Source organism: Electrona antarctica (assembly GCF_951216825.1).
Source record: "Electrona antarctica genome assembly, chromosome: 19".
NCBI lineage: Eukaryota > Metazoa > Chordata > Actinopteri > Myctophiformes > Myctophidae > Electrona > Electrona antarctica.
The window spans coordinates 9,025,144-9,097,232 of record NC_136800.1 but is presented as its reverse complement, the minus strand read 5'-3'; the positions used below and the strand labels follow the sequence as shown (position 1 = coordinate 9,097,232).

The 72,089-nt window shown below is 43.0% G+C and overlaps 3 protein-coding genes, 1 long non-coding RNA gene and 1 pseudogene across 5 annotated transcripts in view; 4 read left to right on the top strand and 1 right to left on the bottom strand.

Annotated features, from left to right (window-relative positions):
- The window catches only part of LOC306943832 (neurocan core protein-like), a 61,216-nt pseudogene extending 46,912 nt beyond the window's left edge, over positions 1-14,304 (top strand). The window contains exons 13-18 of the transcript XR_013792581.1: positions 3,246-3,297; positions 4,223-4,329; positions 4,515-4,597; positions 8,567-8,711; positions 12,607-12,789; positions 14,189-14,304. The product of XR_013792581.1 is annotated as a neurocan core protein-like (transcript). The remainder of the gene's footprint in view (positions 1-3,245; positions 3,298-4,222; positions 4,330-4,514; positions 4,598-8,566; positions 8,712-12,606; positions 12,790-14,188) is intronic.
- A 5,912-nt stretch (positions 14,305-20,216) lies between these two features.
- LOC306942976 (transmembrane 6 superfamily member 2-like) lies at positions 20,217-27,816 on the bottom strand (the record flags this gene model as incomplete). Its single annotated transcript, XM_079529179.1, has 10 exons — positions 20,217-21,354; positions 21,509-21,628; positions 21,790-21,882; positions 22,790-22,891; positions 23,654-23,778; positions 23,973-24,055; positions 25,132-25,235; positions 26,850-26,947; positions 27,060-27,163; positions 27,725-27,816. 10 exons carry the CDS (start codon positions 27,814-27,816, stop codon positions 21,145-21,147), a joined length of 1,131 nt encoding a protein of 376 aa, XP_079385305.1. The 3' UTR covers positions 20,217-21,144.
- On the top strand, positions 24,344-38,775 carry LOC306942978. The gene is made up of 3 exons (XR_013792363.1): positions 24,344-24,483; positions 37,034-37,130; positions 38,710-38,775. It is a non-coding gene; the product is annotated as an uncharacterized lncRNA (long non-coding RNA).
- Positions 38,776-40,332: 1,557 nt separating this feature from the next.
- On the top strand, positions 40,333-42,153 carry LOC306942977 (uncharacterized protein). Its single transcript, XM_079529180.1, has 2 exons — positions 40,333-40,644; positions 41,615-42,153. The coding sequence occupies exons 1-2, from the start codon at positions 40,368-40,370 to the stop codon at positions 41,914-41,916; spliced, it is 579 nt and encodes a 192-aa protein (XP_079385306.1). The 5' UTR covers positions 40,333-40,367; the 3' UTR covers positions 41,917-42,153.
- A 2,792-nt stretch (positions 42,154-44,945) lies between these two features.
- On the top strand, positions 44,946-51,178 carry LOC306942975 (uncharacterized protein). Its single transcript, XM_079529178.1, has 3 exons — positions 44,946-45,208; positions 46,101-46,376; positions 49,153-51,178. The coding sequence occupies exons 2-3, from the start codon at positions 46,127-46,129 to the stop codon at positions 49,392-49,394; spliced, it is 492 nt and encodes a 163-aa protein (XP_079385304.1). The 5' UTR covers positions 44,946-45,208; positions 46,101-46,126; the 3' UTR covers positions 49,395-51,178.
- The last annotated feature ends 20,911 nt before the right edge of the window (positions 51,179-72,089 follow it).

The following is a 72,089-nucleotide window of genomic DNA, read 5'->3' as shown; positions in this document are numbered from 1 at the left end:
GTGAGAACTTGAAAAATCAATTGAGAAACTAAATGGAAGTCAATGCAACGAGGCTGAGGAAATGGGCCAGTGATCGCACTAATTAAGCAGCACTTAGAGAGCACTCGCTGCTGCTTTGTGCACCGGCTGGCATTGTGGCTTTTTGTTTGTTGTTTCTACCACAATCTGAGAACACATCGTCAAAAAGTAAAGGAAAAACAGCGCCCTCTGTTGATGTTAGTCAACAGTCTGTCTCGAGAGACTGGGAGTTAACCCATACTGGGCGGAAGCCGGGAACCCCTTTTGGTGTTTTAAACATTATGTTATAATTTAGCTATTGGAAAATAGCAGACCTACAAGCTCGTAGCGCGCCACCGAGTGGCGCGCTACGAGCTTGTAGGTCTGCTATTTTTGAAAAATCGTGAAAATATTTATTTCAGAAAACTGAAGATTTTTTTTAAATTTCGAGGTCAGGCCTAAATGGGTTAAGGAGTCATCTGAACGTTGAGGAGACAAAAGCATGAATGACCTTTTCTAGGTCACTAAAACCTGGAATTAACGAAGGCCACTACATTCTGGAAATAACAAAACAATGGAGCTTCCGCACTAAAACTAATTTCACAGACTTTGTTACCACTGTGACCCTGTGATTTGACAATGAAGGTGTTTGCACACTGGTGCCTTTTTTCGCTGCATTTTGCCAATCAGAAAGTAGGTGGATATCATTAGCCTGTCACCAACACCCCACTAGAAACACGGTTCGAAAAAACAGACGAAATATTCGCAAATGTGATTGACATAAAGTTACGTTCCCCGAAATTCGCTCCGATATTCTTCCGGAAAAAAAAACGCACCAGTGTGCAAAAACCTTAAATCTGATTCTGATTCTGTAAAGTAAAAGATACCGTAGGAGCAATTTTTCTACATTTCTGAGTTGGATAAATGGGGAGGGTGGAGGTGGACCGTTCTTTAACAGGGCCATTAGTACTCAAATAAGAGGAAACCATGTGAGCAGCTTTATTATGCATTATTGTTATTCATTCATTTATGTCTGTGGTTATTTTTCATTTCCCATTTCTTGTTTCAGTTTCAGTTTCATTTATTTACTGGATAAACGTATTACTCTGTGTTTGTGACAAACGTATCAAATGACAATCCTGACAAGCGCATTGTAATATCCATTGTAATAAGCAGGCACACACCCACCAAAATGAAACAAAAGAACACTCTTAGCAAGTGGTTGCACCAGGACATCTTTAAATGAATCAACAGAAAGGGAAAGGGATATATTTACTGGTCCTCAAGGGACAGGACATTTCCGACCGTATCCACCCAGCCGATGGATGCTCAGATGAGCGCATCAGATTTGTTAAGTGTCAAGTGTCTTGCTCTGGTACACATCGAAGCATAGACCGGGCGAGCTGGAGGTCAAACCAGCGACCTTGCAAGTCCCTGACGGCCATTGTACTTACTCAGCTACGGCCCGAACAGTGAGCTTGTAAATCAGCTATTTTCGGCGAGTGACACTGGCGTACAACAGACTATAAATGGAGCATGACTCATGCTTGCAGCGTCTGCATTGACCTTGCTGATGTGCTGCGTAATCTGATGCTCGCTCGCTGCGGTCATACGCATGACCCCGTCGTTGTGTAGTATCTGTTACAGCTGAGTCTGTCACAACATCCAACTTCACAAGGATGTTGACTGTCGGGCTGTGTGTCTGTATCTGTCACCGAGCCGTCAGGGTTACAGATGGAGACTGAGAACATTCATGTCAACAACAGCAGATGCACACATATGTAAATGGAGACACAAATTCACATTCCTACACATATAGACAAACAAACGCATGCATTCTTGCACACACACATCTTATCTTGTCATGCTGCAGTGCTCAGACTGTACATGCAGAGACACACGTGTGCAAGCCAAGGTTATCATTAATGAAAAGTAATGGGAAAAAGCTAACTGAAATAAAAAATATAAAACTAGGCATTACAAAAGATGAGTGAAACTGTATTGTGTTTAGACAAATAGTAACTAAAGTTAACAAATTGAAATCATAAAGTGTCCTTAGTCCCTTGTCAATTCATTTTGTGCATATGTCTAGTATCTTGGGTGGTAAATGTTTTTGTTTATTTTTTTGCTACAAACTGTACAACCAAAGAGTCTCTAGCTTTTTCCACAAAAAAACATATTTACAACACACAGACACGCAACACACAGACACGCACACAGACACACAGACACACAGACACACAGACACGCACACAGACACACACGCACGCACGCACGCACGCACGCACGCACGCACGCACGCACGCACGCACGCACGCACGCACGCACGCACGCACGCACACACACACACACACACACACACACGCACGCAGATACGCACGCAGATACGCACATAGATTTCTCAGCTCACTGAGCTCCAGGCACCTGGAGGTTCACATCTGTCCTCCCCTGTGTATGCCGCTGAACAAATAGTAATGAGGATTAATGAATATCTAACCTTTGGAATTATAAATGAATCTGCAGCCCTCTTACAGTTATAAATGAATACTAATGGTGCAGAGAAAGGCAGGTTCATGTGTGCATGCATTGAAAGGGAGCCTGCCGACTAATTGCACTTATAGTGCCTTTGAGAGAGACACAGAATGCTCTAGAACTGATGCTGTTATAGGGGCCGAAGTCCTGACGTCACCCCTTCATCCCCCTGGGTTGCAGAAGGTAAATAAACAAACTGTCTCTGCGGTATTGTCGGGGAGCTGACTCTGTATCGTTATAACGATAGTCAGTCACTCATATTTTTGATACAGTCTGTTTCTGGCGAAAATGTAACTAATTCGGCAGCAATAACATTAGCGTCAGTTGATTCTTCATATCCATATGAGTCAAACGGCCTGGATCATTTGTTATGATGCGATATTAAAAGAAAAGTCTATGGGGATTCAGAATGGGGATGTGTAAATGACGTCAGACTTCGGCCCTCTATACCTATACACGAGCGATTCCCAACCTGTGGGTCGGGGCCCACTGGTGGGCCATGAGGGTATTGCAAGTGGTCAGGTGAGTGGGCCGCTTCGCTTTTCATGTGGGCCATGACCATGATCCAGAAAGGGTTGGGGACCACTGACCAACACTATACAGTAGCTTATATTATGTTCCTGCGTACTCAATACAATAATGTATTCATCCATGTTGTACTTGTCCTGCCACTCCCCCCCCCCCCACCCTCTCTCTCTGACGGTCCATGTCTATAGACATCGAAGGATGTGAGCACGGCTGGAAGAAGTTCCATGGTCACTGCTACAGGTCTGTCTGTCTGTCTGTCTGTCTGTCTGTCTGTCTGTCTGTCTGTCTGTCTGTCTGTCTGTCTGTCTGTCTGTCTGTCTGTCTGTCTGTCTGTCTGTCTGTCTGTCTGTCTGTCTGTCTGTCTGTCTGTCTGTCTGTCTGTCTGTCTGTCTGTACATGCGTACAAATCACATCACACACATATACACTCATACACAATCGAGGCAATTTCAGATAAAAACAATGAGCCGGCACCTTTCGTGACATGAAATGCAGCTCAAAGTGCTTTACAGAGCAATAAAGAAAAGCATAAAACAACATTAGAATAATAGCAAAATAAGGCAGTGAATAAGTCGATTGGGCGAAACAGTGAGGCCATGAATAACAACACAGAGAATTACAAATCAACTAAAAGCAAGAGTGAAGATCTTGAGTTGTGCTTTAAAGCTATCTACACCTGTCTTGGGTGTAATGGTAGTTTATTCCAAGCCGTCGGGCCGTAGAAGCAGAATGCTGCTTCACCGTGTTTTATATGTCGTTGTAGGCACCTGAGGCGGCCGGTGGTTTGGGACATATCTAGGCAGGCAGTCATATCGGTAGGAAGGAGCCAGACCATTGAGAGCTTTATAAACAAGTAGAATATTAAATCAATCCTAAGAGCAACCGAGAGCCTGAAACTGGAGTTATATGTTTTCTCAGTTTTAGTTAAAACTCTGGTTGTTTTCTTTGGCAGGCCAGAAAAATGTGCCTTGCAGTAATCAAGCCGAGGGGAAACATTTGTTCATTTGTTCGTTCGTTAGATCATTCGTTCGTTAGTTCATCCATCCATCCATCCATCCATCCATCCATCCATCCATCCATCCATCCATCCATCCATTCATCCATCCATTCATTCATTCATTCATTCATTCATTCATTCATTCATTCATGTATGTTCTTCTTCCAGGTACTTCACCCACAGACACACCTGGGAAGATGCGGAGAAAGACTGCAGAGAGCACAGCGCCCACCTCAGCAGCGTCACCTCTGCCACCGAGCAGGAGTTCATCAACGGTGTGTGTTGTGTGTGTGTGTGTGTGTGTGTGTGTGTGTGTGTGTGTGTGTGTGTGTGTGTGTGTGTGTTATTCATCCGACTGCCCTCGATGTCATTCATGTGCAAATGTGTGCATTGGTGTGCATGTGTAAATGCATGTAGACAGTGCTGGTAATGACGTAATGAGGTCCTGTGTTCCTGGCAGGCCTGGGTCACGACAACGCCTGGATCGGCCTGAACGACCGCACCGTGGAGGACGACTTCCAGTGGACAGACAGCAACGACCTGGTTAGAAATGTTTTAGTTTTAGTATAGTTTTTAGTCGACTAAATATACAGTTGATTTTGTCGACAAAAAAATATTTTGGCGGGCCTTGACGGTGTTGTATTGGTCTGATTTTACACTCGGCTGCATGCTAAAAATAGCAGATCTACAAGCTCGTAGCTTGTAGATCTGGTATTTTCAGAGAGAAACACACAACCAAACTTAAAATGACTAACATTTTAGTCTAGCTTTAATTTGTTGACAAAATAGTTTTTGTCATCATAGCTTAGTTTTTATTTAGTTTTCGTCAGTGACATATTATGTGCACACAAGGGGGCCTAAGTAAATATAGTGATTCTCTGGCAAATACATTGTATTTGAACACATATGGACAAACCCACACCTTGACATGAACACAGAGAATACACACATTTAGTCCACATGTAGCTATATGGAATGTAAAAGTAAAATTGTTTATTTGACATTGCAAAACAATTCGATACCGATTGTTTTGATTGCAAAACAATATGATACGATACAAAGTCAAACGATTTGTTGCTGTTTACATATTGATATAATTTTTTTTAATTAAAATCGATATATATGTCGATGCAGTTACAATTTGTTACATCCCTACTAAATGATATCTGCAGTGGATCTACAATGGAACACAGGATCATTTGGTCCATTTCATGAGAAGTAAACTGTCTTGGACATATAAGGTTAACACCCGAGAGCGACAATAATGAATCACCTCCTAGACCGCTGTGCCACTGTGTGACAGAACCCCTGGTGATCTCACTGGGATATGAGGGATTCACAGATGGAAGCCCTACATTCAAATGACACCCTTTTGCGTGAGCATAAATTCTACGAGCCCACAAAGACTGTCAGTCGGTCATTAATTCAATGTCAATGGAATTAGTGACTGAATGTCAGTGTCACAGTGAATGAATCTGAGTGTCACCTGATGAGGACATAAATCGAAGTCCTGTTGCTCTGATTTACAGATTAGAGAAACGGCCTTCCGTGTTTAATTGAAGGTATCAATTTAACTGTCCAAGATTGTTACAATAGCACAATATGGACATTCTGTTTATAGGATGTGGGCTACCTCTGCCAGCGGACAGCCGTGCCCGAGGCACTTTGTTTCAAGGTTGTCCGTTCGTTCGCCTGCTCGTCCGTCCGTCCGTCCACTCCAACCTTGTGAACGCGGTATATGCCAGGAGCACCTTGAATTTGAATTTGGTAAATGGTGCATTTATATTGCGCCTTCATCCAAGGCGCATTACATATAGGTTGTGCATTACGATCACCCATTCACACACACATTCATACACCGATGGCAGAGGAAACCATGCAAGGCACCAACCAGCACATCAGGAGCAATTAGGGGTTCAGTGCCTTGCTCAAGGACATAGCCCAGTGGCAGCGGCCTCTCTACCCTGAGCCTCTGCCACGTCCACTTGGACTCAAGGATGAACTGGGGTGAAATCAGAAGTAGGGGTTCAAAGGTCAATGTCACTGAGACTCAGTGGCGTAACTACCGTGACGCAGACAACGCGACTGCGTGGGGGCCCAGAGGCAAGGGGGGCACACGGCCGCCCACCCGTGCCGTCTGTAAAATGAAATTATAATACAGAGATGCAATGAAACAGTTGAGTTGAACAAAGTTTGGCGGAGCCTGGTGGTGGCTGCTGCTATAGCACACACAGCCACACACCATATGCCGCCTCCCTCCCAACAGCTCTCCTCTAGAGTGTAGCCTGTCAGTAGTGTCTGTGGCGCGCCGCGACTGTGCATGCAGTGGGCTTGTTTCTACAGGCTGCTGCTGCTGCTCTGTTCACAATTGGGGGGGGGGGGGGGGGGGGGCGCTGTCGGGGGCACTCGCTGATCAGCCTGCGTCAGGGCCCGGTGACGTCTAGTTACGCCCCTGCAGGTTAATTAAAACCCGTTGACGGCTTCACATTAATATATCCAATATACCGAGGCTGCCAGGATTGTTTAAATACCTTTGGAGCATACGTTGAAGTATTTGCGGCTTTGATCCATGAAAGTCAGCTCGAAAACACTTCCTTGATCCGGGTCTTACTCAAAGAGCAAAGCGAGCTAAGATTGTCCCTACACCCTCGTTCACGTTGCATTGGACTCGGTTTCCCAGAAGCCCTTGCAAGCCGGCGGTTCGTTGATTTCCGCTTATGTCATCATAACGCCTCCGCCTCGTCACCAGGTCCGCGACAAATCCGCTATTTCTTTTAAATGATTACAAAACGGCGAAATTAAACACATAAAACAAATAGCGGGTTTAGCATATTAAGCAGCAGCAAAACATGGATTAAATAGAGTGGAAAACGAGTTATGCAGCTAAACTAGTTAAATTCATTCAAAGTCTTCATTCACTACATATGCTATACTGTATATGAGTCTGGACAGACACGGTTGTCAGAACCATCCAACCGCTATGCAGTAGGTCTAGTTCTTTTCTCCTTTAATTGAACTTCAAGTTTTCATATTTCTTTAAAGGTATATTTTTTCTTATTTTTTGGATAATCCTCCCTACTATAAAGTGTGCTGGCCATATAAGGAGTTCCTCCCTGTCCCCAGTGAGCCCCTGGGGTAAAAAAACCCTAGTTTCGGTTTGGGCTTTGGGTGGCAAAGCCTTCATCCAATCAGGATGAGAGGGGCCTTCCTCCAATCATGATCGAGTGGGGCGGGCATTGGTGCACGTGCTGTTGGTCTGTTGTACTTCCCCCACTGTAGAGCGCGTGCATGTGCACAACTTGTTACCGGGTGGACCGTTTTTTTTCTCCAAATCACCCAAATCACTGAATGCTCCTTTAAGTGCAGAGGAACCGCTATGACCCCAATGGCATTTTGAAACCTACTCAAAAGCCACTGTACAAATGCATATGAAAATCCATCTGATAAACAATGTTGTTGTGCTCATCTCCTCCAAAACCACTTTATGTGAACTCGAGAGAACTCAAGAGTCTATTTTACACAGAGGCAGCGATATGAACCCCATGGCCTTTTGAAACCCACTCACAAGTCATTGTTTTATTTAAAGTCATGGAAATCCATCTTGTGCATCTTCTGCCAAACCACTTTACTGGATGGAGGCGGTTTCTCGTCTGATGCTAGAGATAAATACGTCCAGAATTTAACATTTTTATATAATATATTGGTTATGATGTTATAATGCGTTGGAATAATATGACTATTTGAAGCTAATGTCTGCCTGTGCTCCAATGTTGTGTACAGCGCAAAATCTTGACTATACAATTAAGAAATAATGGCGCCACAGCTAAAGTACCTTTTCCACCAGTCAAGGAATTTGAATCCACCACGGTGCATCCGTCATGGCCAAGTAATGGGCAATATGTGTGCCCTTGCCCATGTTATGGGGAAGGGAAGCCAACAAGGACGGCGATCTTTGTCACCACGCAATGGACTGGGGTGGTCAGCAGGGGTTGTTGAACGGGAGGATTAGGTCGGAGGCACTACGATGTCCTCCCGGTGGGGGCTCCTCATAGACAGGTGGACCTATACAACAGCAGTGGCAACACGGAAATGTGTGGGCAGGAATGTATTGGCATAAAGACAAAATTGTGGAAAAAAAGAGGTGAAAATGATCGTCTAAAGCAGGGGTTCTCAACGTTTTTGGCTGAGGACCCCCGGAAATGCTTTGGCCATGTCTTGCGACCCCCGCCATGATACAATAACCTTAATAATAGATAATACGTCATAAATAAATACTGAAACCAGATATAATCATGAAGGAAAGTTTATGCATGTGTTCTATGTAAACTCTTAATTTCCATTTTCCAGCCATTCAGTTTTTTTTTATAATCTGGGGACCTCCTCAAAATAATTTGGCAACCCCCCGAGGGGCCGCGACCCCCAGGTCTACAGAGGCACTGTATTATGTATGTATTATTTACATTACGTTCATGGTCATGTGGAATTGAACTGTGAATTGTGGTGGTTGTGCAGGTGTATGAGAACTGGAGGGAGAGCCAGCCAGACAACTTCTTCGCAGGCGGGGAGGACTGTGTCCTGACCATCGCCCATGAGGACGGCAAGTGGAACGATGTACCCTGCAACTACAACCTGCCCTACATATGCAAGAAGGGCACAGGTATGTAGAAGGCCTACTGGAATATGCCCCACTGTGGGTTATTGTGCCCCAAATCACATGCCTAATTAGTACATCTGACTCCAGACTTTAAAGATCATGGAGTGCCGGGATTCTTTCGGCCCTAAAACATGTTCATCGGGTACTATAATACTACATTTTTTTCAAAAAAGTGTACAGAAAGTGTTAAAATTATGTTTTTATGTGGCCACACCCACCAGCACCACCCACCTGAACTTAAGCCTCGACTACAGATGTTGTTGTATAAATGGTGCATTTGTATAGCGCCTTTATCCAAGGCGCTTTACATAGATTGTGCATTACATTCACCCATTCACACACACATTCATACACCGATGGCAGCGGAGGAAACCATGCAAGGCACCAACCAGCACATCAGAAGCAATTAGGGGTTCAGTGTCTTGCTCAAGGACACTTCGACACTAACTCTGGGGGAGCCGCACCACCTGATAATGAGGGCTACGGGGAGTGGACGATTTCATGATGTCACTAAAGTGGTGTATTTCGATTGGTCCTTTTGACTCAAAGGCTTGATCAGCTTTCAGGAAGAAACCAAAAATACACAGTGAAGATTTGAATATTATAACAAGACCACACCCGGTCTATTAGAATAATGTCAACTCCATAGACACAGCAGAAACAGTACAAAATCACGGCACTCCATCTTTAAGCTTGTTAATGGAAAGGTATGATCAGTTGAAAATATGTCAGTTGGGTGCTCAGGTGAAGCAGGGATAAAAAAGTACCTGTCAACAGTGTGATGGTGGTGCATCGGACTTGGACGAGTGTTGCACGATTGGCCGTGTTCAGGGAAAGGTAGCCAGGAAGGCAGGGAGGGTGACTCCTATATGGGAGGGTGAAGGAATGGAGGCGCCACATCCTTACGGTGAGGGCTCCTAACTGTCAGGTGATCCAGTAGACTAGCAGTGGTAAAACACAGAACACAGCTAGTCTATTGAGTATACCCAGTTGTTTGTTTAAAAATGCATTAGTTATTTAGTTAAAATGAGAATTGTTCCATTGAAGGTCATTTTAATTTGTGGAGTGGAAACTAAAAGTATTTAGTCCACAAGTGGCTATATCGTTTTGTCACAGTGAGTGAGGATGAGGACCAACTGCACACTTGACTCGGGACTTGACACGTTCAGCAGTGGAGCTAAAGTACTGTATTAATAGAGTAGTGTTCTAATTCAAGTAGAGATATTGCTTTTTGCCAACATACAGTAGGCAATTGTCTTGATTGAACCGGAGTTATTGACCATGTGACCACCCAGCCGCATCATTCCCTCTGTCTGCCTCTCGCCCTTTTCTTCTCTTTTATTGAGAAGAACGTTCTCTGTCCAACCCACTAACATCGCCCATGGAGTCAGTCAATAGACAGCCGGTTAGACTTTGATAGCTGTGTGGCAATCTCTCCTCCATAAAATGGCATTACGCCAGATGGTCCTGAAGATTGATGAACAGACGAACTGAATGAAGTATGGCTTCTTTGTCAAACTTTTATTGGCTCTGAAACCAACATCAGTCTCCTTCTAGTGTCTACCGGTGTTGTATCTTCCACTCGAGGGCTTACACAAACTAAACCAGAGCAGCGATAGTGGTGTTGTTAGATTTATAGTCAGCCCGTGCCTTGCTCACTGGCGGGATGTGACATTCCCACTTGAAGCATTATAGCAGGTGTTTGTGTTGAGTATAATTGCCTTCCTTGCGTGAGCCCCACCCAGTCTGTCTGTATGTGAGCTTGACTATAGGATTCCCTCGGAGCAACCCCAGATGTTTGAATGCATAGAATCATTGTCTCAGAGACCATACATCTCTGTTTCAGTGCTATGGGCAAGAGAGGATCAAAATATTATCTGAAAGGAACAGACTGGAGTCTAAATAAAGATAGCAGTTTAACAATGATGCTGCCCAGGCGGTGGCGTAACCGTCTGGGCACCCGACTGGTAATCCAGTCGCAGTGTGCCGGGGGTTCGACTCCCGAGCCCGACACGGCCTTTACTGCATGTCTTCCCCCATCTCTCTCCCGTTTCCTGTCAGCCTACTGTCTGTCCCTTCAAAAACCAATAAAAGGCGGAAGCCGCAAAAAAATATCTTTAAAAAAAACAAAAAAACAATGATGCTTAATGTGTGCTCCGTCGTCATACGACTACTTCACTCGGCGAAAATAGAGGCGGCGGCGAGCGCCACCGCGGAGCCTCAAAGTATAAATCGGGCTTGAAAGAGAGAGGCAGCGAGAGAGGGTATTGTGGAATAGGGCTCGGGAAAAGAAGGGATTCAGCACTCTGGATCATTCTGTCTGGCTGCGCGGTCTCATGGCTGCGTGGCTTGGCTGCGGGCCCGGCCCTCCGCAGAGCCCCATTAGCTCCCTCTGGCTATGCTACAGTACCAGCCCCGACTCACTGGAGATTCAGCAGCAAACGCTGTCATCTCTAAGGACGCAATAAAGAGCTGCCACATTGAGCTGTAATATCGCTGTCCTCTGGTGTTTTGTCCCTCGTCAGCCTTTCCGGAAATGTCAGCCAGACGAGGGCACTCAATCGTGTTACGGCACCGCTGTCTCCTTTCCCCGAGTACTCATCTAATCTGCTCTTTGGAAATTACTTTCTGTTAATAGCGGGTGAAAGTATAGTCTTGTTGTAAGTGTAGTCACATGTGTCGGGCTATTTATTGCTATGTTTAGCCCTGGTAGAACATTATCACTCACTTTAGAGGAGAAAAAAAATATATTGATGTATGTGGATGTATTATCAGAAAATCCTTTAGGCAGTGAACTACTTCAACCTTGCAAATGCTTAACTATCTCTTCTCTTATTGTGTCATAATATCATGCATCTGATGTGACAGAGAGGTTTGAACTAATCTAAATGTATTTGTAATTTCTTTACGTAACAATAAACCACCAGCTGTTGTAACTATCACCACAGCAAGCTAAATGATGTGGTTTACCAGTTCGGAATAATGAACAGTGAGGGGGGGGTCATTATTGAGAAATCAACCCTGCCAGGGTGATGCATGCAGGACCCTGACGCTAAGCAGAGGGGGCTTGAATCACCCTGAAGGGCTTTATTTACCAATAATGACCTCCTCGCTGTTCTTTATCCTGTGGCTACTCTATACAGAAATCAATCATTTGGCACAAAGTATAACAACAAAAAAATGATTTTATTGATTTAAAAAATAATTCCATTCCTTTCCTTGAAGGAAATGGTCCATTAGATTCTATAGTTGCATGCGTTGTGAATGAGCTGAATACGAATGCACTAGGGCATTAAGCAACTAGTCGACTATTCAACTAGTCGACTAGTAAATCCACTAGTCGACCTTGCTGGTAATAGTTGACTAGTACTAGTTGATAAGAAAAAATAAAATAAAAATTCACGATTTTGTAGGCCTCAAGATCAGGTAGATTATAGTTATAGTCACCAATGTACAGTTTTTAAATGTATTTATTTTAAAAAAAAAAGGTTTTCTTTTTCTATCACATAATAGGTAGTTAAACAACTAGTTAGTAAACTAGGCAACTAGGCAACTAGTAAAACTGACTAGAAGTGAATGCCCTAGAATGCACAGTGGTCTGCTATAAAAATACAAATAAAATCACACGTGTGTGAAGTGAGGGGCAGTGGGGCACCCTTACTTCTTACTAAACAAACAAATTAAAAGTCCATAGACCTGGCTGCCATATGTCGTCATTTCCAAAATCCAGACGTTGAGGGGGGCTAGCGCCCCCTCAAAAAACAAAAGGCTGTGGTGCAGAATACCATGATTGACCAATCAGAATCGAGCATTCGACCAAGCAATGTGATAATTGATGTTAATGTGTGTCCTCAACTAGGGGGTCCAATAGTGCTTTGATCCAATGGTATTTTGACAGTGTTGTGTGGAACCCCGCCTGCGGTGGAGAACGCCCATCTGATTGGCCGGCGCAGGTCTCACTATGACATCCACGCGGTGGTGCGCTACCAGTGCGCCGACGGCTTCTACCAGCGGCACATCCCCACCGCGCGCTGCCGCACCGACGGCAGCTGGGAGCATCCCAAGATCATCTGTACTAAGTGTGAGTGGCCCGCCCCTCGCAATATTCTGCTTTGACCCATTTTGACCTGAGATCAGATTCTAAAAATGTCTTCTACATCCTGACAGTTTTCTGAAAAAGCTATGTCAGTCGTTCTTCGATTTTTCAAAAATAGCAGACCTACAAGCTCGTAGCTTGTAGATCTGCTATTTTTCAATAGCTAAAGCATAGCATAATGCTAACACCAAAATGGGTTCCCGCCAAAAATGGGTTAAAGGTGCACTAGACTAGACCGGGGGGGGGGGATTACTGCATCAAAAGTGCTAATTTGGTCAAACATTGGCCAAATTAGCCCTTCGCTAAGTCCCTCCACAGCCCGTTCTTGTCCAATAGGCACGTTATCACTGAGGAGACATGGTAAGCTGTCCTCCCCCATTCAGCTGCATGTTAAATGACGGGGATATCTCCATATAAATCATCGGTCATTTCAGTAGAAAGAGCTTCAAAATGTATTCTAAATCTAGTCAACCAGGCTTGCAGTAGGCTTTGCACTGGATAAATGTATAAATACGAGGAAATGACAGAGGGAGAAACAGTGTCCAACAATCAACTTTAACGGCCGTCTGACAGTTTTTTCAGTCAGACTACAGTGATTAGTATTATTGCCATCACCTGGTGGCTCAGTCGTGTAACTTTCCAGACGTTAAGCTGTGTATGGGTTCAACAACACAGCCATGCAAATTAACACTGACAACTATGAGGTGACAAAGATTTGCCCAGCATATCAATGGCAAGCTTTTTGGGGTGGAGTTTAGCAAACGGCTAATTGTCAGAAATATAGGCAAACGTTTAGAAAATAGCTGATCTACAAGCTTACAACGCCTCGCAACATGAGGCGTCGTAGACAACCGGCCACTAGATGTCACACTCTCAATACCTCTGTTCCATAATTATGTTTCCTTATTTCCCTGCCTCACATCTGTAAGGCAGCAAAGGCAGCAAATATGCAGTTTGCAACCATGCAAATTGGTGGCTGCCTCTAAGCTTTGCTTTAAAGGGTTTGTTCACCTCAACAACAAAAAAATCATGGATATATGTTTTAGTTTTTGTCGCTTTACTAAGCCAGTAATTTGATGGAGACACAAAGAGCCTCCTTTGTTCCCTATTGGAGACACAAATAGTCTCCTCAAATTATTGTCTTAGGAATGCGACAAAAACAAAGACAATATCCATGAATTCAAGTCTCCATGGGGTGAGTAATCGATATTCACATTTTGGGGGTGAACTATCCCTTTAAAGGAAAAACAATGGTTTCCCAACAAAATTGGAAGCATACGAATAATACAGTGCAGAACAGCCGTCAGCTTACAGGTAGAATATGGAGGTTTCTGCCCGGCGACAGCAACGATATCATATCAACCCAGGCGTTTCCTCTCCTTAGCCCGGCGGTCCCACCGATACCGGCGCCACCACCACCAGCGCAGGGAACGCCGGAACCACAGGAGACACGGCGGGGAAGGACACCGGGGCGCGGACGACGCACACAGCCACTACTGAACCAAATGATAATACAAGACCCACAATGCCTGGCGCCAACCCAGGACCCATAATAAAGACAATAGTTCAACAGACCAGATCCATTCCGATGATGTTCCTGTCGACTTCTTACCTTTGTCTCTGTTTAGCTCGCTACGGTTGGATACTGCATTCTTTAAGGTATTTTTACACATATCACCACCATAACCCCTTTTATTGGTCTTTAGTGTGTTGGGGGTCTCGTATGTGGTTGGCCGGTTTAGCCCAGGTCCATGTGAACACTAACCGTGTTTGTCCGACTAACAAGGTCTGTAATATCTCAGTAGATCGACAACCTATTCATAAATAACCCTGCGTGTGTGTGTGTGTGTGTGTGTGTGTGTGTGTGTGTGTGTGTGTGTGTGTGCGTGTGTGCGCGTGTGCGCATGTGTGCGTGTTCGTTCGTGAGGGGATGTGTAAGAGGGAAAATGTGAGGTGCAGTTTTATTTAGTCTTCGCCCTACTACGTGGAAAACGGTATTCCTTCTAGTATTCTGTTTACAAAGCACAGATGTAATTGATGCAAGATAGCATTCAGTCTCAAATTAATAACCCCTGAGCTTTTTGTATGATTCGTACTCCGTCGTGTGACTATGTCCCGTACCGGAAGCGGCTGTCCTACAAGCTCGCGTCACACCCATTGTGAGCTTGTACATCGGCAGTGTTTTTTGGCATGGTGCGACGAACTATAAATCAGGTTTTAATTGTTCCTTTCCCCATAGAACGCCTGACTAGCGGGTCTGTTTTTTGCTCTATATATTGTACATGCTGTTTTCTAATATTTGCTATGTTTTTTGTGTAATGTTACTATTTATTATCAACCCATTTGCTAGTGAATATGCTTGGTTTCTTTTTTACTTACTGTTTTAGACAGCCGGCGTAAATGTCTTCTTTTATATGCCGGTGCCCCATTCGTACAGTCAATGGGTAACAGAATTAATCCTTTTGATTGTCTCTAATCTCTGTAACGTTACTGTAAATATTGTGGTGTTTGTTTGTTATTGGCTGATTCTTCATTAATAGCTGGACCTTCTCCAATCAGATAGAACCCCCCCCCCCCCCCCCCCCTCCCATCACTGTAAGCAGCGCTCTCAGCTAATGAATGAGTCCCATTGATTTTAGACTGGTGGTGATGGATTCTGTTCAATACTGTCCCGAGATAACTGCTTGATTGTATCTGAATCGCTAACTACTCTCAGTCTTTGCACGGCTATATTAACAGACGGGTGAGACGCAACTGTTGTCTTAGGCCCTCTTTGATATATATTTTTTGTTTTTGTTTTCTGAAGACTAATGTCATACTCCGTCACACGACAGTGTCCCTTGACAACAACTGATTGTCAAGCCTTATGGTGTGATGAATAAATGATACAAATACTGCTGGCAAGTAATAGTCGATATGTCTCAGTCATACGGGTTGATGCCTTTTATTCGTGATGAATGATCAACCTCATTCCAAATAACAATAGTTTCACTTTGTTCCGTGTATAGCATTTAAATTCTGTGCGGATGTACTCAAACAGCGGTTCAAAAATATTTGTTCTTGCCTTGGGCGAATGAATTACATGGAATGTGTTTAAGGACCTTATAAGCTTTGAAAATCGGTTATTTTTTCAAAGCGTCACGGTCGTACGACAGAGTATAAATGAATCTTTAGTTTATGACTTCCTGTCCTGCTGTTGTGTTACGTTCTTAATAAAGTGGTGGAATAAAATGCACATGTGCGTATATTCATTCATTTCTCTTCTCTATTTAGTTTGGCGATTGGTTTCAATTTCCCTTTAGATCATTTTATGAGGTTAGTAGTTTTAGTAGTTTTAGGAATTTACTAGTTTTAAGATTACTTTATTCAGTCTTAGTTTTTTTTAACTTACTTAATTAGTTTAATTCTGGCCCCAAAACTGTGGAATGCACTTCCCGTTGCAATCAGAACTGCAGCATCACTCCCGATCTTCCGCCGTAGTCTGAAAACCCACCTTTTCAGACTCCATCATGGCCCATAGCACTTACCCTACCCCCCTTAGACAGCACTTCTTAGACTTATATAGCATTTGAAACAGACTTATAGCATGTCATGTAGACAGCACAATAAGTGCATTGTATGTAGTCATAGCACTTCATAGTATATATGTACAGCATAGTATAGCATATATGTGTAGTTTATATGTATAGTGTCATTATATAGATATGTTCTAGTTATAGTTTATATGTATAGTGTCATTATATAGATATGTTCTAGTCACGTTCTTAGCTTACGCATGTTTCGCGATAAATGCATTTTTACATATGTGATGTATTCCCATGCTTTTTGTTCTTGCTTATTGTAAGTCGCTCTGGATTAAGAGCGTCTGCTAAATGCCTAAATTGTAAATTGTAAATTGTTTAAGTATTGGGACGAAAGCCTTATTTATAGATGCTTTTATAAAAGGTAGGATGAAAGACATGACATCCTGATGGTGGAAAATCTAAAACAAATTTTACAATTCTATTTAATTTTAGTTACTTTGGATTTGAGTTAGTTTTACATTGTTAGTTTTTCAGTCTTTACTTTGGTGTCAGTTAACAACATATTATTTATTTTGCTGCATGTATCACAGATTCACAGTATATTACTGCTTGTGGACACAACCTCACGCTTGCCTGTAATCCTTCTCTCTTTTGGCAGAGAAGTAGTAGATGACGTGCAGACGCACACAGTCATTTGTATCGTCTCTATCTGAGGCACTCCAGCACAAGAAACCCAATCAGAAGCTATAGTCTTTATCTGATCGCCCTTTATTCAGCCAGCTTTCTGTTCTGTGCCTTTCACTTCATTGTGCTCCGTGTGATCAGTGAACAATGACTTTATCCTGTCTGGTACAAGGAGCAATTTCCTCATGTGACTGCCTGGTGCAAGCCCTGTTTTACTGCGTGGCGAGAATAGCCGATCTACAAGCTCACTCACGGCGCCTTGCATTGCGATACGTTGTGACCTTGTATATCTGCCATTTCTTTTGCTATTTTTGATGCCAAAGTGTGCCCCCAGCAGGTGAATGTGAACATAACAAAATGTGGTTACTGTCAACTATTTCCAATGTCCCCAGCCAGAGTACTCATGACACCATGTATCTGTCAGCCAAGGAAAAATAATGACAATTTTGGAATGTTGACCTAGCTGTAAAAACCTTACAACTGTGAGGCATGTGGGTTTGTTTTCTGTAGCAGTAATTATCAACCTTTTTCATTTTAATTTCAAGAACTCTATATCTATAAATATCTATAAATGCACCATGTCTCTTGTGACCCACGGTTGTCCAGAACCGCCCCAAAAAGGCCTCTGCCCGGGCTCTGGACGGGGCCCCTGCCCGGGCTCTGGACGGGGCCCCTGCCCATGCTCCATATATGGAGCTGGCCTGTTCTAACATCACAATACTCCATATTTGGGCATGCCTGACACAGAACTCCACATATAGGATTAAAGGGACACAGAGACACAGATACAGAAATCTCCATATATGGGCATAAAAGGGACACAGACAGATGGGTGGAACAGGTACTACATATATGGAGCTGGCCTCTTCTGACAGCATTCTGACATCTGCATAAACGCCATATTTGGGCATGCCTAAAGGACTCCATATATGGGCATAAAAGGGGCACAGACATAATATCTGGGTGGGGCATTCATTTCCAACTTGCATCGTTCTAAGTAGGCCAGTGCCCAACGGGCACCAATCTAGTTTTTATAATGGGACCCTAACACAGATGATACAGTGCAAATTGGGGTCCCAGAGATCAAAATAGTAGGTCCATTTATTTATTTATTTATTTATTTGACAGGGACAAAGCTCATTAATCAACATGTCAGTTTTCACCTCAATGTAAATGGACCAGAGTTAGCCAAAGCTAATTGTCTCCACCAGGCCGAAGGCATTTGTCTCCACCAGGCCGAAGGCATGGGGAGAGAGTATGTTTTGCACTCCGTCCGTCCGTCCGTGTGTCCGTGTGTCCGTGTGTCCGTCCGTCCGTCCGTCTGTGAACAGCTAATCTCTGGCACCGTTGGCTTGATCGCAGCCATACTCTGCACACACACTCCCTGAATGCCAGAGCTGAACCTCTGCCCCAAAGTTTTCACATTGGCCTGTTATAGCGCCACCAGGAGGCCGCTTTGTGCAAAACAAATGTTTTGACAGTACACCTACAGATTTTGTCCAAACATTACGCAAATTGGTACACAGTCTCTCTAGAGCCATTCAACGAAACGGGTCTTTCAGATTTTTCAGACTCCATCCTGATTGGCTAAGATTGGCTTCCAAAGTTCAAAGGAGTGCTCCGTTTCAAACAAAATGCTGCAAATCATGAACACATGGTGTGATTTCCGTGAAATTTTGCACGCACATTCCCACTAGGTCGAGGAAGAAATGCCACTTGAATATTTTCAACTCAGCCTCATGGTGGCGCTATAACTGGCCGATTTGTGTTTTTACCTATAACTGCACCGATCTGTGTAAAACCATGTATGCACACTCCCTAGAGGCCAAGTAAAAACCTTTGCCTGGAATTTTTCACATCTGCTCTTTATAGCGCCACCAGGAGGCCGACATATGTAAAACACATTTTCTAATATTACTCCTTCAGATTTTATCCAAATTTCACGCAAATCGGTACACATGCTCTCCATAGTCATGTGATCATGTGATTTGTTTGATTTCGCATAATTATCCATCCTGATTGGCTACGATTGGCTTCTAAAGTTTTCAGGAGTAGCCCGTTTTGTACAAATCGCCACAACTCCGCAACGCAGTGTCCAATTGCGGTGAAACTGTGCATGCCTATTCCCACTACTAGGCTGAGGAAGAAATGCCACTTGACAGTTTTCAAATCAGCCTCATGGTGGCGCTACAACAGGCCAAGTCGCGTCACACACACACACACACACACACACACACACACACACACACACACACACACACACACACACACACGTTTATATTACTCCTAAACATTTTGCCAAACATCACACACAATCCTATCCTCCTGGTGGAGACCTGTGCCCAGAAGGGCACTCTTTCTAGTTTCCATCTGTAGTCCCTGGGCAGGCTCTTAAAAAATGAATGATAAAAGAAAGACAGTGTGTAGTGTGCCAGCACACAACACCATGCGTTGATGCCATGTGTGCAATGTGCTAGCACCCAACACTGTCCGTACAAAAACACAATACAATACAGCTAAAAGAAAGACAGAGTGTAGTGTGCCAGCACACAACACCATGCTTTGATGCCATGTGTGCATATGTCCATAGCCCTAATGCATATCAAACTGGGGGTCCCATGAATGAAAATGTTTGAGAATCACTGCTATAGCCGTTAAAAGAAAAACAGCGTTCTCTTATTTGGGGTCCCTGGCATACCTTTTCATGTCTATGTCTGACAGGCTGCCACTATCCAGGGTTCAACTCTTATCAGCGTGACACCCACAGGCAGGAAGAGCAGAGTTTACTGGGCCACAGGGGTCATGGTGACATCACCGGTGTCAACGAATCAGGTCCTATTGCCTAATAATGTTTACTCCGTCACACAAAATGCACTATCACTGACACTGGCCGACAGAGTGGTGGACAAAGTACTCAACTGCGCACCATACTCGAGTCAAAGTTTAGTGTGTAGATACTCCTTGCGAAATGTTGCTCAACTACAAGTCAAACAATTATCCAACGGATTTAAATCAGATGATTGAACATTAAATTGTCTGGAAAATGAAACCAGCTGTGTTTCACAATCAGATCAATAATGTCTGTTAAGGTCTAAAGGTAAGAACATGGTACAGTATATGACACAAGAGTTAATTTGAGGGGAGGGGAGCGACATGACCTGAATACAGCAACCCAAAAGCAAGGGTTCATTAAGGGGCATAGGATTTATTTTCTCACATGTCAAACAAAAACAAAACCCATGAGTTTCCCAGCAAACTCATATAATGCATCCCATATACAGTATACATAGAAACTACACAAAACAAAAGATGAAAACACAGACTAAAATTGCTTATACACTTGAAATGTAATATTAGCAATAATTTTATAGAATGTACAGACCATGAAGGTCGAGGGTCTCTCTCCCTGATCAACCCCTCACCCACAACCAAGTTGTGAAACTGCATTTATCATCTCCCTTATCAGCAAATCCACATAGTCATCCAGCTTCACAATCATTCAATATACATTCTTCAAGTTATGCCGAGCATCTCCAACATTCACATATTCCAAGTCCAATACAGTGAGTAGTTTTCATCGATCAAGGCAGATTTAGATCAATGAAAAACAAAGGGGGGGGGGGGGGAGTAAAGCATTTCAAACGAGACGAGTTGTGTGTAAAACACAAACAGTAGGATTGCTGAGTATTGTTCTCTCACAGATGGATTTCTGTAATAACCGCGTTGGGTGTGCGATCTAAGTTTATAGTGTTATTTGTCTGGGGATGAGATGGCAAATGGGTCCCTGTGTATACGGCACTTCCAGGCTGGATGCCATGTGGAACGGTCCTTAACTCCACACAAACAGCCTTTATCAGGGTTCAATAGAGTCCATGCAGGGAGTGCTGAGCGAGGTGACAGTGATTTGGAACGGTTGAGTCAGGAAGCAGCGCTTTTAAAAAAAGAATTGAAGAGTTCAGCAGATTTCTCCTCTGCGCTCGCCGTGGGTTTAAAAAATGTTGTGTTTGAGGCAGTTTGTGTGCCAACGAAAGACAGTTCAGTGACCTTAAGCTGGGTCACACAGCACGAGAACAGTCTTCATGGCTGAAGCCTCGACAATCCTGTGGGGCCAGCGCGCGCGCGTGTGTGTGGTTTATTTCTTCTTTTTGTCGTTGCTGGTCTGGCCTTTAGGAACGGCCTTCATGAAGTAGGCGGGGCTGAAGTGACACCGCAGGGCCAGCAGAGCGGGTACGACGGCGTACAGGACGTTCAGGGTGAAGATCGGCCACCATTTGTCTGTAGGGACCCTGTACGTGAAGGGGGTTCGAGAGTGGAGAGACCCCCCGAGGTGGCACCACTGAGTCTGAGGAGAGGAGGAGAGGAGAGGAGAGGAGAATTAGTCACTTAAGCCCTATACTTTGTGGTACAACTAATAGTGAAAATCTATCCCATTTACGAGCTCACAGCACGCAGCATCTAACACTATAAGAGCAAATGATCTGAAGAAACACATGTACCTGAATCACTGCACCAGCAAAGAAGAGTGTCCAGTCCAGCATCCAGCTGCATCCAGGCGTCCTCAGACCGTAGATAAAGACAGCCAGCAGAGGCAGGGCGTAGAACAGATATAACAGCATCTACAGCAACCGATAAACCAGGAGCAGGGTTAGGATACTGTACGTCTGTGTGTGTGTGTGTGTGTGTGTGTGTGTGTGTGTGTGTGTGTGTGTGTGTGTGTGTGTGTGTGTGTGTGTGTGTGTGTGTGTGTGTGTGTGTGTGTGTGTGTCTTCAGACTCACCGTGACCTTAGGGAATCCGACAGGGTCTTTGAGATAGGGCTCATACTGGTAGATATAGGTGAAGCAGTAATCCAGGGGACAGTCCATCACCACCTGTTGCGCGGCGAGGGACAAGAGAGAGGGAGAGGGGGAGAGAGAGAGTGTATTTAAAAGTTAGTTTTTACGTATTCTACATTGTATATTTCATTGCAAAGTTGTAATATGGCACATGCAGCCCTACATGTATTTATTCTATTAGGCCTATATTCTATATTTCAACTGTAGTGTACATTTATCAGTTTTATTTTTTTCACTTTGGCAATGCAAAACATGTGTTTCCAATGAATCCCCTTTGAATTGAAGAAAGAGTGAGCGAGAGACATGCATGACTGACTGACTGACTGACTGACTGACTGACAGACAGATAAAACATACAGTGAGCTCATCATTGATTTGATTAGTTCAAGCAGATAGGAGTGAAAGCCAGCGACATCATTTGTTTGTTCAATAGGGTTTTGCAAACATGGTGAAGAGCAGAGCAACACCAAACGTGGTGTTCGGGGGAGGTTGCCTGAAAGAAATGCTTCTGAAACAGTCTTTTTTTTGGTGACTCAGAATCACAGTGGGGGGAAGGGGCCCCTAAAAGGAAAGAAGATTGGATTTATTTTATTAGCTAGTGTAGTGCTGAATAAACCAAGCGGTGAAGAGAAATAGGATTGGATTGCCGCTGTGAATGTGGCGTGGTTCAAGATTTGAGCTCTTCCTCAAACAGCCTTCCATGTGGACTTTTGAGGGCCCAGTTGTTCTAACAACACAGCATTTTGAGTTACTTTAGTTTGGACAGAAACATTCAGAATAAAGCTACTTTTTGGCATGAAAAATGCTCTCCCCATGGCTCTCTCTATATCTTTGCACTAGGCCTAATGTCTGGCGTGCCAACTGCCTATACCTCACTGTAAGGCTTATTGTGAGTCAAATACTGTAGCGGTGCAAAGAAGGCTTTCATGTGTCGTTTACTCACGAAACCTCTGAACACGGTGAAGGCCATGGCCCCCAACAGCATCAGTGACAGCAGCAGGTCTACGGGACGAGACAGCAGGCCTCTCTGCTGCTCCGCGGCCACCTGCTCAACACAGACACAAATCCTGTTATAATCCATACACGCTTCATGTGTCTTTGGGACACTGTAAATCCAAGCCCAACCAAGACAAAAGCACAGTACATAGATATCACAAGTAGGAAATGAACAAATCCCCAAAAGGTATATAGCACATCAAAAAAATTCAAATCAATGGATGAGCCTTCATCGGGGCTCAAAGCTGAAACACATAAGCGTTTGTTTATTGGTGTGTGTGCCAATTGAAAAAGTGGAAATGTTGAGTTTTGACTTTGTCCAGCTGCATTTTTGGAATGTGCTACAACATTTGGATGTGCTACCTTTTGGGGATTCTTTTAATTCCTACTTTTGACATGTATACTGTATTTTGGGTCCACAACCTATTTTTCTTATTTAAAAAGCACATATAGTGTGTCCTATAACACAGTGGTTGTCAAGGACTCCACAATTAAAATGAACTACTCCTCTAGTACAGACAGTGGTTCCCAAACTTTTCAAGTCGAGCCGGGACACCCGGGACCCTATAGTGAAAATAAGCACAACATGGCGCCTCGCGTCATGTTGCGAGCTTGTAGATCAGCTAATTATTTGAGTTTATTTTTATTCATGGAATAATTTTTTTATGTATTTTTCTTTTTTTAATGTAAAAAAAATTATATCTTTTTTAAATGTAGGACAAGAACGTTTTGTGTTGTGACCCATACAAATTGGTCCGTGCCCCACAAATGGGTCCCGACCCACTGTTTGAGAACCAGTGCCCTAACTCACCTTGTCTGCTGTGATGATTGGCATCTCTCTGGGCCTACTGAAGAGCACGGAGGCTGCCCAGATGGGCACCAACAGGAAGGGGGTGTTCCTCCAGAAGGCCGGGCGAATGTTAGACCCATATTTACCTGAACGAATGAGAATATTATCAATGGCAGGCCGGGGCACTGTGTGTGTGTGTGTGTGTGTGTGTGTGTGTGTGTGTGTGTGTGTGTGTGTGTGTGTGTGTGTGTGTGTGTGTGTGTGTGTGTGTGTGTGTGTGTGTGTGTGTGTGTGTGTGTGTGTGTGTGTGTGTGTGTGTGTGTGTGTGTGTGTGTCTCACCAATCGCCACTCCAGGGATGAAGACGAGTTGCTGGGCGATGAAGGACCCCGCCCACAACAGTCCCATGCTGCGATAGGACTTCCTGCGCAGAGAGGAGAGAATACAAACTACATTATGAAGTACATTTACTCAAGTAGGCTACTGTACCTGCAGGGGCACGGAAAGAGGGGTGCTGAGGGCGATGCAGCACCAACTGGTGGTGGGGGGAGATTGTTTGTTTGGTTGTTTATTTGCAAAAAAATATATTTTAAAGTTTTATATCTATTAATGTATTAATGTATTTAACTTTGGGGAATTAATAAAATAGATGTTGAGTTTTGAGTAATATGGTTGTCTGTTGCTTAGGTAGTAGGAACCTTTGTAACAGGTACTGTGTGACACAGGAACCTGTTAATGGTTGCACCTCTGTTCACTTTTGCGCTGGAGAGGGAGTTGCAAACTCAATTAATAAACTATTGCCCGGTTGGATTAATTCATGGGGAAAGGGATAGCACTTTCTCCCAAATACAGGTAAGACATACATTATTGTTTATTGCTGCTGCTGCTGCATCTGCCGCCGTGCAGATATGGGGTGTTATTGTGTGTGTGTGTTTGTTGTGTGGCATTGACCGTGTAGCCTCTGATTTGCAAAATACACAAGCTCTTTAATCTCTTCAAGCTCTTCAAGTAACTGTAAAATACAATACAATGTAGTCTGTGTAAGACTTTTGGTGAATTAGAACAATGTCTTTTTTGTATGTGTGTGTGTGTGTACATGCTATAAAGTAAGTAAGCCTTGCCGAGCCATGAAGGCCCATAGGAAAGGAGCCTAGCTCCTGTTTCTGTAGTGTGAGGCAGTTTGATGTGCACATACTTGTACACCCCCTGTGTAGGCTACACAGGGGGTGTGAAGTGAGGGGCGCTCTTATCATCATACATCATCTTATTCATACATCTCATTCCGTGCCAATCACAATTCACAATTTGCGTCTTCACTTTTGTCTTCAATGTTTGTGTTTACACAAACACTCAAGCTGGGCATAGGAGGGGCTAGCGTGCCCCTCAAATAATAATAATAAATGTTGCACGTGCTCGTAACAAGCTCACAACACATTGCAAAAGTGACGCACGACACGTGAGCTTGTAGCTATTTTGAAGTAAAGTTAGTAAACGGCTTACTCGCTGAACATGCGGTGGATCATGGTGAGGAAGAGGAGGAAGTGAACCACGCCCTCCCAGTAGCACATCATCACAGCATAGGCAGATTTCAGGTGAGGCTCCCCCTGTGGCACACAGTTTGGATTGATGATTGACAGTTTGCAAAAAGGTACAGTTAATACAATATAATGCTAAAGATATCACAAAAGCCCTGAGAGCTTAATTGTTTCCATTGTCCTGTGTATTCAATTCCTCAAGACATATACTATACATACAAGAGATCATCAATACTAGGAGCAGTAAAAAGTATAATTTATTTACATCAAAAATAATGTGGGGGTCATTTATTTTGGCAAGCTAGAAGACGGATAGTAAGGGCATTTTATCAGGTATTTGACCAATCTGGGAAGTAAATATTTACCAAGAAATGTCTTTACCAATGTGTTTCTAAAGGTGTCTAATAACATGTACTAAAAGTTTGAAATTCAACTCCTGTGGGAAAGTGAGTTATTAGCATAATATGTGACCATACCCTTAACATCCTATATAAGGCAAAAAAGTCGCATGTGACATATGAAACTAGGGGGTTTTCATGATTCTGAATCCATTCCAAGCATTAGTTTTGCACAAAAAACACTCCTTGGGCTAAATTAGGCCATATCCACTTGACCAAATGTGCTGACCTCATCACGTTTGTAAGGCCGTTTTCCTCCCGAGTGTTTTTTGTGCAAAACTAATGCTTGGAATGGATTCAGAATCATGAAAACCCCCTAGTTTCATATGTCACATGCTACTTAAAGAATGTTGAAATTTGGACTTTTTTGTCTTATATAGGATATTAAGGGTATGGTCACATATTATGCTAATAACTCAATTTCCCACAGGAGTTGAATTTCAAACTTTTAGTTTATGTTATTAGACACCTTTAGAAACAGATTGTTGAAGAAATTTCTTGGTAACGATTTAGTTCCCAGATTTTCATAGATTTCTCTTACTAGGAGGTCAGGAGTGGCTTATTGTCGCTATCAGCCAGTAACACGCGGGAGTCTGTCCCCGTAACAATCCCAGTACTTCCCGCCCAACTTGCCGCACCCAAGCCGTGCTAGTCATACCCGGGATCGAACCCATGAGACCACTTGCTTACCTACTTAATCCTCTTTGTGCTGGACAGCACATAAGGTCTTCACCAACCAAATTGCAGACAGGCGCTCTTTATGGCCGTTTATGGAGCTTATATCTATATATACTTTATCTTTATACTTTATCTAACTTTATCTTTTAATCCGTATCTCCTATGTCCTACACAGGAATTTCTATACTGCTCATCCAATCTCGGCTTAAATTGTCCAGGGGAGATTGCGCTTATATGAGCTCCAGGCAGGGCTACTATCCGACAATGTCTCAATGGACGAGTAGGCATACCACCTCCAATTACTGAAAATGTATTAATTCATATTGTATTAACATACTCTACCATACTGATTGGAAAATGTTCTTCATTAAAATAAGTCCCGGATTGCAACTTCAAGAGACTTATTTTGGTTTTATTGGGGTCGAACAGTGAACAGAGAAGTTGAGTTTCTCTGTCAAGCGGGTGTTTAGACACAAGGCAGCCCACCAGACATTTGAAAGACAGAGAGACAGAGAAATAATTGTACATTCGGGGAATATACTGTTACTGTAAGCTTTGACATCAGGGCCTGAGGTCAGCGAAACAATGGCAAAGATTTATAATTTACCTTCTTCAGGTAGAAGCCCATGAAACCAGATATGTACCCATCCTGCTCCAGAGCGTTGGTGAGGCCCACTAAGCAGGTGAAGGAGAACGCTGCGAACACTGGGCCACAAGAATGAAGGAAACGTTATGGATCCATCTTTTTTGTTATCCATTTTGTACACTCTTTAAATGAACACTGATGATTGTATTGTGCACTGCAGCTATACTGTACCATAGAATAGGGGGTCAACGTTCTTCCTGTGTCGTACAGTGAGGAGCAGCAGGAGCACTACTGAACCCAGGACGAACATTCCCATTCCCAGGATAGGCAAGGGTCTGAGGAATACAGTATAATTAATATAACACAACTCATCTATGTCACTGTACAGAAGGACATCAATGAGCAAACTTAACCTACACAGTTCAACCCCCCCTCCTTCATTCATACAGTTAAGGGGTGCATGCCTTTTGGTCGTGGTGGCTTTTCCACACTTTATTTGTTAACACTGTGTGAATTTTATAACAGAATCCCCGGCTGGGTCATACCAAAGACTCTAAAAATGGGACCCAGTGCCTCCCTGCTTGACACTCAGCATCAAGGGTTGGATTGGGGGTAAGTCCCGGTGTACTTGTACATCAAGCTGCCTCACGCTTACTTACTGTACTATACCGACAGTACCAAAAGACCAAACAGAACCTATTTAGGTCTAAAAACTAATCAACTCTCCTCAGATTAGGGTCCCATGCAGAGATGATAATAAAATGGGGTATGTTGGCCTAAGACATCAAATTGCTCGTCCTTGAAATTAAAAGGGTCTTTTTCCCTCTAGGTATGGTCATAAAACACGTGTATGGCTACTATAGAACATGAAAAAGAGTAAAATAGTGTTCACTTACTCCTGAAGCAGAGGAACATTGTTCATTGTGTACAGAACTCCTGGGGCCAGGGGAGAGAGCAGAAAAACTAATAGTTCAACCGGTGGCCACATCTTCCACAGTTTTACTATCACTGGACCTGTCAGCCGAGGGAAATAAATCAAATATCCAGACACGAGAGTGAACTGCAGTCGTCTTAAACAGTTCGGGTTGTGATCGGAAGCATATTACAGGTTCGTATCCTCCTCTATACAGCAAAGACGGTGATGAAAAGCAAAGGGAGTGTCAGCCGTATTCCATAGGTCTACTTTCCAGATTCCGTGATTAGTTGTGGGGCATTTTGCTCCAGGCAGACGCATGCGTCAATGCATTCACTATCTGCAGGTTTCAAAGGTCACCGACTTTGAACACGGGGGAGAGTTTCTCATTTCACTCATGTTTGTCACTGCAGGGGCCGTCGCATCATCAGTGACACTCTCCTAGGCATTAAGGTTGACAAAATAAACAACACTGCTGTTGGCTATTGGGCCTACAGTAGGCCTGTCACTGATCAAGGGCCTGACATGGCCATGTAAATGCTCTGTACACCAACACATTCATATTGACAGTCACTCATTTGGCCTGGTATAGCAGGCAGAGATAGGCTATTTCTAATTATTTGAAAACAGTAGGCTATATAGTGGACATAAATACATTGAAGTGAATATACATTTGTTTATTATTATAACACTTCACCCCACTTATACGATGGTACTATAGTACTGTCTTCTCACTCTGTGCTTCAGGTGGACAGTTACCACTGATGATGACATAAGAGGCGAGGCGTGCGAGAGTGCGTGCGTGCGTGCGTGCGTGCGTGCGTGCGTGCGTGTGTGTCTGTCTGTCTGTCAGTAGCCTCGGCTTTTATTTTCATTCGCATTCCCCCGTGACCCGACTACGGATAAGCGGTTGAAGATGGATGGAGAATAATTGTATCCAAATTTCACTCAAATCGGTTCCACATTTTGGTGGCAGAGTAGTAGAATGAGAATTGTTCCCATGTTTGTTATGTCTGTGTTACCACATCATGGTGGCTCCCTCTAGTGTTAATTGTTGCCGTCACTGTCTTTGGAGAAGCAGTTAGACACGTATGAGGGTATTGAGGGCGCTGTCCCCTTTAATATCAATTGTTTAAGGGTTGGTTCTGATTTTTGGACTTAAAGCTGTTGTAGGAAATACCTGCCATTAATATAGTGGTTGCAAAGGTATTAATTGATTGAGTCCCGTGGTGGGAGTTCTGGTCTGGTTTTGTGAATATTAAGTAGTTCCGGTCATTTGGAGTGGGGGAGAGGTTTATGGTCAGGAATCACCAGGATCCTGCATGGCTTGATTCTAGGCTTAAAATAATTGATATTTGTACAAATCTCTATGGGGAGAAATGAGAGAAAAATGAGAAATGAGATTTGTACATTTTTCTATGGGGAAAAATGTACAAATCTCTATGGGGATATCTCAAATCCCTGCTTTGAGATAGAGCGTTGGTCTATTAAGTATTGTTTGTGTATTATGAGCACAAAACAATTCATGGATGTTATGCCCAAATGTTCTGTAAATACTTACGTGAAAGCATCCTATTTTATGATATAACTGCAATAGTGTCCATTGGAAAAAACACCCTATGCTATTGCTAATGGGTTTGACATGACATCTACTGGTGAAAATGAGAACTGTCACATTCCTAAGCATGGTCCTGATACTATTTCCTAGCCTCTCCACTCCCTCAGTGATCATAACATTTTATCACATGAGTAAAACAATGATGACTCTTATTGTGGATACAAGATATGCATTCAACAAGGACTAGAGTTCAATTGTAGTAAAACTCTGATTGTACAACATATATTAATATGTAAATGGTGCATTTATATAGCGGCGCTTTACATAGATTGTGCATCAATTCACACACACATTCATACACCGATGGCGGCAGAGACCATGCAAGGAACCACCAGCACATCGGGAGCAATTAGCTCTTCGCTAAGTCCCACCCAAGCCCGTTGTTGGCCAATACCACGTTAGCGACGGTTACTAAGGTAGGATACTGGTCACGCTTGCAATGCTGGTCAAAATGTTTAAGCAGTGTCAATAAATATATTTGCTGTAGGCCTACAGCATGTGTGGACCTCAGAAAGAGGGTTTGTTTTCTTACCTTGTTATGAGCAAACTAGTCCGTTCCATGAATTATTTCGCTCCGTTGTGCAGTTTAATAGTACATATTAGAAATAAAAATAGGCTCTCATTGACTTCCATTGTAACGGGGGAACAGCTCTCAAAGTCACTCTTTTAGAACACTAAGCTGATTCTGACCGTTTATGACATCAGGAAAACTCATGCTGTTTTATTTTTAATAAAAAATGTCAACTTGTCTTGTTTTTGTTTTGACTTCAGTGTTGCCACATTGTGTGAGAGAAATAAGCCAACCCACCTCCAAAAACAAGCCAACTCTTAAAGCCAAATCAAGAAAAACAAGCCAAAACAAACACAATAATATGACCATATATAATCATTATAAATACTATGTAGGCCTATGTCTATGATAATTAATGTTTTGGTAATGTATTACATACACTAATTATTAGCCTTAAGCCAAAAGTAGCGGGAAATAAGCAGACCTGGCAACCCTGACAAGTTTGTGTGGAAAGAAGTTCCGGTTTACCTACAAAACGATCCGATCCAAACGGTCCAAATCTGTACACCCACTTCTGAAGTAGCCTCGGTCTCAGCCTTCCATCCAGGCCGTTGGATGTAAACAAATGTATTTGATCTCGTCCACTTGTCGCAAACATCATACACAATTTTGGACGCGTTTGAGGGAGACACTTTAGGAGAAATGTCTGGGACTGCAGCTGGGTGCATCTCAAACAGCATGGCGACTTGTTTACAAACGAGAGTTGGGAACACCAGAACCGCTTCACTGTATATCTCCAACCAAAATAGTTACTTTATAAATCTATCAAAAGACGAAAATAAAACGGCATGAGTTTTCCTGATGTCATAAACTGTCAGAATCAGCTTTTGTTGTGTTCGCTTATGTGCTAACTGACTGACTTTGAGAGCTGTTTCCCCGTTACAATGGAAGTCTATGAGAGCCAGGTATTTGACCAGCATGCAAGCGTGACCAGTATCCTACCTTAGTAACCGTCGCTAACGTGGTATTGGCCAACAACGGGCTTGGGTGGGACTTAGCGAAGAGTGAATTAGGGGTTCGGACTTCAGAGTCTTGCTCAAGGACACTTCGACACAAACTCTGGGGGAGCCCGGGTTCGAACTGGCAACCTTGTGGTTTCCATCCAGCCACTCTACCCCTGAGCCACCGCCGACCCAAATGACGATGGTATGTTTAAATGTCTGTCTGTGCTTTACACAGAGCCAGCCATCTGTCCTTATGCACGGAGCAAGATTACACTTCAGTCTTATATCTTCAGCCTTGATTAAATTGTGGATTATATCTGAGAGAACAGCTAGGCTGGAACACAGATTATGTATTCCAGGAATACATAATTATAGTATTTTTCTTCAGACTGTCTGTATGATATATTGTTTCTTGTTTTAGACAACCATAAAGCATGCACTGACCACAACACCAGTGTCAATAAAGTGTGTGCCTCTATTTACCCACTTCTATATGAGAGTGAACAAATATGGTGGGGGGGGTTTTACATAGAAAGCTTTAGGGCTATAGAGAGTATGCAAGTGACATCATCATCAAACCAGGAAGTTATGCAGGAATGCCTACTGAGTGGCAAAACACTACTTTCTGGCCTTGACAGCCCATACATCCAAACAGAAAAGTCCTATCTGATTGCATTAAACAACATTAAACAATGTTAAATTCACTTTGCATGTTGCTTTGCCACTCGATTTGCCACTCGATGTGCCATTCACTTTAAGCATGCGCATACCCTCTATTAGATAAAAAGAAAAGGAGGCATGAGAGAGATTAGTTAACTATATGTACAGTCAGACAGAGCCGCCTACAGTATGCAGGAGGCTATAGTAGCTCATATCTAAGATTATGTTTGAGATGCACCCTCTAACGTGGGGGATCGTGATCGCCGGCACCACGCTGGTCGTCTTCTATTGGACTTGGATGTCCACCAATGCCTTCGTCAGTTGGATGGCGCAGCCAGTAGACAAGCCCAGGAAGGCAGTGAGCCCGACGTCCTGAAGGAGCTCCGTGACTGGACGTCAGAGGCACCCTCTGATAGTTTGGAGGACCTTTTGGTGTTTAGATCTGATTTTCTTATCTTTTTTTTGGGGGCTTTTTCTGCCTTTTATTAGATAGTGTACACTGTACAGTATGGGGAGAGAGATGCGGAAAAGGTTGTCGGGATCGGGAGTCAAACCCGCGACACGCCGTCAGGCTAGTTTAGCAGCCTAGGTGCCCTGACCGCTACACTTACACTTATATATTATATATATATATAATTATATAAATAAGACGGAACCCAGTTATTCTCTTAACAAGTATGTCTCATATTAAACCATCATCCTGTCAGGATATAGCCTATTGTTTCTTGTTTCAGACAACTAAAGCATGTACTGACCATGCACAACAACAGTGTGAGCTATGCACTGTGTCAATAAAGTGTGCGCCTCTAGTGAACAAATATGGTGAGCGGTTATACCACGTAAAAAGCTTTAGGGCTATAAGGCTATTAGATTAAAAAGCAATTAAAGGAGGCATGAGAGAGATTAGTCACCCAGGCTCTATATGATCTGGTGGTCACTCAGACAGCGCAGCCTACACTATGCAGAAGGCTATAGTAGCTCATATCTAAGATAATGATTATTCACCCTCTAACGTTGGGGATCGTGGTCGTCAACACCACGCTGACCATCTTCTATTGGACTTGGATGTCCACCAATGCCTTCGCCAGTTGGATGTCGCAGCCAGAAGACAAGCCCAGGATGCCCAAGAAGGATAAGACAGCAGTAAGCCCGTAGTCCTGAAGGAGCTGCCTGACTGAACCGGACTGACAGCTTGTAGGACCTTTTTGGTGTTTAGATCAGATTTTTGTATCTCTTGGCACAGTTTTAATCGCATGACCCCACAACAACGCACTCGTTTTTCTCTCAACTTCTGATCTGAAAAGGGAGACCCTGGGGACAGAGGACGAGCACACGTCATTCTTGCAGGTAAATGTATGTTAGTGTTCTCTCATCTTCCACTATTAGATACATCTGGGGCTCCATCTTGCGCCACCCGTATCCCTTATCCCTAAACTTATTTGCCATTTTTTCGAAAATCATTGAAAAATGGTTCAACTAGCCGATCTATATCTACACGTTGTGAGCTTGTAGATCAGCTATTTGAAATGGTTTAAAAGGTTTTTTTAAAATAGGAAAAAATGGCAAATCGGTTTAGGGATAAGGGTTAAGGGGTGGCGCAAGATATAGCCCCTGATGTATTAAATTGACTGTCTTGGTTAATGTCTGTGGACAGATAGATGTAACTGTTAACAGGTGTCAAACTACTGGTCAATCAGATGTAACTGTTAACAGGTGTCAAACTACTGGTCAATCTGCATGAACTAACAAACAAACTGGTCAAACAAACAAACAAAACAAAACAATCTGATAAACCAGCATTATTTTCCCTTTGGTTTATGCTGCTTTGTATAGTGACTTGGTATAGTGGATTATGAATTGTCTTCATGCTGACACCACAGACAGGTGTAATCCAGATCTATTTGAACTAAAGGATTACAACAATACACTGCCTCATATAAGTAGCACCTCTATAGCAGAGAGACAACAACTGACAACAACCCTGCCCTTTTCATTGGAGCCAGCCGGTCTTTGCTTTACCAGTTTTGAACTATAAGACACGAACTTCTCTGCACATCCTCCGTCTCTCATCGTGTGCAGAACATGGGGGCACACATCTTCTACTTTGGCATCCACCCAGTCACCTGGGGCATTGTCGTCGCCGGCACGGTGGTTTCCTTAATGGAATGGCTATTTGTCGCCAAACAGGTTAAAAGGATTACAAGTGGCCATGAAAAAGAGGTTGAACCCCCAGTTTGAATTTATGTGGAAGAAAAAGACTGATTGGTATGTATCTTGTGCCGTATATCGATCAGAAGAGTGTTGTTGTCTCCACCAGGCCGAAGGCATGGGGAGAGAGTATGTTTTGCACTCCGTCCGTGTGTGTGTCCGTCCGTCCTTCCGTCCGTCCGTTACCAGCTAATCTCCGGCACCGTTGGCCCGATCCATGCCAAACTTTGCGCACACACTCCCTGGATCCCAACGACGAACCTCTGCCCCAAATATTCCTCAACAGCCTGTTATAGCGCCACCATGAGGCCGATTTAGGCAAAACACATTTCTGTAGATTACTCGTACACATTTTATCACACAATTCGGTATACACTATCTCCATAGTCATGTGATCAACACGGATCTGCACCATCTTCCATCCTGATTGGCTAAGATTGGCTTCCAAAGCTCACATGATTGGTCCGTTAAGAAACAAAATGCCACAAATCAAAAACACAGTGTGCAATTTCTGTGAAATTATACACGCACATTTCCACTAGGCCGCGGACGACATGCCACTAATTTTGTTCCAAATCAGCCTCACGGTGGCGCTATAACAGGGCAATTCCTGTTTTTACCTATAACTGCATCGATCTGTATACAACTTATGTATGCGCACTCCCTAGAGACCATGGAAAAACATTTTCCCTGCATCTCTCCACATCTGCCGGTTATAGCGCCACCATGAGGCCGATTTCTGCAAAACACATTGTTTATGTTAGTCGCACAGATTTCATCCAAATCGCACGCAAATCGGTACACATGATCTCTGTAGTCATGTGATCAAGACGAGTCTGTTGGATTTCTCAGATTATACACTGATTGGCTAAGATTGCCTTCCAAAGTTTTCAGGATCGAGTGGCCCGTTTTGGATGTCCTGCTCATCCAGAATTCTATCCTCAGAGATGCTATGAGTGATCTGACTCTGCATTTCCTCAAAAAAAAAACACATTTTGCCAAACATCACACACACTCCTATATCCTCCTGGTGGAGACCTGTGCCCAGAAGGGCACTTTTTCTAGTTTGGATTTGTTTTTCCTTCATATTTTTCTTTTCTTGTGATTATTTCCAGAAATGTCTGCCTTCTACATTTCTACATGTACATGTAGCTGCAACACACACAACATAGCTGATGAGACGTTTCAAAGCTCGCTTTTCAAGGTATAAAACATAAGGGATTGAATATGGTTCATCTAGCTCCGTTATTAACATAATGGATTCACTTTAGTTAGGTAAAGTTATCTTAGGTTGTGGCAAATCTGCAAAACAAATGCTTACCACTAGCTTTCTTCACAAATGTGTTCATAAAGGTGTCTACTATCACAGATACATTTGTTCCAACCCAACTCCCTTGGGAAACTTTGTGACAGCTGCTGAAAGTTGGGGTACCATTATCAACCAATATAAGGCAAAAAGTTCCAAATTTCATTATACTTTAAGTAGCATGTGACGTGTCAAACTAGGGGGTTTTCATGATGCTGAATCTATTGCAAGCATTAGTTTTGCACAAAAAACACTCCTTTGCCTAGAAATGCCCATAGCCGTCATCACAAATGTGATGAAGCTATGGCCGAATTTAGCCCAAGAAGTATTTTCGTGCAAAACTAATGCTTGGAATGGATTCAGCATCATGAGAAACCCCTAGTTTGACATGCTACTTAAAGTATAATGTAATGTGGAACTTTTTGCCTTATATTGGTTGATAATGGTACCCCAACTTTCAGCAGCTGTCACAAAGTTTCCCAAGCCGGGAGTTGGGTTGGAACACATTTTTCTGATAGTAGACACCTTTATGAACACATCTGTGAAGAAAGCTGGTGGTAAGCATTTTTTTTGCAGATTTGCCACAATTTAAGATAACTTTACCTAACTACTTCCCACCAAATTAAACTCTCTCAGCATCCTTTTCCAATGATCCTCAGTTTATGTATTAATATGTAAATGATGACGGTATGTTTAAATGTCTGTCTGTGCTTTACACAGTCACCAGCCATCTGTCCTTATGCACGGAGCAAGATTACACTTCAGTCTTATATCTTCAGCCTTGATTAGATTAGATTTATATCTGAGAGAACAGCAAGGCTGCAACACAGATTATGTATTCCAGAGAGGGTTGATCAACGGTAAACGGTAAATGGCTCTCTAAGATCATGTTTGGGTTGCACCCTGTAACGTTGGTGACCGTGATCGTCAACACCACGCTGGTCATCGGCTATTTAATTATGGTGTTGACCTATGCCTTCCTCGGTTGGCGGAAGAGGAAAGAAGAAGAATGCCCCGAGTTAATAAAGAAGGATACGTCAACAGTGAGCCCGTCGTCCTGAAGGAGCTGCCTGACTGAATGTCGGCTTGTAGAACCTTTTGGTGTTTAGATCAGATTTTCGTATCTCTTGGCACATTTTTAATAGCACGACCCCACAGCGCACTTTAATTTTCTCTCGACTTCTGATCTGAAATGGAGACCCTGCAGACAGAGGACGAGCAAGTCATTCTTAGAGGTAAATGTTAGTGTTCTCGTCTTCCACTATATATCTGATGTATTAAGTTGACTATCTTGGTTAATGTCTGTGGACAGATGTAGCAGGTGTCAAACTACTGGTCAATCTGCATCAACTAACCTGGTGGTCAAACAAAAAAGAAGAAGGGTGTGCTGTTGTGTGCTGCTTTGTATAGTGACTTGGTATAGTGGATTATTAATTGTGTGAGTGACAGACAGGTGTAATCCAAATCTGTCAACTTGATTAGCCTCAATAGCAGAGAGACAATAAGTGACAACAACTCTGCCCTTTTCATTGGAGCCAGCCGGTCTTTCTTTTACCAGTTTTGAACTAGTGTTGTTCTAAGACACAGACTTCTCTGCACATCCTCCATCTCTCATCTTGTGCAGAACATGGCACACGTCTTCTACTTTGGCATCCATCCAGTCTCCTGGGGCATTGTCTTCTTCAGCCTGGTGGTTTCCATAATGGAATGGAAATTTGTCGCCAAGGAGATTAAAAGGATCCATTTTAGCCCTGAAAAAGTAAAGGAGGGTGAACCCACAGATTGAACAGCTCTCTATAGTAGCTTTACTTATTAGTGCATTGGATCACAAGAAATATTTGTATGTGGGCTTCAGTTATTGGAGAAAAGAAGCAAAAACAAAACCGCGATGATTGGGTTTGTATCTTGTACCGTAGCGATCAGAAGACTGTTGTTCGGATTTGTTTTGCCTTAATATTTTTCTTTTCTCATGTGATTATTTCCAGGAATGTCTGCCGTCTACATTTCTACATGCACTGGATACCCACATACAACACACACACACAACGTAGCCGATGAGACGCTTCAAAGCTTGCTTACATGGTAAGACGTCAGGGCTTGAATATGGTTCATCTGTTATTAACATAATGGATTCACTTCCCACCAAATGAAACTCTCTCAGCATCCTTTTCCAATGATCCTCAGTTTATGTCCCTATGTTGGTCATGACATTATGGGCAGCATTTGTTTTTGCTTCTCGCCCTTAGGCGTTTTACTGGTAGTAAAACTATGATTGTACAACATATGTAAATCATGACGGTATGTTTAAATGTCCGCCTGTGCGTTACACCAGCCATCTGTCCTTATGCACGGAGCAGGATTACACTTCAGTTTTATATCTTCAGCCTTCATTAGATTGTGGATTATATCTGAGAGAACAGCAAGGCTGCTGCAACACAGATTATGTATTCCAGACAGGGTTGATCAACGGTAAACGGTAAATGGCTCATATCTAAGATCATGATTGAGTTGCACCCTGTAACATGGGGGATGGTGATCGCCGGCACCGCGCTGGTCGTCGTCTATTGGACTACGATGTTGACCATTGCCTTCCTCCATTGGCTGGCGGAAACACCAGACAAGCCCAGGATGCCCAAGAAGGATACATCAACAGTGAGCCCGTCGTCCTGAAGGAGCTGCCTGACTGAATGTCAGAGGCACCCTCTGACAGCTTGTAGAACCTTTTGGATTTTCGTATCTCTTGGCACATTTTTTGTCGCATGACCCCACAACGCACTTTAATTTTCTCTCGACTTCTGATCTGAAATGGAGACTCTGTAGACAGAGGACGAGCAAGTCATTCTTAGAGGTAAATATTAGTGTTCTCGTCTTCCACTATATATCTGATGTATTAAGTTGACTGTCTTGGTTAATGTCTGTGGACAGATGTAACAGGTGTCAAACTACTGGTCAATCTGCATCAACTAACCTGGTGGTCAAACAAAAAAGAAGAAGAAGAAGATAAACCGGCATTGTTTTCCCTTTTGTTGTGTGCTGCTTTGTATAGTGACTTGGTATAGTGGATTATTAATTATGTGACAGTGACAGACAGGTGTAATCCAAATCTGACAAATTGGAGGATTGACACCTTGATTAGCCTCAATAGCAGAGAGACAATAAGTGACAACAACAGCGCTTTTCATTGGAGCCAGCCTTTCTTTTACTAGTGTTGTTCTAAGACACAGACTTCTCTGCACATCCTCCGTCTCTCATCTTGTGCAGAACATGGCACATGTCTTCTACTTTGGCATCCACCCAGTCTCCTGGGGCATTTTCTTCTTCAGCCTGGTGGTTTCAGTCTCCTGGGGCATTGTCTTCTTCAGCCTGGTGGTTTCCATAATGGCATGGAAATTTGTCGCCAAGGAGATTAAAAGGATCCATTTTAGCCCTGAAAAAGTAAAGGAGGGTGAACCCACAGATTGAACAGCTCTCTATAGTAGCTTTACTTATTAGTGCATTGGATCACAAGAAATATTTGTATGTGGGCTTCAGTTATTGGAGAAAAGAAGCAAAAACAAAACCGCGATGATTGGGTTTGTATCTTGTACCGTAGCGATCAGAAGACTGTTGTTCGGATTTGTTTTGCCTTAATATTTTTCTTTTCTCATGTGATTATTTCCAGGAATGTCTGCCGTCTACATTTCTACATGTAGCTGCAGCACTGGATACCCACATACAACACACACACAACGTAGCCGATGAGACGCTTCAAAGCTTGCTTACATGGTAAGACATCAGGGCTTGCATATGGTTCATCTGTTATTAAAACTCATTCAGTGCCACCTGGTGGACACCAGTTTTGGCCCTCGTTGCCACCGAAGTCCATTATAAATAAAAGAAAGAAAATGTAATTCTATTGTGCATGTCATCACCTGCACACCAGATTAGAGGATTTTTCAAAATATGGATTCAAAAAGGCGTCCAAAGGCGCCAATGGCACTCTGGGACATAAAGGGGAGGTGTCCAAAGGCGTCCTGTGGCATGGAATGTTAACATAATGTATTCACTTCCCACCAAATGAAACTCTCTCAGCCTCCTCTTCCAATGATCCTCAGTTTATGTTTATGTATGTTTCAATCTGTAGTCCCTATATGTTGGTCATGACATTATGGGCAGAATTTGTTTTTAAAACAAACAAAAAACTTTCAAAAAGAAATGTTTCAAAAAACGATTTCAAAGTATTTCTACAATTCTATAAACGTAGAACGTGTCATGATGCACTGCAGTGGGAGCTTGAAGATCAGCAATTTTCTTTTTTTTATATATTATAATTAGGCTTAGTTACAAATATTATCTATGCCATAGCCTATTTGAATTTAATGTCAAATATCTTACAATTGTCTTATCGATATTGTTCATTATTTGTGGTCAGTGTTGCAATTATGTATGCAGGTGAAATAACCTTTCATCAGAGAATTCCACAGGAATGACGTAATTACATTTGTATTAATACTTTCATCTCTTGATTAATGACACTATAGGAGCCATGGATTGGACACATTCTGACTGATGAACTGCAGGGCAAGCTAAATATAAACTGTGAGAGGCTTAGTGTGGTTGTAACTTAAGGTATTGGACGACTAACTATATGTCGCCTCTCGTTTCAAGAGAGACTAGGCTTAATATGGGTGTGATACAGTAAACTGCAGATATGTATGTGTATGACGGTATTATGTGGACATCAGTGACCATAAGCCTCTTTAGTGTATTACCATCCACCTCTCTCCTCTCATATCTGTAATCCATGCAGATGGAAAGCTGATATGTCCCTCTGTTACATAGTCAATCCTATTTATTCTGCCTGTCCTATATTCATCTCACCACCCACCCACCCATCCACAGTCCACTCCTTGTCGCACTGCTCATCCCACCAGAAATTACACTGACTATCCCTAAAAATAACTGATTTTCAGATTTGGGTCCAAACAATAGCTTTACTTTACTTTAATAGACTTGGCACATACTGTATGGAGGACCACCGACTCTGAGTACATTGCCATTTCCAAACATACCATATTATGTCTCCGTCAACCCCACCATCAGTAATACTAACCATCAAATAGATTTTAAAGCATTGTTCATATTGCTCCGTATATATGAATGATTCTTTGCCTCTCTCTCATCACTGGCATCTTACAAGTCTCATGATTGACATAAAGAAAAAAGAAAAATCTGTCTGTCACCCCCCCCCCCCACAATGTGTAATAGCTACGTAAATCTTTGGATTGATCGATCTATTACGCCACAGAGAGACTCGCTGCAGACTAGCATCAGTAAACAATGGACCAGCGGCCACCGACATCCTCTCTGAACGCCTCGGGAGAAGAAGACCTGGCGTGGAATGTTTCACGCCTGGCGTTTGAGCGCCGGCAGCTCCTCCAGCTCTCCCCAAGCATGGAGGAGGAGCCTTATTTTGTGGACTATAAACCCCCTGCCAGAGATGCCATAACCCTGCCACGCAACGTGGTCTATGTGCTCCTGGGTGTGGTGGTGGTTATAATGGCCACTTATGCCATAGTCGGACACCTGATAAAAGATCTGATGCATGACCTTGCAGGTAAACGGTTTTGGTTGGCATTGAATATTTCCCACAACCGTCCCCCCTCTGCATGCCGACCGACCACCCATCCCCTCTCTGCTCACTGGCATCTGTGTTCCACCCTGTGACCTGTCTGAGCCCTCGTGTCCTGAGACTTTTAGTGATGAGGTTGGATCTTGTTTTTGATGCGTGACCATTTCAGGTTTAAGGGTCAGTTGTCCAATCCTGTGTTTGTTCCCTAAAGTGTATTAGCTTAGGTCACTTTTGTGACCATCTACAGTTCACAAGCCATCTAAACGGATATAGACTGATCTTGGTATACTGTGATAATAAAACAATAAGCAACACAGCTGCATGTACAGTATAATTATTAATTAACAATGGGCAAGTTATCAGTATGTGTACAATGGGCAAGTATTAAAAGTGTTATTATCTTCCCCCTTGACTCTGAGCATAAGGAAGGACACTTGAATGTCCTTATGCTCACAGACCTATTCTCCTTATTTCTGAACCACAATCATCCTTTTCCTACAATATCCCTTATTGCTGTTAATGTGAATCCTATAAAGTCAAATACTTAGTGTTAGAATCCTTAGAAAAGATTTTCAGTTTGTGATACGAATTGTATCCAATCAGGAGAGAGAATTCATACAGAATTGAAGATAAACAAGATAAATCGACAAATAAGGTCTCTCCTGAGAAAATGTACATCTGGACCTAAAACAATACTTCTGTTTATTAAAAAGCTGGAGAAATGGGGAGACCCCACTGACCTTGAATAAACACTCTGTATAGTAATGATTACTATCAGAATATATATTTGACACATAATTTAACAAAACAAACCAAACCACTTTAAATTAACACTGAGGATTCTACTTTTTTAATGTAAACGGTAACATTTTGATTGTGCGGTGAGACCTCAGCATACTGCACTGCATTTTAATTGTTCCCCTGCCACTGTTTTTCGTTCCGGATTTTCTCCCAGACTGTATTCTTGGCCCAAAACCGAGGGAGGACGACACCCAGACTGAAGGGGAGGATCAAGGAGAAAGCTCTCCCATTGAGAAGTACAGGTTGGAGATGATAGAGGAGGAGGATGAGGAGGAGGAGGAGGATGAGAGGAAGATTCTGCTGTGGGTGGAGGAGGAAGAAGGCCTGCTCCTCCACCCACCAACACCGCCTCCTCCCCTACGAAGCGCCATCGTCTCATGCCCGGGAGAGAAGAGGACGTCCACCCATAATGTGACCTTTTCTTGTCCCACGCTCCCCTATGTCACGTCCCTCTAGGTTCTGCAGGACAAATATATGGCCAATGAAAAGCACTGTAGATCTAAAAAAAAAGAAAGAAAAAAGAATAGGGCTACTTTCTGTTGTCAGATTCTGACTACAGAAAGTAGGCCTAATCCTTTTTTTCTGTGGGAGTAGGCTATGGACTTATGTTTACAATGGTTTCACTTTGCACAACATTGTAGCCTATGTATTTCAAAACAACTATTAAACAGAGGTTATGTTTACTCCAATTCATCATTCAGTACTTTGTCTTTATTTGCCTGATTTCTCAGGCAGTGTTTAGTTTATGTAGGGGTGATGTCAGCTAATTTGGGCCGCTTTTTGGTAATTAGCCTGGGAAACTAAGAAAAGGCGATGCATGACACTAAATTGGGTTTATATGATTACCATTGGCTGTTTTCAATATGTTTGAGTTAAATATATAATAAAAATGAATAGTTTAGGCCCTACAGCTTTTGAAACATATTTTTTTAGATTTTGCATTTTCATGTCAAATGAGCCACCTGATCAGCTAACATTTGCCACATTTCTTTTTAGCCTATTAGCTCCTTGCTCTTTAAAGTAGAACAGCCAATGGATGCACACGATTCTTGCCACAGTTGTATTTTACATAAAACAGTAGCTTTGATTGGTCTATGGTTGTTATGGTGGGAGATGCAATGCATCACATCTGATATGGTGCAATCACATCAGTCATACCGTATATGACTGCTCAGGGCAAATGCCAGGTGAAAGCAATCTGAGTTGTCAATGATAATGTTGATAAATCATTAAAAAAAACAAATGCACATGTATTAAAACCAAATGTATAATACGTTATATGTTATGGTGGTTTTCATCTCAAATAATACTGATGTATTGCTTAGCTGACTTATTTTTTATGTTAAAGGTGTTCAGCTGAAATGAGCCACTATTCAAAGTTCAAAAGCAAAGTTTGTTTACATTGTGGTCCTAAACCTGTTAACATCTCTTGCCAGATGTTAATTCATTAATTCTGCCGAATGCGAAAGAAAATGAAAGCCTGGGTACCTACAGAGGCTATTCTTCTTATAACTGCCAGTGTTGTACAGTGAAACCCTGGCCTTATTTTGACGGTTCCACCGGAACCCGAAAGCCGGAACTGGATGTAGCAAAACGATGTGTGTTGTTGTGAACTTGTGAGTTTGCATTGCACAGTGTGCTCAGTGCGCTAGCCTATTTCCGAACACACCCTCTATTTCACCCGGAGATTCACCTGTGGTTGAAAACCTGAATTTTCATTTAGTTTCACTTCATTATTCAGAACTTTTTTTTTGTGCGTGGCTAGCCATGGGCTACAAAAAAAGCAAAACTTTTCATCAATTAAAATTTAAAACTAAATTCATATATTATAGGCCTAATCTAAGACATTTCATACATTATCAAACAAATGTGTAAGAAGTAGTGAAACTAGCCGATCTTCTAAATCTGCTATTTTCACTAGTTTGGGTATTTTTTCCTATTTTCTTAGCAAGTAAAAAAAGGTTTTAGTCTTAGCCTAAATACTATAGATATACGGTACTTTGCACCTTCTGGACTGTACCTGTTTCGTACCTCTGTCTTTCTTTGTATTTATGTAGCCTATTATGCTGTTTTCCCTGTGTAGTGTAGGCGAATGTACTCCATTGTCTGCTTAAAAAAAGAATACCGGTAATTATAATTGTGGGGGGGGGGGGGGAGACGGGACTGCAGTTGTAAACTAGATAAAGGCACAGGTCTCCACCAGGGCAGGTCAGGTTGTGGCCCCCTGGTGGCGCTATAATAGGCCAATGTGAAAAGGGTGCCATTTCTTCTTACGCCTTGGATGGCAATTGAATGATTTGAGGCATTTTGTTCCAAAAATGTGTTTTTCAAAAATCCACCTGTTGGTGGCGCTTTAACAGGCCAATGTGAAAAGGGTGAGATATATTCCTCAGCCTAGTAGGAAAGTCCGTGAAAGATTTCACATAAATTGCACGCTGTGTTCATGATTTGAGGCTTTTTGTTCAAAACGGGCCAATCCTGCAAACTTTGAAAGCCAAGTTTGAACACATGACTATAGAGATAGTGTGTAACAGGATTTGCGTTGGCCTCCTGGTGGTGCTATAAACAGGCCTTTCTGGAAAATTTGGGGCAGAGGTTCATTGTTGGCATCCAGAGAGTGTGCGTGCAAAATTTGACACCGACCGGGTTAACGATGCCGGAGATTAGCTGGTAACAGACGGACGGACACACTCTCACGGACGGAATCACGGACGGACTCACGGATGGAGTGCAAAACATACTCTCTCCCCATGCCTTCGGCCTGGGGGAGACAATTAGCATATTTTCTAAATCTGTTGTATTTGCATTACATTGATATCTAAATAAACAAAGTAAAGTAAAAGTCGCAATTTGTTTTTAAATGTAAGTGTAAGGTGGTTTTCGCTGGCACACACTGGCTTTTGAAATGCCTTAAGTTTGGCCTGTACTGATCCCATGGATGGACAGGAGGGCAGGTGAATTGTAATTGGCTAGTTAGTAGTATAGATCCCATAATAAGCCTTGAAGGGACATATCACGTGGCCTGGAGGCATGACTGCTTTGTGATTCTTATGCACACAAATGGCATAGTTGTCACTGAATGGTTTGAAACAATATTCTGGAGATTTAGATAATAATTGGCCTCCTTCTGCCACAGACTATATGACATTGATCGGTCTGTAGTTTGCGAGATTAGCTGTGGGCAGTCACACAGACGGACGGACGGACGGACGGGTGTAAACATGAATCTCCTGGTGGAGATTAATAACAATTAGAATGTGTGTGATTATCTTCATCCCTCTACCTCTCCCTGAGGTCAATGGAAGGTCAGATTGGCCTAAAGCTTTACCCAAATATACAGTACAGACAATAGAGATAAGTGGCAAAATAGTATACCTAGTATATCATACCACATGATCCGGCATGGTGTTCTCTGGTTGGTTGGTTGTCACTGACGCTAAGCCTGTCACAGACAGACAGGTCCATAGATAGACAAACAGACACGGACAGACAGGTACGTAGTTAATTCCTAGTCCTGCTGTGCTGCTAATCTGTTTCTATCAGCATTCCTCCAGTCAGGTGGCCAGTCAGGTAGCCTCAATCCTGCAGAGAGATGTGGTGGTGTTGTTCAAGACGGATCATGTTAATGATGGTGACATAGGTAGCATTCATAGTGAGCAGGGCCGTGTGCTTGTCTACTCAGCGGATTGGAGGATTCGTGGTCATTTCCACGAATCACAGCTTTAAGAGGTCTTGTTTGTCCACGCAGGTACGTATTATGTACACCTCCGTTGTTCAATCTTATAGTAGTTCACTGAGGCACAGTGTACTTTACATGTGGACAAGACGACAAGCACTTTTGTGTCTGCTGTTGCAGCTTTTATTAAGCCAGTGCGTTAGCTAGTACACGACTCAAAGTGAATGTTTTCAATGTAGAATAGAAAGTCTGGGAGACATAATGGATGCTAAAAGTGCCCTGAGACAAACTGAGAAAAAGCCATTGAAAGAAAAAGGCCAAAAGCTGGTGCTTATTTTAGTTACCTGCTTGCCGTTTGTTTAAAACAATAGAGGTTGAAAATTAACACTCAATGTGTGAGCATATAGGCCTAGCATACTTTAGCCATATTATGTGATATATTACACAAGCTAAAGAAATAATTTGCTTGGTATTATGTATTAAATCATTTTTATAAATATAATATTACGGTATAGCGATGTCTCCTTTTTTATGAAGTGAATCCACAGATTGTATTATTTAGTTATTTATTTGTTTGTCTAATTGTTTATTTTCACCTATTTATGGTCTATAAAATATAAGTGATGCGTTGTAAAGCTTATAGATGGGTGTGAGCTTGTAGATGTGTCATACAACAAAGTAGAAAGCGCCAGCACACAAAAAATGTTACCTCTGACGGCCAGATGTGACAACGCAGAGGAAGGCCCATCTGGCCCGAAACGCGTCCGTTGTCTGTTCATCAGAGGTAATAAACCATGTGAAAAGGAGTGTTGCGTGTTGTCATGCTTTTGCGGTCTTTCTTCCTCTCATACAACAAGTGAGTGTTATGTTAAATTAAAATTTGGGATGGATTGCAAACGTGTTGCTTCATCTTACAGTCCACCTTGTTCCAACGTGGATCTCCTGTTTGACCTTTGACCTACAGGCACAGCTTTTTAAGCAAAAGCAAGCATGGATGGAGTCACCGAGTCACCACGCACTGAAGAACCCACTGAGTATGATATGTACATCGGAGCCAACAGTCGCTATGTGGAAGAGGACGGCTCGGTGTTTTTCAACACGTACAGACCTCCTCACCGGGACGACGTGTCCCACGTGCCCCGGCACATCTTCTACCTGATGATCTCCGCCGCCGTCATCTGCGGCGTGCTCTACGCCATCATCGGTCACCTCATGAAAGACCTCGTCCATGACATTCTAGGTCAGTGGTTTTTCAACCCTTTTCATAGCAAAGGCCCAGTGGCGTGCACAGATAGACACTAGGGGGTGCTAGAGCACCCCCTGCCCTTTTGGCAATGTGCCCTTTTGAAAAAAAAGAAAAAAAGAAAACTTTTTTCTTTCTTTTCTTTTTTTTCTTTTTCAAAAATAGCAGACCTACAAGCTCATAGCGCGCCACTCGGTGGCGCGCTATGAGCTTGTAGATCTGCTATTTTTCAATAGCTAAAGCATAACATAATGCTAACACCAAAAGGGGTTCCCGCCCAAAATGGATTAAGGCAACCGGCCGGTTCCACGCGCTGCACAAGGTGCCCTTTTTTAACTTGAGCACCTGCCCCTCTAAATGTCTGTGCACGCCACTGCAAAGGCCCATTATTTATTCAGCATTTGAGTCACGGACCACCACTTGATGTCATTTAGCCTCTCAGTCCCAAACTAAAGAATATATGTCGTTGGATAAGATTTTGTCCACATTTTTATGCTGTATTAACATGGTACCATTAGGAGAGATAACAGGCAAACGTCAATCAAAATAATAATTCTTCTAACTCTTGAGTGCGTAAAATGAAACCAAATGGACATTTTACGCTCTCAAGAGTTAAAGATCTATAAGAGCCCATTTGGTTACCAACTCTCCATCATTTAGCTGGGGACCACCTGGAAACCCCTCAAGGACCACTGGTGGTCCCTGGACCACTGGTTGAGAACCACTGTTCTAGGTAAGAGGATAGCCCCTTGAGATGCATCATCTTGTTTTAGAGGGGGTCCTCGGGCACAACACAATGAATACATAGTACATAGACAAAACAATACATCAAACATGTCAACACACAACAATACACTTACAACATCAAGAAAACATAGAGGCTCTCCAGTCCACTCAAAACACTACATCCAGACCAGAAACAAATGCACTGAAACACCTTACAAAATACTAATAATAGTGATACTAATAATGATAATAAAACAAAAACTAAAAAAGATGAAAAGAATAATGAAGCATTAAAATACACACCTCTCCCCAACCAGTACATCGATAAATACAATTTAAAAAAATTAGAAACAAGTACAAATGGGTTTCAGGTCTGCAAACAAAGAAGCCTTAAAACTGTTAAATGATCAGATGGACCTTTAAACTGAAAAGCACATCTCCCAATTCCATTAGATGTTGTGGGTACATAAAAATAAAGTTGTTGAGTATGTCTAAGAGGGTATCTGGTGTTATATGTAACTAATAACTGTTTTAAATTGACGGATAATTAAAGTAAATGCACTTAAAATGAAAGTTAACCAGTGGAAATGCCTCCTCACATGAAAGTGTTTTAACTTTTTTTTTGGGTCTACACATCATCATCTTTTCTATTATTTGTTGGATCCGTGCTAATGTGTATTTTCAGACATTTAACCACTTAAGCCCTCAACACTTACTGTAGGCTCTGTCTGTACTTGATCTGCCCCCCCCCCCCGTGACCCTGTGAGGACCCGCAAGGGGTCAGACCCCCTGTTGAAGACCCCTGCTCTACCCTGCCGTACTGTGACTGTTTCAGATGGTGGGAAAGACACTGTTAACCACCTAAAGCCTATTTGACTGTCTAGGAGGGTCCCCCAGGGGTCTATACTAGGCTAACTCCTTTTCGTCCTCTAGACTAGTCTACACCACATCTCTCTCGTAAATAGCCGATTGTGACAGCTTGTAGATCTGCTATTGTTCGCAGAATATATGCTCGTCACATAATAGAGATAATACAGTTCATGTGGTTATGGTACTTTTACTTTACTTGAGTATTTCCAATGTATGGTACTTTATAGTTATATACTTCTGCTCCACTTCAAATCAGAGGCAAATACTTTTTCTACACTACTATTATATGGCAGCTACAATTATTTATTAGTTAGCATATTGTGCAGATTTAGATTACATACATACATTAGGCCTGGGTCAGTGGTCCAGGCACCTTGGCTGGTAATCCAGTCTGGCAGTGTGCCGCGGGTTCGACTCCCGATCCCGACGGCCTTTACTGCATGTCTCCCCCCCCATCTCTCTCCCCATTTCCTGTCAGCCTACTGTCTGTCCCTCCATAAAATATATAAAATAAAAGGTGAAAGTTAAAAAAAGAAAAGAAAAAAAGAAACATACATTAACAGATCAATTATAATGTATTGTTGGAGGATAAAGCTACAGTAGACCAGCAGCATATATGTAATTAAAATAATTCCCACCATTACCAGCTGCAACATTAAAGTGATGAACTGTGGCGACTGTGGCTCAAGAGGTAGAGCAGGTCGTCCAATGATCCATGGGTCGGCGGTTCGAATCCCGGCTCCTTCTGTCATGTCGAAGTGTCCTTGGGCAAGACACTGAACCCCAAATTGCTCCCGATGTGCTGGTTGGTACCTTGCATGGCTTCCGCCGCAATCGGTGTATGAATGTGTGTGTGAATGGGTGAATGTAATGCACAATCTATGTAAAGCGCCTTGGATAAAGGCGCTATATAAATGCACCATTTATGAACGCAGTAATGCACTTCTAATATGATTGAGAAATAAACCATTCAGCATTAAATTAGTACGTTTGCTACTATGAGTGTGTATTATTTAATACTGATACTTTTGTACTTTCACTCAAGTACACATTTTGAATACATTGCGCTTATACGCGCAGATTATTTCCACATTGTGGTATTATTACTTTTTACTGCCGCCCTGTACATAACGTTAGGCTAATTCTATTTTCTCCTGTCCTTGCTTCGACATCCCAGACTGGATGTTTGGCGCCGAGCCTGAAGAGGTGAGGGTGAACCTGTGTGAGGCCAAGGATAAGTTCCAGGAGGACTGGTGTCCGGAGACCTCGGCTGAACTCACGGAGATGGTCCGGCAGGAGGAATTCAAGGTGGGCCTGGAGGAGGACATGAATCCAATCTGGACCATCTCTGGGAATGTGGGGCCGCGTGAGAGCAGGAGCAGCGGCCCCCACGTGGCCTTTGAGAGGTTTCATACCTAGAGAGAGAGACCAGCGATTCTCAAAATGTTTTGTATATATTACAAGGATCCCCGGTTTGATTCGCATTAGGCCACGTAGGCCTAGTATACAATACTGACCCCCATTTGATACAATTTGTTTGATCTCAGGGACCCGATACTATAGAGAGTCAATTTAACTCAGAGAGTGTACAACTGTTCCATTTCTACATTCTCTGAGTTATTACGGTAATTTTTGGATCCTCGTGGTCCTTCCTGATGAGAACCAGTACATGTTTCAACTTCTCAGACATTTTCATGTCAAGGGCCCTAAACTGCATGACATTAAGCCACAGACCTCCCATTTGGAAAGACTTGGTGCCAGGGATCCCCAAAACAAATTATTCCCCCCCCCTGAATTTAGTCATTCTCATAATTCTCTCATTGGACTACATTCTATAGCTGGTGAAATTCTAGTGAAATTAACCACTTTGGTAAATGGTAAATGGTGCATTTATATAGCGCCTTTATCCAAGGCGCTTTACATAGATTGTGCATTACATTCACCCATTCACACACACATTCATACACCGATGGCGGCAGAAACCATGCAAGGTACCAACCAGCACATCAGGAGCAATTTGGGGAAGACACTGACACTTCGACACTAACTCTGGGGGAGCCCGGGTTCGAACTGGCGACCTTGCGGTTACCATCCGGAAACTCTACCCCTGAGCCACCGCCGCCCACTTTCAACCTGGCTGGCATTTAAACTTTGTTGAATGTATACATATTTATGCCCCAGTTAAATCATTTTATAGGAAAACAGAGATGGTCTGGAAAACATGACAATTCAACAAGAGCTGAATTTCCTCATTCTGACCTGGAAGAGGTGTGGCTTTAAGGACAATCCAGAGGTGTACCTGTATGAAGGCATGTGAGGTATTTGTTACATGCTTGTGTACAGTGGTGTTATGGTGACACCTAGTGTCATCTGAGGCCATTACAGCTTGAAGTAGCCTACAGGACGCGAGTTTTTTATTCCTATGATGGGAGGGAATTTGGAGCGCTGTGATTGGTTGTCAGTGGAGTAGGAAGCGCTGGGTCTGTGTTTTGGACCGCACACAAGTGTTTATGCCTACTAGTACTCTATGACTAGTACTAACCCTATCTCTAACTCTAACCTAAACATAACCGCAAGCAGGGGAGCAACGCATCCCTCACCAACCTTAATCCAAAAACTATTAACGTACCCCTCACCAACCTTAATCCAAAAACTATTAAAAAATCCGCGGTAGTAAAAGATGTGGCGGAGCGGTAAAACGAGCGCTCCTAAACCTGAGCCACCCTAGGAATAAAAAACTAGCCTACAGGACAGGTACATGCCCTGAATCTTTATTCTGCCACCAGCAGGATCTTAAAAAGAGAAATGCTCAAGTTAAGAAGAGAAGACTTCCACGTATTATGGAACTTTTAATGGAAATGGATAAAACAATATTTTGAGCATTTATAGGCTAATGTTCACATTGTTGTTGCTGTCAGACTCATTTGTACGAGCACTAGGCCTACAATCAATTTATAGATACATAAGACTACTATATACACAATGTGGCACATCACAACGCGCTGTGAGCTTGTATATTGGCTATCTTCTTGTGACTTGTGCTATTTTTTGTGACTTGAGATTTTGCTAGCCTTGGGGACCGCATGCGTTTGATAAGATAATAATATCCTAAAATGTTTCTACTCTGCCTCCTGTCAGGGGTCATGACCTTAAGTTATCAATAACTTGAATAATTAATAATAAGCATGATGATAAGCTTATGCCCTTGTGTTTTGGGCATATGCCATTATTATCATTAAAGGTGTGGACACAAATGTGAAAATTGCAGATCTACAATTTAGATGTGACCTGTGTCCTGTGCATCGTTGATCTGTTTCTGAAGATGTTTGTAACTAAGTTCTGAAGTAGCCTAAGTTGTATCTATGTATTTCATCTATTTTGACATTGAAAATGTCAAAATCGACATCTATAGACTAAATCTAGGCTAGTGCAAAAGTAGTCCTGTCCTATACCTTTATTTTGAAAATCGGGCAGTGTGCAGGGGAATGTCCTTACAATGGATACGGGAATGAGCCGTGATTTGCCAGTTTTGTTAGGGTGGCATGCATGTGCTAAATAAATATAGCTTAGCAAAATAAACGCTTATCTTTTTCCATGATCGAGGTGCATGTTTTCTTTCCTATTTCCTTTCAACTGCCGGCTTGGGGGTGGGCCTGAACCCCAGGGGTGTATGTATGGTTTGGTGGGGGCTGCTATGTGTAGTGTGAACCCCCCGCCCCCGCCCCCGCATCCCAGCCTCATTTCAGGACGCGCATCATTTCATGACACGTCCCCTCCGAAAACGTAGTGATGGTCCAAGAGAGAGCGCAGTGCAGCCACGCACATTTCTCCCATATGCTTTAATATCTGTTTTAGGATTGGAAATAATGGCCGGGTGATTTCTACACAGCTATAGGGGGGCTTAGGTTGCCCTTGGGTTGGCGGGATATATGGATTGGACCTCATCATTAACGCCAGAACAAACCTGGAGCAGCGATCCTGCAAGGTAAGCTTCTGCCTGTCTATAAATAAAGGTATGAGCAGCATTGTATGTTGCATGAGGATGATGTGCAACGCGGAATGCCGCTGCGACTCTGCGAGGGATGAAATGCAAGGCTTGCAAGACACATAGGCACCCCATCGGTGACAAAGAAAGACGGCGATGATATTTATTTTGATCGTGGTTTATCACCGACGGGAATTGATACCCAAAAATGTATGATCGTGGGGTTATTTCGTGTCTCTATTAAGAAAGCTAGATACGCGCGCCTCCGACCCAATAATTTAAGGCCCCTTTTATCACACACACACACACAAGCGACTTGGTTGGTGGCACACAGATGTGCAGAGACATCTGTAGAGACATCTGTACTTCTGGATCGTTCATTGGCTCTATTTAGGTCATTATTTATTACCGTTACATGCAGCACCTTAATTTCTTCCACGTTGAAAATAAGAATTCAAGATTGGTTGATTATAGCCGGCGACCCTGTAGCATAGAGCCTTAATGCTGTTTGGTCTCTCTACACCAGAAACCAAATTATTTTCAGAAATATACTAGTGACAAAGTAGGTTAATTATTCTTACATGCAGGCATTTATTTCTAAAGAACAGCTCAGCTCACACGTGAGATCACAGTCAGTGATATGCTATTTGATTTGAGATACACCTTTGATCAGGACTAACCTAACTAACTACTATTAATCAATTGATATTGCTGTTTGACTTTGACTGTTTGCTTTAGTTGTGCACGCCACCCAACCACCCACATAGTTTCGAGGACATCACAAAGTAGCATTTCACTTCTTGAACCCTTATGAGTGACACTGACAAATAAACCTTGATTCTTGAATATCCACTTAACTGAGGGTGTACAAATGGTCTATCAAGGGTCCATTTGTACACTCGGGTTTAAATGTTATAGATGGCTGTAAATATCAAGTGGTTTAAAAAATACTTGCTAATTACTGGATACAACCATAGTACACAAAACAACATTGAGATGGGATGCTGCCCACCATCTCACCATGCTAGAGAGGCTCAGAGGCAGACTGTGTTGTTGTTTACCCACCTGCTGAACCAATAATGCCTGCATGGCACGCAGCAGCTGTCTGCCCCTCAAGGACTATTCTCTGCCCCAACAACAACTGTCCTTCACGGGACACAGGAATTAAATGACTCTGTCTGCTTCTCTGGGATCAGATCAGTATAGGAGCTAGTTGTAGTAGCAGAATAGTAGCAGCAGCAGCCGTGCAGCGTAATAGTTATGGAGAGCCAATGGGACAATTATAGACAATAATTGTGTGTGTGTGTGTGTCTATACACGTGCTTGCTTCTTGGACTTGCTGGAGGAATGCCTGCTTTTGGAAGTGAGAAAGTGAGCACAACATGGCTATCTGTCATCTCATCATCACCATCTCTTTGTTGAGCTGATAAGAACTACAACTTGTGTGTACACAGCTCTGTGTGTTTGCGTTTATTGCTATTATTGTTAACATAATAGGATACTTGTTTCCTTTAATCATTGACTGCCTGGCAGACAGACAGGGAGGTAAATGTATCATTTAGGTGGGGAAGTTTTTGTCCTCCACTCTGCCTTTTCTGACTCCTCCCTATGGTGACACCTCCCTACACACACACACACACACACACACACACACACACACACACACACACACACACACACACACACACACACACACACCTCCATGAAGACCCATGGTCTCCCATAGAGGTGGTAATGAGATTAGGCTAATGTTGCAAATATTTGGTTGTCCTCCCTGAAAGGGCTCTCCTTGTATCTCTTGTTTTACAAAAGAAAGTTAAGTAGCTTGTGTTTAGTGTAATGAAGACAGGGTGTGTGTGTGTGTGTGCGCGCGCAGCTGCATGCGAGAGTTTGAACTGAACTCAGACGCTGCATGTGTATTCCTTTAAATTCAGTTCCATTCAAAGGGGCTTTAGTGGCACAAGAAACACATACGTTTTATTGTTCATATTACCAAAGCAAATGTGAAATAAAAACAATTGAAAGTTCCAAACTTAGGCTAGAATTATATTAAAAATACAGCATTGGACTACTAGGGGAAAAAGGAACCAAATATACTATCTTGAAAACGTAAAAACTAACTAAATACAAACCAAAGAATTGTGCTTTTTCTGTTAAAAAATAAATGATGCATTCTCTCTCTCTCTCAGTGCTGTGGGAGAGGAGGCTTCATCTCAGACCACAGGTCACATGACAGGTAATCACATCTATTGACAACTCTCTGCATGGAATGTGACATAACAGCAGTACAACTGAGTGTCATGCTCATATTATGATCCGGCTGGCCTGGCGTTGATGTTGAATTTTCTCATTCCCGTTTCTTTCCCTTTTCTTGGTTCAGACCTGTGTGGTGATGGAACAGACAACTCCCCACCTCTCCAGCTACACACACTCAGGGAGTTTGAGCAGGTGAGGTGTCTGATGTGTTCTCCCACAATGCATCTGGTAAGCGTTTCCCAGGGAAATGTTTAACCCCCGGGAAACACACCAACAATTGTTCGCATGTGCGTTCACACTTTTCCAAACAAACCAGGCCAAAGAAGCAAGCGGACCGTGATGCTGTTCCCTTTAACCCATTTTGGTTTAGCCATTTTGGTTACTTTAGCTGTTGAAAAATAGCAGATCTACAAGCTCATAGCGTGGCACCGAGTGCCGCGCTATGAACTTGTAGGTCTGCTATTTTTGAAAAATTGTGAAAATGTGGCTCAAATGTTTGAATATATTCTTTCAGAGCGACCGTTTTTAACTCAAATCTTTGCTTCTGGGGGGGTCCCTGGAACAACATATTTTCAGATGGGGGCCGGCAGCTAAATACATATATCTTTGGGGGTCCTTGACATGAAAATGTTTGAGAACGAATGACATAGAAACATGGGTTTTTCAGAAAACTGTCAGGATTTAGAAGGCATTTGTAGAATCGTCCTCATGTCTAAATGGGTTAAAACGAACCAAACGGTCCTGGTGTGAAGCCTCGAGGATTATGATTGCCCAGCAGGCGATGGCCTCGCTCGTCGAAGCCATGGTGGATGGAATAGTTTATCATGTGGCTGGTGTCAACCAAAACAAGCTCCTCCATTAGCGTGATGTTACTGACCCACACTTACCCACCTCTAATATAATATCCCAAAGATGGGAGTTTTTCTTTTTCCACAGTTTTATCCATTTAATTTGGTCCCCAATTTACTGCCTCCTCAGTGAATACTGAGGAGGCACATTTCTTCTGAGGAGAGTGTAGACCAGACCAAACAATGGGTGGGGAGTCGGGACCCATTTGTGGGTCAATGGTGCATTTTCATGGGTGACCCATGTTTTCCCCCCTTTCCTATACATTTCCCCCAATACATTTAAAACAAATATATTATTATTTCAAAAGATAAAGATTGAATTGTTTCATACATTTTAAACCATTTAATCGTGTTTTCAAGACAATTTCACAAAGAAATAAAACAATCAAAGAAATTCGAAGACATAAAAAGCAACAACTTTAGAAGTTTGGGTCCCAGTGAGACAACAAATTTCTCTTTTGGGTCTCCCGCTAAAACGTATGGGAACCACTGGTGTCGACAAACCAAATGTCCTATAGAGCTGATACACATGGAGTCATGCAGCCACCTTTTTTCACATGGCTGAGAGCAGAAGCTTAACCATGTCCATGAGAGCATAATGCATGCAGGGGTTCTCTCTATCTCCCCTAGATCCGCTTCCCACATGAACCCCCTCTGGCTTTCCACTTGCAAACACTGCCAACGAGTCGCGTTGCACCCATCTCAAGGCACATTTTTACAGATAACCCACCTGCAATAGCGCCGTAAAAGAAGATCTGCTGTAAATGCTTCTTTGTTCTTTTTCTTTTAACACTGCAGATTGCAGGAGCAAACAAAGCCACCCCATGTGTGCATTTATAGCATGCTGACATTCCAGAATCAGAGGCGTGACGTGAACACACAACAGCATCAGCATCTAAAGGTCCACTAGGCCAGGGGTTTTCAACCCTTTTCATGTCGAGGCCCATTATTTATTTGGCATTTGAGCCACGGACCACCATTTGATGACATTTAGCCTCGCAGAACAAAAACTAAAGAATGTACTTTAAGTAATAAACAATAATTTTACGCATGAGAGTGTGTCATTTTACACTCCCAAGAGTTAAAGATCTCTAATGGTCCATTTGTTTAGCAACTCTCCATCATTTAGCTGGGGACAACCTGGAACCCCCTCAAGGACCACTGATGGTCGCCGGACCACTGGTTGAAAACCACTGCACTATGCCATTAATAACAGCCAGCCATGTCAGTAGCCAAAAATGCATAGGTTAGTTACAACTAAACCGCAACATTTATGTACTGCAGAGTATGCCAAAGTTGTATAAAAAGAGTACTATAAAGTTACATAACTCACTTCGAAATTTCACTCTCTCTCTCTCCCTTTATCTGTTTCACTCTCACTATCACATTCTGACACACATGTACATTGCACACACACAACTTAGCCAGTTGTCGGTACAGTTGTCAGTAGACAACGTTCGAACATTTACAACGTTCTATGCATTTATTTCACAAAATACAGACTCAAAATAAGTTTATTGTTTACTTATAGATCTATTAATTAGCTGATTTAAATCTGGTGTTGTTGCCAGTGTAAAGTAAGGACTGACTCGCGTCTCGACCCTTTTTTCACAAAATAACCGTGTGTGAGAAAGAGAAGCTACATATTAATGCCTGATGTTTCATTGGAGTAGAAATGAGAAAGAAGCAGGGACCAGTTCAAGGCAGAACATGCTGTGTAAATGGGTCTTCAGTCTTCACTGGAACCGAAAAATGCTGCCATCTTGTGGTTCCATGATGCACTTCACCATGCTATTTTGGTAACAGGGCTGAGCGCTGATCCAAAAGTCAGTGCCGTGCCATGCGCAACATTCACTCACATGTACATCTACTTTGACTCTCACTTTCTTTGTCTTTGATGGTGATTGTGTGCGTGCGTGACTGCGTGTCTCTGGCTGGTCCATTGCTTTGGACAAGCTCCCATGTGTGGAGGTGTTAAAATAGACGCATCCATGTGTCGTCACATCACGTCACCACTCCTGTTCTGTGGCGTCCAGCCTTTCCTCTCTTCTGAATAATTCAGAGGCGACACGTAATCCGAAACCTTGATGTGCACGAGTCACGACGTACGCTCACTGAATACATCAGGAGTATGACCGGTGATGATTTAACAGTGGTTCTCAACCTGGTGGGCCTCCAGTTTACCATTTTAATGATAAAATAACATTCATTAAAAAAACAAAAAAAAACAATGTTTAATAAAAATGTCTGGGTATACTTGGAGTATGCTATGTTAGTTCCATTGATCCAAGGTGGAACACAATTGATTCAATGATCATTAAAATAAGCATGCTCTGAAAATGCAAACAGCCCACTCATCTGACCACTTAACATGCACGCGGGTGGCCCGCAAACGCTTTCATTTTGATCATGTTCGCCCCGATCCAGAACCGGTTGAGAACCATCGTTGTGACATCATCATCTCTGTCGGTCACACGACAGGGCCGAACCATCGTTGTGACATCATCATCTCTGTCGGTCACATGACAGGGCCCAGTCGCTTTCATTTTAAAAGTCCCCGTTAGTGTTCAACATGCATTTTTAAATAGACACCGTCGTGGCCTCCTCTCTTGGCTCTGGGACGGCCAGGGACCTACCCGCCAGGGAGAGATTCAGGACACCTCCTTATTAACCCATTTAGACCTGAGGACGCATGTGTGTCATATTATAGCTTTAAACCCATTCTGGGCGGGAACCCCTTTTGGTGTTTTAACTAAGCATTATGTTATACTTTAGCTATTGAAAAATAGCAGATCTACAAGCTCATAGCGCGCCACCGAGTGGCGCGCTATGAACTTGTAGGTCTGCTATTTTTGAAAAATCGTAAAAATGCGGCACAAATCTTTGAATATATATTCTTTCAGAGCGAACGTTTTTTTTATTTCGACGTCAGGCCTGAATGGGTTAATAGCACCAGTGGTAGGAAGTAATTAAGTGCATTTACTAAAGCGCTTTGTACTCTACTTGAGTATTTTCAATTTCCAATACTTTCACTTCTACTCCACTACATCTCAGATCCAAATATTGTACTTTCACTCCACTAGTACATCCATTAACCACTTCAGTCCTATACTGTATATATTTTTGCACAATTATTAATGCACAATGAGTACTTTCACTTTTGGTATTTTAAGTTACATTTTGATGCCAATACCTAAGTACATTTCGAATTTCTGACTTTTTCTTGTAACAGAGTATTTCTTCATTGCAGTATTGATACTTTTACTTAAGAAATGCGAGAATCTTTTCCACCAAAATATCACACAGCTCACATGATTGTGCCTCCATTCAGTCTGTGCTGCTTGTGGTTCCCAAACAATGAGTTAAGAGCGACTCAGGACACATTTTGGGGGGTCGCGAGTAAATATCCTTTTTTCTTTTAGCATTTAATAATTTTTTCCCCTATTATTATTTCAAAAGATTTTCACAAGAAGAAAATACATTTTCCACAGAATTTATGACATTTTCAAAACAATATCCATAAATAAAAAATAAATAAAATGAAATGCAAAACGTAAGAAGTAGTGAAAATAGCCGCTCCACAAACTATTAATATTAATAGCGTAAGAAAAGGTATGGGTCCCGGGGGAGACACCAAAATTTATCTTTTGGGTCTAAACTGAAAAGGTCTGGGAAGCAACACTGTAGCGCAGGGCTGTCCAAAGTGCGGCCCTCGGGCCAAATGCTACAGTGTATAGTGCGATGCCAGATGTATACGTCGTCGTACAACCAAGCTGTGAGCTTGCAGATCTGTTGTTTCCGCCACGCAGATCTATTGTATGACAGCCATGATCAAAGCCATCGCTGTCCTAAAGTGAATGTGGACTGACTTGTGCCGCTCTCACTAGTGTTACATAAGAGCTGGATGGTTGGCTTTGGCACGGGTTGTTTCAGCTGCTCGTTTAGTGGGGTTCACACTTTACCCCTAACAACATCCCCCGCACGCACGCACGCACGCACGCACGCACGCACGCACGCACGCACACACACACACACACACACACCATACATTGTTAAATCCAGAGTGCTCATTTAACTCTTACAAATGGACCTGTACCAGAGTGTCAATTAAACCCTTTGTGCAGGGTCCATTTTTACACTCAAATGAACACAAACATGTTATGCGATGAAGTCCTGAGTACATGTGAGGGTAGTAAGGGTAACACATACACAATACAATTCTTGTTGTTAATTCATGCATATCTGAGAGGGTCATTTGTACCCTCTCAAAGGTAAATCAATCAAATCCAATCCATTGTATTTATATACAGTAGCACATTTTACAACTTAAGGTTTACAAAGTTCTGCACAGAAAAGGCTAAATACACTGCATAAGCTGAAACACCGCAAACAACAGCAAAACCACACAGTAAAAAAACTAAATAAGCAACAACGGAAACGCGCCACTACAAGAATACAAGACGCAGCAGCGTCAGCAGACAGTGAAACAAAGACAATAGACCACAGAAACTCCCAAACGGAATTAAAAGCCAGGGTATAAAGGTGGGTCTTATGGTGAGATTTAAACATAATTTAAACGTCTTGAATTAACAGTCAAAATGTATCACCTCTCTCTCCCCTGCCCGTCCCCTCCAGTGGCCATGCAGTGTGTGTTCCCGCTCCCCCTCCCTCCCTCCCTCCCTCCCTCCCTCACAGCCCAGGGGTGAGATCTACTTTCATATCACAAGTGCCCGTGAGTCCAGAGTCTGCCCCCTTCTCCCCTTCCTCCACCGTGTCCCAGCATCCCCCCCCTCCCTCCCTCCCCCCATGTCCCCTCTGGCTGTCTGGGATTCTTGGGATGTCTCCCTCAGTAAAATAAGCAGCAGTCGCTTCCCCTTCCCTAACCAGAACCCACCATGGAGCCGACATGGCCGCACCTATGACTGCCCGGGCCGCAGAGTTAGCTCTCTGCACCACTAGCGGCCCCTATGCCTATACACCTGTGTGTGTATGAATGTTTGTGTGTGTGTGTGTGTGTGTGTGTTAGCTTTAGTGTGTGTGTGATTGAGTGAGTGTGTATGTGTGACTGTGTGTGATTGCTTTTCTACAGGCATCTTAGGACACCGCTTTGTGAATAATTTTTGTGGCTTTTCTTTTTGTATTATCACTTTTTGTTTTTTTCCACTAAAGACTGGTGAGGTGACGTTATTATGGTGTCACCGAGAAGGACATAACATGTCTAACGGTTACCGGACTCTGACAAACAACAGGACACGTCGACAGTGCGGTTATTAACCGTGCAAGTTAACAGATCCCCGCGTCGCCTTGCCCCATCAATAATACGGACAGGTCGGATTTAAAAGGCGACCGCGCGGGGGGGCGATTTGTGACGACCTGAGTGACGAACATTATGTCAAAGCAGCGCGCTGTGTCTAACGACGCGGCTATGTCTAACGAAGCGGCTATGTCTAAAGAGGCGGATATGTCTAACGGTTACCGCACTCTGTCGCAGCACCTCAACGACCTGAAGAAGGAGAACTTCAGCCTCAAGCTCCGCATCTACTTCCTGGAGGAGAGGATACAGCAGAAGTACGACGAGAGCAGCGAGGATGTCTACCGCACGGTGAGTGACACAGGAGCCTGCTTTATCCCATTTTGACCTGAGATCAGATTCTAAAAATGTCTTCTGCATCCTGACAGTTTTCTGAAAAAGCTATGTTTCTATGTCAGTGGTTCTTCGATTTTTCAAAAATAGCAGATCTACAAGCTTGTAGCGCGCCACCGAGTGGCGCGCTACGAGCTTGTAGATCTGCTATTTTTCAATAGCTAAAGCATAACATAATGCTAACACCAAAAGGGGTTTGTAGTCGCACGGCGGTGTCGTGTGCTGAAAATAGTGGTGGAAAAAGTACTCAATTCTTTTACATAAGTAAAAGTATCAAAACTGCAATGTAGAAACAGAGGGTATGCACGTGACATCATCTTACCGGAAGTTATGCGGTTATGCTTACTTAGTGGCAAAACAAATAGTTTCTGTGTTTCTGGCCTTGACAGCTACACCTCTCATATAGCAACATCTTTTTTTATTTTAATAATTTGAAGGTTTTCAGAAAACCTTAGGGTAGGTTTGAGTAGGTCTTGAGTAGGTCTACATATTATACTTAGATACTTTACACCACTGGCTGAAAATAGCCGATCTACAAGCGCACAACAGGCCGTAATGCGACCTGCTGGGGCTTGTATATCTGCAGCTTTTGTCCTGCGCGCTACTGTTGTACGATACATTTAGCATTCAGGAATCCAAGGGGCAGTTCTGGAAAGTAACTAAGTACATTTACTCACTGTTCTTTAAGTGAAATCTTCGTACTTCTACATCCACTACATCTCAGGGGCAAATATTGTACCCAACTACATATATTTTCAATTTATTTTCATATTTAGATTATTAATACAACACATACATTAAGTGATACATTTTGATTGCTTATTATAGCTTATATTATAGCTTAATCCAGCAGCATGTAATTCAAACCCACGTTTACCAGCTGCAACATTAACATGATGAACACATTAATGCATTAGGCTACTCGCAGCGGTTCCCAAACCTTTTTGGCCATGCACCCCCTGTTACCTCCGACCTAGCTGACCCCCCCCCCCCCCCCCCCCGCCACATGGAAATATAAATTGCATAAGCTATATAGAGACATATATTTCCTTTTTATCCACATATATGAACCTGAATATGACATAATATATGCAGCATAGGCTATATTCTGCATTACTTACATTACATATTGGCATAATGTGTAAATAAAACCATAGCACCACCATTAGACTTTTCATGTCGCGCACCCCCTAGAAGGCACTCGCGCACCACAGTTTGGGAACCACTGTTTAAAATCCAATGATATGATTGTGAAATATGGACCATTCTGTAAAATGAACACTTTTATGTTTGGTACTATAAGCATATATTGAAGTCAATAATTTTGTACTTTTAATAATATTTTTACATTATGGTACTGTTAATAGTACCATAGCCCCCCCCCCCCCCCCCCCCCCAGGGCTCCACTTGTTCTTCCCTCAACACCAAATCTGTTCACCGAACATTAATTGTAAGCCTGCATGCGCTCGTGCCAGTGTGCACGTGCCCACATACGCGCGCACACGCACGCACACACGCATGCACACACGTATACAACACACAGACAGTCACAGACCCTCTTCTAATCTAGACGGCTCGCCTCCGAGGAGCCAAGCCGTAAAACATTTGAGCTCTTCTTCCACCATTGTCAATGGTTTTACATTCCACAGGGTCGATAGTGTGTGTGCGTGTGTGTGTGTGTGTCTGTGTGTGTGTGTGTGTGTGTGTGTCTGTGTGTGTGTGTGTGTGTGTGTGTGTGTGTGTGTGTGTGTGTGTGTGTGTGTGTGTGTGTCCTAACGTTCATTGAGTAAAAGCCATTGATTGGTGTTGTTAATGGATGTGATTATGTTTGGGATTGTCCCACAAAGTTCTGTATCAGTGGCCGAGGTGAGAGCAGCTGATTGCACTTAACTTCATTATCGTTGACTCGGTTGACAAACAATGTGACAGATATAGAGAGCTATGATGATGTGACCCGTCATTGCTGTACGTTTTAGATGGAGATAGGCACGTCACCTGTAGGAGCATGACTTTAACCTGCTCTTGTTTGCTGAGCTCTCTCTGGTCCCTTTGACTTGTATGGCTAAGAAACCCCTGAAAGGGTTTTAGGGTTAGTAGGCCTGACGTTGAAATAAATAAAAAAGTCTTCTGAAAGAATATATATTCAAAGATTTGTGCCACATTTTCATGATTTAAAAAAAATAGCAGACCTACAAGCTCGTAGCGCGCCACCGAGTGGCGCGCTATGAGCTTGTAGATCTGCTATTTTTCAATAGCTAAAGTATAACATAATTTAGTGGTTATAGGTTTAGGGTGAGGGGTTTAGCTTTATGAAGGAGTAGTTGTAGTGGTGATTCTAAGGTTTGGTTTAGGTTAGGTTGTGCGAGTCGATCAGGGTAATTAAAAGATTGAAATTTGTTTCTGAATAATTGCTCATTTGCTCTTGACATCCCCACAAAGATCAGAATCACAATTTATTATACCAAAGTACAACGAGTAAGAGAGATACTGCGTGCATGCGCGCACACATGCACAAACTGGCATCATCGCTAGACAGCTGTCCTATGTCCTGTCCTTCGGCCTTTGTCTGTCTGTCTGTCTGTCTGTCTGTCTGTCTGTCTGTCTGTCTGTCTGTCTGTCTGTCTGTCTGTCTGTCTGTCTGTCTGTCTGTCTGTCTGTCTGTCCAGGGTTAGGTAGTCTTTCGAGACAGACTAAGAGGGCGCTGTTTTGCCTTTGTTTACCGATGGGTCCTCAGATTGAGGCTAAGGTGACCCTGTTGGGCCGCTGTTGTGTGTTTGCTTAAGCCAGCCATGAGCCGGAAGAGAGCTCTTATCAATTGAAGACCACTGTGTGTGTGCGTGTGCGTGCGTGCGTGTGTGTGTGTGTGTGTGCGTGTGTGTGTGCGCGAGCGCGCCATCCGATCTAAGTCCTTATCACTTATCACATATGTGGTAATCATACAAGATTACCACATACCAGCAGTGATTAAGTAAACTGATCCTGTTGTCATATTATGGATGTGCAGAAACAAGACACTATTAATCCTTGTGTGTCACCCCCTGCACAGTTCAAACTTCATTTCTTTAATAACATTTACGAGACTGCAACACATTATCCAACAGACCGGAAGGAAATTGTTGCCGATGTTCAAGCTGCTTCCCATTGTTGTTTAGATGTGAGATCAATAATGTTGTGTGGCTGGGTCTCAACTGCTAAAACATTTGGGAGCCACTGGAGAATGAGCGACATTGGCCGAGGGAGCGGCCATCTCTGTCTCCGTCTCTGAGGCTAAGTGAGGACAATTCACTGAGCCAAGCTTCAGTAATAAAGGCGAAAAAAACCAATGACGCCAGAGCTATGCATTTTGAAAAGACGACGTCAAATAAAGCGACAGGTTTGACGTCATTTTGTGGAGATACACAACAGACGATATAGGATATAGTTCTTGTCACAATATATTGATCTAATCCATTTGTACACTCCCAGTCAGAGTTATGAGGGTCCTTGACAACAAAAACAACAACACAGGATTTCAGTTGTAAATCGGTAACGTTCACTCTTAATCTACACACCTCACTGCCTTATTGGACAGAATACCGGCGGTACTGCCCCCCACCCGTGGGGCATGTCAGTGTGACACAACAAACAGCAGCTGTGTTGTTTGCTCTGCTCACATAGTAATGCTGCTGAGAAACTGACAGCCTGAGAGACGCTATTCTATTTATAGAGCCAAGTTGAGTGCACTGATTTATTTATCACCTGTGTTCATGTGAGTGTGTCCTATTTCTCCCTACGCGAACATATGAATCAGAGCGTGTAGTATGAACTCTGCAATTATGTTTCTATATCCTTTCTTGAACATGTCTTGATTCAAGAGGTGATAGATTGATACAGTATAATCCCATATTCAGCAAGTGCTCATTTAACTCTGAAAGGGTGAAAATGTACTTAAATGATTCCTGTGGGTGCATTTTTACTTTTGCTAACTGTGTTTTTGTGAATGCGTGTGGGATTCTGCCTGAACAGTGCTGAATATCAGTTTGTGTAATTCAGAGTGAATGTGCAACAATGCTGATTGCTGACTGATATAATCAATCGCATGATCAATATGATTGGGGTAATTTTGTCTCAGCTGTTGAGCGTGGCGACTTTGTGGCTACTGAACATATCAGTAGCCATCACGGCTTTGAAGGGGTGCCTGACTGGTGTCTCAGACAATTATTGCACAGCTAGACCATAACGCTGGTGTGTGTGAGAACCCAGGTTTGGATCTTGTCTTGACTTCCTCTGGCCTAATGCAGCAGGCACAAGAAATCTGACACTGGTCGGTGTAGTGGTTTATATACATACAGTAACAGTACACACTACACACACATACAGTACATGTAGGCCTATGTATGTACCAGTGGTGGTGGATAGTACCTACATTAAGTACTACTTAAGTACAAGTTTGAGATTTGACTTTTACTTTATTTGAGTATTTCCATTTTTCCTATATGTGCTTCTTACTCTACACTACATTTTGACTCCACCACAATTATTTTAAAGTTTAAGTTACTAGTTACTTTGCAGATTTTTTTTAAAAAGATGTTTTTTGGGGCATTTTGCCTTTATTGATAGATTACAGTAGTTTGACATGAAAGGGGAGAGAGATGGGGTGGGGGGGTGGGGGAGACACGCGGCAATCGGGACTAGAACCCGCGACACGCAGTCAGGCTGGATTACCAGCCTAGGTGCCTGGACCGCTCGGCCGGCCCAGGCCCAGTTACTTTGCAGATTGCCTTATTTTATACTTCAGTTGTTCGAAAATAGTCAAGCGTGTAGATCAGCTATTTACTTTTGTAAAGTAAACAACATTTTGAATACAGGCCTTTTACTTGTAACAGAATATTTCTACATTGTGGCATTTCTACATTGTGGCATTGCTACACTAAGTTTTGCTACTTCATTCTCCTTCCACCACTGCACATACATACATACATACATATTATGTACTGTATCTTCTGAGGTGCGTGACTGCGTGCGAGCTGGATGTTCTGGCAGCACTAGCGTGGCTCATGTCCAACCCTATCATATTAGCCCCTCTCCTGTCTCTCATTGCTGGTCAGGTTATAAGAGGAGCTGTTGCTGTGGGCACAGAGGCCGCTGGGGCCAGAATAGCAGGTGCACTGGGATGGCGTTGCTATATAGAGACCTGCTGTATAACGGGAAAACATCCAAGTGGTCCCACATGGCTCTCACCAAACATGTTGCTCTGAAGTGCAATGTACATTATTACATCATTACAGTATTAATTATGCATTGGTCCGTGTCGAACATGTGATCCGGTCATATGCAACGTATGACGGATATACAGTAGCACATTACGCAAGTTAAGCCTGATTTATGCATGTGTGCCGGTGGCGTGCAACTATGTATGAATCAAGCCTTTTTTAGATTCATTGCTTCATGACTTAATACGTAAGCCGTGTGTTTGTGCACTTCTTTTTTAGGCCTATGCCCAGCTTTGTGTGTGCGTGTGTACCCCATAGCGATGATTTGATTGGCTGAGGGCTTAAAAAGTGAAGATGACAAGTGAGGACGCCAAAAGTGATTGGCCGGAATGTGATGATGTATGATGATAAGAGTGCCCCTCACTTCACACAAGTGTGAATTTGTAGAGAAAACCAAGGCTTGATAATACCTAAAATTAGAAATTTTCACATTGTGTTTTGCATTTCTAATAGCGATTTACAATTTCCATTCACGCGTTCACAATCTGACGGCAGAGGCATCACTCTGCTGGTCGGGGGCAGTCAGGGGCTCGGTGTCTTGCTCAAGGACACTTGGACACAATGCCAGGCAGAGCCGAGGATCACACCGCGGGCGGGTATAAACCTCCCAGTTCCCAGACCTGCACCTCTTGAGCCACCGCCGCCCCACGTGTTTGTAGAGAAGCCCCCTTGGCGGGCCTGCCTGGAAAATGTACAGTATGCAATGTAATGCAATGATAGGACACACGGACTGCGTGCAGCGCTGCACGTGCAGCCCAGGTCATTGTGAGTGTCGAGAACAGACTGTGCGGCTGGCTGGCTGGCTGGCAGAGAGGGAGAGAGAGGCTCAGGCTACTGTAACACCTCTAACACCCAGAGCGATAAGAAAGGGGAGAACAGGCAAGACAAAGCCTTTCTTGTAGATTGTGAGGAGTGACTGTCCACACTGTTTATTTACGTGATCAGATCTGATTTGTGTGCGGAGACATTGTCAACCTATCTCTTCATTGGTTGGTGTGGTAACTGGTAACAATGCGACAATATCGGCTTCAGTAATACTTTAGATAGTCGTACAATGGTGTGTCTTACGGAAAATGGCAGATGTGCAAGCTCGTAACATGTCAAGATGTGATGCGCTGTGGGCTTGTAGATCGGCTATTTTTTGGGAAGCGACACTGTCGTACGTCAAAGTATAAATCCGACTTCAGTGGCCGAGTGCCCAGACTCAGACATAGAGTAGACTTGATAAAAACAATCCAAAAACCGTATTGTATCTGACGGAACATCCAATGTCCAGGTGTACAGAATAAAACATATAAAGAACGACAGCCCTTGGCTGAGGGAGCGATGACAATTCACTGTGAGATAAGCTACAGTAATAAAGGTGATAAAACCAGTGAAGCCAGCTATCTGTCCAACAGACAGACGGACAGATGGACGGATAAACTGTCCTTTCCCTGGACTTTAAGGTCAGTCTGGAAAACATGAGCCCCATCGTTCCCACCGTTCCTAATCCCTGTGTCCCCTCATCCAATATAAAAGTATTTAATGGCTAAAGTGGCAGTAAGTAGTCTGATGTTTTCCTTCAGTAAAAGTAGAAATACCTAAAGTAAATGTACTGTATTCAAAAGTACCAAAGTGTTGGCATCTGTGTGTGTGTGTGTGTGTGTCTGTGTGTGTGTGTGTGTGTGTGTGTGTGTGTGTGTGTGTGTGTGTGTGTGTGTGTGTGTGTGTGTGTGTGTGTGTGTGTGTACCAAAAGTAAAAGTCCTCACTATGCATTTCTACAGCAGATCTACAGAAACATGTCACAAAGTAAAACTGCTATTTTCGAATGCACAAAGTATAAAATAGAGCTTAATTGGTTAATGTATGTTTCAGAATAATCTAAATCTGCAAAGTAGAATGTAACTAAAGCAGTCCTATTTGTATTTCTTATTGTCTAATTGTAGTGGAGTAAAAAAGTACAGTATTTGCCTCTGAGATGGAGTAGAGGTAAAGTCATAGTACCTCAAAACTGTACTTACAGCACAGTACTTTGAGTAAATGTACTTATAGTTACTTCCCAGCATGCAGCACTGCAGGCCAGTGGGAGCAGGTAGTGTAAACAAAGTGTGGAGTTTAGCCTTTGGCCCTGCATGAGGATGAGAGCTGCATTCCCCAGCTCTAAATATACCCCCATGTCATGACAGTACACAGAAATGTACCCTACTGGCGATACACAACACCCAGCCTGACACACACGCACACACACACACACACACACACACACACACACACACACACACACACACACACACACACACACACACACACACACACACACACACACACACACACACACACACACACACACGCACACAGCTCTGTTTCTGGACTTTACTGTGTTATCCTGTTTTAGCCTGCACGCCTGTCGTCGTTGTTGTGTAGAGTTCATTCTTTCTAATAGGGATGTCCCGATCACATTTCTTTGGCTCCTGATTCGATTCCGTTCATTTCATTTTGATTATCTGCCGATACTTATATTTATATTATTTTATAACACGTTTATGCCATATCACAATAGTACAATACCCAAAATCACAGACAATATCCAGTCTAATATCATGATATGGATATAATATTGATACTAGTAGTGACGTCTTTTTGCTTCCGATCCGATTCCGATCATTTGAAAGTGACGTGATCGGTCCAGATTTCCGATCACGTAATCGAATCGGGACAACCCTACATCTCTAACGAATCAAATCAAATCAATCAACTCCTGGGTTCAAACCCGACAGGGGTCTCTCTGTGTGTGTGGAGTTGGCACGCTCCGCCCGGGTTCACGCGGGTCTCCTTTATGTGCTCCAGTTTCCTCTGTCAGCAAAACACATGACTTTAGGATCTCTTTTAGACAATTTATACTCTTCCAGGAGTAGAGGCAAAAGTGGTGGAAAGTACTTTTTTACTCTCAGTGAGTGAGTGAGTGAGTTAGAGAGATTCAGATATACATTTTGTTTTGATCACATTGTTCCATTTTTTGCTTTGGCATTGTAAGTTACATATGTTTTTCTTATGCCAATAAAGCCCTTAATTAGAATGGATTTGAGTGAGTAAATGTACCATATGACACCCTGTTATTAAAGTTATTAAAGTGGTCCCACTTTGAAAAAGTGGCATGCCACTTTGTAAAGTGGCATGCTACTTTGACAAGTGGCATACCACTTTGAGAAGTGGTATATGCCACGTTTTGTAGAGTGGTATGCCAAAGACCAGACCACTTTTGGAGCTCGCCCCTCATGGAGGTATTTGCAAATGATCAGATCGAGCAGCGCAATGGGAGTGATGTTCCGTAACTGGACAGTCAGGACAGAGCAAATGATGATAGATGGATAAAACAGGTGTATTGTAAAGGCAAAGGGGAATAGAAAGCAGAGCTTGAGACATGGATAGTACAGGTGCAGTCTCTTGGTGGAGGGGGTGAGAATTTAGTGCATGCAATGTGGCATTAACATGACCTGCTTCCACGTGCACGCCCAGCTACTTTTTGGACCCTCATTTAGTATATTCTCAGACACCAGGGCTCAGTAGCTTGCCTTGTCCCTGTGTGTATATGAGTGTATTTCAAATATTAAAATGAACTAATTCATTCTCATTAAATGGTAATGGTAGAGACATAAAACCTTTACCAAATGATTGGAGTTTGTGAGCACTATACTTGCACAACAGATATGACTCCAAACTGGGGGTGAGATACCGTAATTATTAATATAATAATTATAACTTCTATGCTATGTACTATCAGTAATGATATCATGTATGTTTCAGATTTTCTTTGCATGAGTCAATAGCTATGTCAGGTTTATGACCTGACACAGCAGATGTGAATGAATTAGAAGAAGGGTGATAATTTAGTGGGTGCCAGTCTGTCACTAGTATGCGACATACTATATTTTATATTATTTATAGGAATGTAATGTATAAAGCAGTGGTTCTCAAAGTGCCGCCAGGGTCCTTGAGGGAGTTCAAGTTCAGTAAATTGATAGTTAAGAACCAATTGGACCCATACAGGTCTGTAATAGCATTTGGTTCCATTTGTACGCTCTCATTCATTTATTCATTGATTCGTTCTAATAATTCTTTTTAAATTTGTTTTTGTGGCTTTCGCCTTTATTTATTTTTATTTTTTAGAGGGATAGAAAGTAGGCTGACGGGAAATGGGGAGAGAGACCGTCGGGATCGGGAGTCAAACCCGCGGTACACTGCCAGATTGGACTACCAGCCAGGGTGCTTGGACCGCTGAGCCACGGCCCATGCAGGCCATAATGGATACATTTTGAATGATGGATTGATTGATGAGTTGATAGCCATATTCTGATTTTATGTGTTTCAGAATATCGAGCTGAAGGTGGAAGTAGAGAGCTTGAAGCAGGAGCTCCAAGAGAAACAGCAGTATCTGGACAAAGCCCTGTAAGTTCCACACACAACATAACAACAATGTCATTTTGACACATCAAGAATGAATGTGAAGATTCTTCCAGTCAGTCATTAACACCCCGATCGCCCGGGGTTATTTAATCCATTAAATCATAGCGCCCGGCGATTTATAGTAGCGGAGCACTTTTACCGACGGACCGGATGTTATCCCGGATGTGGCTGTAGCAGCTAGATGTAGCCAAAGCACTTTAGAGGCGATCGACAACAACGGGAGGTATGATTAAATCTACCGCGACTAGCGATGGGACCGCGGTGGACCGTCTAATACATGATCTTTGCTTAGAATTAGACGTTATGATTTAGATCAAGAGTTATTAACGTTTTAAGATTTTCGGTCTTGTCGGCTAAACAGGGGGGGAACATTTTCGATGACGCCCCGCTGTTGCGCAACAGGCGCTCCCAGGCTGTGGGCTGTGTCGGTTTTGATAACCTCCGTCTGTTTGATCAATCTTCGTCCTGGGTGCTACTATTTGAAAGGACGGTGAACTTCGTCCTGGGCGATCGGGGTGTTAACCTGCCATCGAAACCAATCGCCTTCAAATGGAATCAGAAGAACACCACAGGGAGATTCACATTTCTAGCTCAAAAGCAGAATTCAGCCTGCATAATACTGTGAATCCTGTTCCATACAGCCAGCCATGCCTGTACAGTAAAAGAGTTACAGTGTCCTTTCCCCTATGGACATGCCCTTTACGACCAGCCACACACAGCATGATCCAATTATCCAAATGTTTTCCAGAGGCATATAGACTATATGATTAATTCATGACGCACAGTGCCGGCATGCAGCAACACTATTTGTCCGAGTGATTTTGTCAGGTTTAAACAGCCAAGCACACTATTTGTCCTGCTTTGATGGCCCATGGAACTGCATAACAAGGCTGTGATTGCCTAAGTCCTCTATCCCAGACTGCCAAAACATCTTGTGGCAGGTGTGTGGGTGGTTGTGCGTGCGCCAAAGCTGGCGAGGACTTACTGTGCCCCTCGTCGGAGATCAGTGGGACTTCTCCTCAGATTCTCCTCTCTCTCTGTCTCTCTCTGTCTCTCTCTCTCTCTCTATCTCACCACGATAGCGGCGGTGGTAACACTTCATCTCTCAATTAGATCATGTTTCATGCAGCAGGTGGAGATGGCACGCACGCACGCACGCACGCACGCACGCACGCACGCACGCACGCACGCACGCACGCACGCACACACACACACACACACACACACACACACACAAACACACACGCGTGCACACGCGCAGGCGCACGCGCAACGGCACATACCTGTGAATGCAACAGCTTATTGACATGGAGCAGACAGGATTCACACGAATGGGAACATACGTGCAGCAGCTATCTCGTTACGGTCCACTGCATCTGTGAAGGAACATACTGTAGTGCACAAACATACGGTAGATTAGCGCACGCGCACACGCACACGCATACACACACACACACTCCGCTGACCAGAGCCAGAAGAACACTGCTGATATACTGATATGTTAGCAGGCCTACAGTACATGAGCAGGGAAAGCCAATACCTCCAATTTCAAACCCTGACACCGCTCTGGCCCATGTTCCGAAACTGACCGGTGGTGGTTCTCAAACCTTTTCCATGTTGAGGACCCCAAATTGTATCTCAGCCAGGGACTGTATAGCACAAGGGGAGTTTCCTCCTGGCTT

Excerpts from the sequence above, each read along its gene's own strand:
- LOC306942977 (XM_079529180.1), top strand. The coding sequence starts at position 40,368 with ATGGACCAGCGGCCACCGACATCCTCTCTGAACGCCTCGGGAGAAGAA. Across the intron at positions 40,645-41,614 it reads TCTGATGCATGACCTTGCAG|ACTGTATTCTTGGCCCAAAA; the intron begins GTAAACGGTTTT and ends ATTTTCTCCCAG.
- LOC306942975 (XM_079529178.1), top strand. The coding sequence starts at position 46,127 with ATGGATGGAGTCACCGAGTCACCACGCACTGAAGAACCCACTGAGTAT. Across the intron at positions 46,377-49,152 it reads CCTCGTCCATGACATTCTAG|ACTGGATGTTTGGCGCCGAG; the intron begins GTCAGTGGTTTT and ends TCGACATCCCAG.